The following is a 72,089-nucleotide window of genomic DNA, read 5'->3' on the forward strand; positions in this document are numbered from 1 at the left end:
CTTCTAGCTATTGAGAACTAGTTGGGACAACTGGTATGCCGGCAAACATTGTCGGAGTGACGGCAGGAGCTTCTGTTGTCGCTGTGTCATTTGATACAGTCCTAGATGACGACGGTTGTTCAGACATTTTAAGTCTATCCAATAGATTGCCTAGTGATCCTACAGGAACTTCCACTTGTGGTGGATTAACTTCTGATAAAGGAAATAGAGTGACCCCGACTCTAAAATGAGTTGGAGTACTTGCTTGCGGATCCTCTGCAATTTCCTCTATCGCAATCAAACCCGGTGGAAGAGGAATACTGTCAGGTCCGTAAAATATTTCTGGTGCCGAAGAAGTGGTTGCTTCGACAGCGACAATTGTTTGAGGAGCAAAACTCTCTGGACCGGTTGCAGATAGAACTGGTTCAGTTACACAAGTATTTGCCCCCAGACTAGGATCAGTATTACTGTCCTTCTGTGGCTGTTGAACTTCTTCTATAGAGGCAGGGTTTCCAGAAATGTTAGGAGTAACCGAAACCTTGGATGTAGTAGGAACACTTGTTCTAACTTTCAAAGGAGATTTTGAACCGGTCAAACGAGTTCGCTTTGCCCGTACTATTTTCGATTCCGGGGACAAAGACGGTTGACTCGCAAGCCTCCGTGAACGACGGATTTTCAATTGACTTTCTTCCACGATTGCGGATTACTCGATCAACCAAAATATTAAAAGGGGAAATTTGTGTTTCCGAATTGAATGAATTTTATTAGACGCTTTTAGACACAACTTGCTTTTTCACTTTTTAAGAGTCGAGAAAAAGCTAAAGATGACTCTAGTCTCCTTCGATGTATTAACGAGCCCGAAGTGACAAATGCTCGGTTGGACTTTTTGAGTTATAGAGTTTGAAAAAGGCCAAAAGAAACTGCTCTGGAGATCTAGGCAGAGGGTGTGCCAAACCTTTCGCAAAACCACAGAATACGTTTTACGGTACAAGTGGTCGATCTTCGTGAATGCTGTGTTCACTGCATTGCGATCAGTAGGGCGGCCGACACGGTTTCCTATGGATAAAGGTTTTGATCCTATAGGGGTCTCCCAATATATACGCGACGGTACGTGGGAGCACAAGTCCGTATTAGTTCCACCAACTCTCAGGAGGAATCACCCACCTTCGTCGAGATCGACAGTCACTATGTTTAACGACGCCGGAACACGTCTCTAGCTTAGACTTCTAGATGTTTGCGTTATGTTTCAAAGCGTTGTTAGGTTCATTCAATATATTTTAAGTTGATCTTTTTAAAGTTTGCCTTTCAAGGTTCACCACGAGATGTATTGATACAAATTCCTAAATGCAGTCTAAGATGAGAAGCAAGCTTTTCAAATCTTTTCGACTTATGAAAATCTTAAGTACTGAGGGAAAAGAGAGATAAAATCCTTTTCACACAGATCAAATAGCACTCGCTAATGCACTTTTTCCTTAAATCAACATACAAACTTAATGCAAAATGCAAAAATGCAAGTATTTCTTTTCTCTTCCTTAATGTTTGATGAGATACAGAAAGAAAGTTGTTGTATAATTTCGAATTCAATTTCAAGCGAAAGCAAACAAGTTTGTCCAAAATCGAAAAACACCTTACGATTCACTTGTTTCGACACTTAGAAATATATAAATTCAAACCATATAACGAAAGCGACAAACTCAATCAGCTATGAACAGCAAATAAACTAACTCTTAAGATCAGAACGACACTTAATCACAGGTCTAGATCTAAGAGGTCAATGCAAGACTGGTTCACTTTCGTTATGGGAAACTGTAAATGACACAAGAAATACAAAAGAACAAATACAGTTTCTTTATACAACTGAGGCGGAATAATGACAAAGGAAGATGGTTTCAGATAGGCCCACTGACTGGCAGCAAACAGCAAAAACAAGAGTGAAAACAAATCAAGACACAACAGGAAACCCCAGGAACTCAAGCCAAGACTGGTCCAGCGCAGGTGTAACACTGCCTGTTTGACCTTCAGTGCAGGTAGCCCCTTCGGGAGCTGCGCTAAAATGCAGACTGCCTTTGTACAGCCTGCAATGAAGAACGAGACTTTCGTCCGTCTTGGTTTCCGAGTCACAGATTGCTCAAAAATTCACAATTTTTGCTCAAATCAGAAGCTATCAGTCAAGGACACAATAAGGGATGTAAAGGAGGATGAAAAGCTATCACTAAGAGCTTATTAGAGTCCTTGTGGATCAGCTATTCAAATCATAAACTTGCTCAGAAACTGAGCTAGAGTAGCTGCCCTCTACTTTGTGTTTGATGGATTCAAACACAGTTCGATTCGGTACTCTCCTTGTTTATGAAATGAATAGCAAGAAACACAACAAACCAACAAGATACGATCCCCAACGGAGTCACCAGTTTGTTGGGGGGAAAAGTATCTAATGCAGAATGCCTCTATCCCACTCTGAAGGTGATAGTACTCCAGCAACAACTGAATACAAAGCTATTCAAAGTTTCTTCTTTATGAGATGAGAGAGAGAAGAAAAGGATGATCTACTAACTGTTATCTTGCGCTAATAGTCGATCCAGTCTTCACTCCTTGCCGCTTGCTCCTAGCTCCTTGTTCTTTCACCGGCCCAGCTACACACAGATCCTGTAAAAGCACAAGAAAAGGAAACTACAAGAAGCATACATCCATAATCGATTATAGGATTAGCATAAATCAAATATACAAGCATCTATTCATCATAAAGACACATGTATATAGAAGAACCTCAAATACTTTATTGATAATAGAAGTAAAGTTCTGAGAGAGTTACAACCACAATGGGCCCAATCCAGCAACACCTCCCAGCTGAAAGAAATCTCCTCTTCACCTCCTTCAAGCAAAACACCCAATAGCTCTATACACAAACCAACAACACTTCCTTACTTGCACAAAATTCCAGCCCCCTTAGAACTCATGAGAGAGCTCTATATATAGGGTTTTGGAGAAAGGATGAGTCATCTTGAGACTGGCCTGAAGCTGACTTGTGTCCTCTCCCACTTTAGTTAATCTTCAGTTCTTGAGTCCACTTGGAGAATCTTGCTTCCACTTGGAGATCAAGACCCTCTTACTCATCACTAGGCGAATTCCTTGACCCAAGTGTCAGTTTGGAAGCTTCCTGGGCAGTTGACACCTTGCAGAATGACTGTGCCACTTGGCCAATCTCGCCCAGCGCAGGTAGCCTTCATTAGTTTTGACCTTCAGCGCAGGTACAAGGAGGAGCAGTTGACATTCAGCGCAGATGCTCAGTGGAGCAGCTGACATGATCCAGAAATAGCCTGTTTTTGAGTGTTTTCAGGTGGAGAACTGATTTTCAGTGCTGTGGTTTGCAGACCTTGTTCCTCTAAGGGTAAGAACAACATGTTTAGGGACTTTGGATCCCTCAGATTATTGACATTTCATGCTCCATCCTGTTAGGCACAAAAATGTCTATAACAGAACATCAAGCATGAACAGATATAACTGAGAATGAGAAGTAATCAACCATAACACATAAGATATAACCTATGGAAAGCACCAGCCTAAAACTGCATCTTTGTATTATCAATTGAGTGGAAATCCTCAACAACATACAAAAAGAATAATCTCAAAAGCTATCCTTCTCTCTCTATACTCTGATGATGTAGCTCATGGAATATGCAGGCTTGTATATATTGGTTCCACAAGTCCTCCAAGCCCGTATTTCCTTGCGTAGTTTTGATTGGGGTTGAATTACATAACATGTGTGAATTGGCCCAAAACATACCTATTGTTACCTCAGGTCCAACTACGCAGTACTAGAAGGAATAATATTCCTTCCTCATGCAAGGAATATTCACTAGGAATATCCTAGCAACTAATAGTACATTGTCCCTCATCTAATCTCAACTGGGTCTTTGTCTAAACTACCATGCATCATTTATCCATGAGTGAATACTCAGTTATCTAAAAATGCTAGTTGTCACATGCATGCAAGCATCAACAAACTGAATCTCATTAATTTAACAATTTGTTAAATTAATCTAACTAGACTTGACTAATTTAATCTAAGTCAATTGATCCTCTCAATATAGAACTCATCCTTAATTCCTCAATCAGTGGAGCAAATCAGGGACACATTTCCCAATTAGTGCAGAAATTATTGCATGTTCTCACAAAGACTTCAAGTTTGATTTTGCTTAACTAATTAACTCAAACTGAATTAATTAATTAATGTTCAAACTACTGGTAAGACCGAATTCAAATTATACTTCCTATTTCTAGTCTAGGGACTGACTAAAATAGGAATCCACACAACATTTCTAAAAATAGAACTTCTATTTTTAGCACTTCCATTTTTCATTCCCTATTGCCCAATCCAGCACTGATGCCCAAACGACTATTTTTAACACTTCTATTTTTAGCAATTTCTTGTTGCCAATTTTCAACACTACCTCTCAACAAGAAAGGCTTCCTCTCAAGCCCGATCCTGTACCTCTGGAATGTTCTGCATGCAACACATCTACAATTGTGGTTTCTCCAACAACTCTTAGAACAAAAGAACTCCCAATTGTCCTCTCTTTTGGGCTAGAAACATACTCTGATGGTGAAGTTGTACCTATTGCTGACAAATGCTCCCTCTCTGACCTCTGCACTACTGCAATATCTCCATGCATCTCGCACCATTGCACCCTTCTCTTTGCTACCCTACACTATGCAACACACTTGTGCCTCTCGCATTACTGCAGCCTGCATGCTCTGCGTTGTCCTGGGATTCCCTGCACTATAGCTCTCTCTACTGCTCCATCCACATCTGTCTCTACCCAATCAGTTAGTTCCTGCTACTCCACATCGGGGCTCGCGTAGCAAGGTCTCATCCAAGAGGTTGGGTACCTCAAGGATCCTGCTCCTCATCCTTGGGATGATCACTCTACATCGGCCCACCTCCTACCTAGAGGTATGGCTACATGTGATCAGTCAGCCCACCTCGCTTGAAGTTTCCCCCTACTGGACATCTCTGCATGAGTAGATGTCTCTACTCGATCTCCACTCAACTTCCCCTATTGTGGCTGCTTCACAACCTCCTGAAGCTGCTGCACCAATCGTGGCTCCTCCACAATCATCTTAGGCTTCTTCTAGCACTACATGTTGAGAGGTAATATGCCCTCCCTCTCAACCACCATGTCTCCATCAGTTTCCTTGATGGTCAAGGCTTTGCATGCATCGTTAACCTCAAGAGAATATAGGTTCTTGACCCATGAACCAATCTTCTTCACCTGTCTAGTGATGATGTGTCTAAGGAAAACCTTTTCCTTACTGAAGACTACATTATAGCCTTTGTCTTCCAACATCACGATCGACACCAAGTTTCTCTTCAGTCCTGGTACATACTTGACATCAGTCAAGGTAAGGCGAGCTCCATGCTCCCTCTGAAAAATAACCATGCCTACACCTGAGACACTATACTTTTCAACATTACATATCGCTATGAGTATCTGGAGATATTTCTCCTCCAAAGTACTGAACAAACTCTTGTTGTTGGTCATGTGGAAAGAATCTCCACTGTCAAGAAACCAACCACTTCCCATCATGGATGAAACCATGCATGTGAAGAGTGTGAAATCCAACTCGAACTATGAAGCAAGTGCCTCACCTTGAGATCCTTCCCCGGATCCATTCTTGGATTTCCTTAGTGGACAATTTGTAACAAAATGGCCCACCTCATGACAACGAAAGCATCGTACTTTTGATTTGTCAACCTTCTTCCCACCATGGGAAGAACTGGATTTGGGAAGAGAAACCTTCTCCTTCCCCTTCATCACCTTACTTGCTAAGGCACAGTTCTCTTCATCCTCCATGGATGAAGAATTGTCTCTGGTGCTCCATCTGATCTCCTCCTGCATCAAATCCAACCATAGTCATTCCCAATCTGGTAGTTTCTCTCTTCCATTAACTGAGTCTTGGTAGCTATGCCAGCTCTTAGGAAGTCCAAGGAGTCCAAGACTCACCATGTCATCATCATCTGTCACAACCCCTATACTTGCAAGCTCATCCCTACATGTGGTGAGCTTGGTCAGATACATAGAGATCATGTCACCCTTTTCACACTTGATCTTTCGAAGTTTGTCCTTCACTGCCAACTTCCTCTGATCATTGCTATTCTGATAAAGATCTTTCAATGTTTTGCACATTGAAAATGAAGTCTCCTTCCCACGGAGGCTCGAAACAATGTGATCTCGAACTCCCTCAAGAAGGATTTTGCTTGTTCTAGCCACACACTTTTTCCATTCCGCCAGTTGATTAGCATCAGTGGGCTTATGGACTTCTTGATCAGTGAAGTCCTTTAGACTGTTATCTTCTAATACTGCCTCCATTCGATCCTTCCAAGATATATAATTCAAACTACCATCAAGGGCATACTTGAGTATCAAACCATAGAACACCATCGGTGAAATAGATGTGATAAGAACTCAATTAAATATTCAGAAACTACAAACTTCAACTTCTCCCTTCTTGTATAATGTTCTTCCTTGATCACCTGTGCTTCATTACCATGTAGAATTTTTCTGCAAATTAACTAGCTCTGATACCATGTAGAATTTTCTCTATAAGTTAGCTAGCTCACTGATATCATGTAGAAATTTCACCTGCAGATGAAACTGATATATGCAATGTATTGAAGCATAATACTAGATATACATCTACCATAAACTTTTTGGAAGCTTAATTGAATATGAGCAACATCAAGCATGAACAGATATAACTGAGAATGAGAAGTAATCAGCCATAACATAGAAGATATAACTTGGGGAAAGCACCAGACTAAAACCCCATCTCTGTATTATCAATCAAGTGGAAATCCTCAACAACATACAAAAAGAATCAACTCAAAAACTATCCCGATCCCTCTGTACTCTGATGATGTAGCCCATGGACTATCTAGGCCTATATATATAGGCTCCACAAGTCCTCCAAGCCCCTATTTCCTTGGGAATTTTTTATTGGGGTCCAATTACATAACATGTGTGAATTGGCCCAAATAATACATGCTGTCACCTCAAGTCCAACTACGTAGTACTAGAAGGAATAATATTCCTTCCTCATGCAAGGAATATTCACTAGGAATAGCCTAGCAACTTATAGTACGCTGTCCCTCATCTGATCTCAACTGGGTCTCCATATAAATTGCCATGCATCAATTACCCATGAGTGAATACTCAGTTATCTGAAAATACTAGTTGTCACATGCATGCAAGCATCAACAAACTGAATCCCATTAATTTAACAATTTGTTAAATTAATCTAACTAGACTTAACTAAGTTAAACTAAGTCAACTGATCCTCTCAATATAAAAGTCATCCTTAATTCCTCAATCAGTGGAGCAAATCAAGGACACATTCCCCAATCGGTGGAGAAATTATTGCATGTTCTCACAAAGACTTCAAGTTTGATTTTCCTGGACGTTTTACTCAGTTGTTTAGTAAACTAAGAAATCATTTGTTCAGAATAACAAATCAATCAAAAAACATCCAAATTTGTTTTCTTTTGTAAAAATTAAATTCGAAACTTATAACAAAGATTTTCAAAGATTTCCAATGAGAAAACTAAAACTATTTCTCACAAAGGATAGACTTCACAACCAAGTCAAACTCATCAGGAAGACAAAAAGACACGAGGGTGATCTAAGGTTTCTCAAGCTTTTGATCTTTGAGTCACTACAGAGACCAAGTGAAAACCACTCCAGGCATGCAAAACTTCTAGAAAATCATCTAAAACAAAAATACCGTTGGAACTCACTCACAAGAGATTTTGAGAGAGAGAATACAGATCTAGGTAGACACTAAAAGTCATAAATGAAACCTAAACTTAATTGGAAGAATATATTTTAGGTTTTTCAAAAACATTCATAAGGTTTGTAGGCTCCAGAAGAAACAAGTGTGGTTCCACTCTATTTACTAAAGGAAAAGTGCGGAGATGCCCGCACTCTTTGTAAAAAGAAAGTATGGTCCTCTGAAAACTTTGAAAAAAACAAAAAGTAATCCAGATTCTAAAAACTACCCAAACTAATATACATCAATAAAAAACCAGAAACGAATTTTTTTTTCTAAAGTCAAAACAAAGGAAAACCAAAAACCAAATTCATTTCCCCAATATGGTCACCAATTTGTTGGCCGAATAAATCGATTTTGTGGACAAGACTGATCTCCCTAGTATCAGAAGATAGTCTAGCAAAAAACAGACAAAATAGCAAAAACAGACAAACAAATCTATCTTTCTCTAGACATATGTGATTTATAAATAAATACTATAAAGGTGTTAAGACCCTACCTTAGATCCAATGCTTGTTCGTAGTAGTCATCCTTCCAACGTTCGAAGGAGTTACCCTTGAAGACCTGCAATCACAAACAAGAAAACATTAAATAACACCTACATAGCAAATATTATAAATCATGCCTATTATGGTGATCAAGGAATCCATAAAATAAACCATGAATCAACAACTTATTGAGAAAAACAAATTTATTTGTATTAACTTTGAAGTAGAAAAACCTTACAACCTTTTCAGCCTTGATGTTGAACAAGATCTTCCTGGGGTCCAAAATAGGAATTTCCTTTACTTTGACAAACCTTGCACTCTTCCAAATGAGCTCTTAGAGGTATGTAATCTCTCCTCATAAAAACTCAACTTAAGAAGACTAAGTTCCAACAACATTTCACCTCAAAAATATTCAGCTTCTAACCTCCCAAGTAACCAGCCCAATGCTTCATTTTATAGTGTAGAGGAGGAGGTTACAGGTCCATCTATGAAGGGATAGAATCCTTCTTCAAATGGATAAGCTCCTCACATAAAGGGGTTAGCTCCTTAAGGTATGGCATGCATGAACCTTTAACATAGGGACAGAGTAGTCAGGTGCGCAAGAAACATGACCATTAGGTGCGAGACCGCAGGTACTGCAAACAGAAAATGTGGAACCAGAGTTTTAAAGACTTTGAGGGCTTTTCTCTTACTTTCAAGGCTTGATATGAGGAACTGGTGTTTTAGACTTGCAGAGGGGGAAAGAATGAGTGGTAGTGAACTCACATAAATAGCAGAATGTCAAGGTGACAATTTTTACTGCAACAACCTCTCCATGGTGCGACATATACACACTCTCTATGGAATATACACATATTCATTGAATATTTGACTTCTATGGTGGATCTCTACAACACATAAAATATCCCAGGTGAATACATTGCCTTGATGCTACCTTATCATTTATTTTTTCTTTGTCTTATTAAGTTTGCTAAAACTATGTGTAATCTTCTCATATTTCTAAACCTCCCACTAAGAAAGGGATGCCTATAAAAATCACACTAGAGAATATTTTACAGTTACATTGAATCTATATAAAAGTGAAGAGAAGAGAGAGGAGGGAAACTTAAAAAAAGAACTACACACTTTGCACATTTACACTGAATTTGTAGAAAGGCGAAGAGAGGAAAGAGAAGGAAAACCTAAACAAGAATTTTATATAATGCTTAGGGAGCATAGGTTTGAATTATCTACAATTTTTTACAAGAGAAACAAGTATTTAGAAAATAAAATTATAGCACCTGAGACTAAACTTCAAGGAATGAAGGATAGAATTTAAGAAATATAACACAAAAAATAATCAATGGTTGAAACAAATTGCACCATGAGAGATGATATTAAATAATTAAAAGAAAAACTAAATAATATTTCATCGTTAAGTAGTGTGGATAATATATTTGGTATCAAACCTATAAAATAGGAAATTGACAAACTAATTGAACTATACCATGAGCACCATAAGGAAACCCCAAGCCTTATAGTTGTTGGGATATAATATCACAATGATGTAGAAACATTAAAAATAGTAAAAGAATATCTAAACATTCAATCACAAATTCAAACAACGGATCTAACAAAAGAAACAAGGGTGGGAACAACACTTAAGTATATACATAATCTAATTTGTAACAACCCACTCCCACATTTACCCCAAGCTAACTAGTCCACCGGTGTAAACATGTGGCAAAGATTTACTGTCATATGATTTCAACTCCTATATCACCTCAAGGAAGGGGAATTGATCGAGCAACCCTTTAAAGACCTCCCTTAGGAGCTACAGAACCTTTACGAGCCAACCAACCCCTCGAGGTGTCCAAAACCTTAGAGAAATTGCTTCACAAATAAACTTTACCCTAGTCGCTCCCATGAAAAGCCTTTGATTTGATTGATACCCTCTAGTCACTTCCATGAGAAGGCCTCCATTCTATTGTGTCCATTTTCAAGTAGTTCTGTGTTAGCGACCCTAGATTCTAAGCTACTTTTTTAGGGCTAGGACTCAAGCCTCGGCCCAAAACTTCATGAAACTTCTAGAACTGATAAAAAACAATATGAAAAGGACTCTAATGCAAATTTTGAATGAGAACATGACCTGAAAAGATGGAGCCATGACAGACATTTTTCAAACACATCATGAGCATGTAATATACAGGTGATATAGAAACATTTGAGTACAAGGACTTCTTACTTATCTGACATTTATACAAAAGGTCTAATGCCCTCTCACAATAACTACATTATCGTCTATCAGGTCATACATTCTTTAACATATCATTTACTAATCAAAACAACATGAGATACATAACCAAACTCTATCATAAACCATGATTATAACCAACATATAACCAATAGAATAACCATCATAGGACATCCATTAAATCCACATAATAATAAAAGATTTACACATAATACACGAGAGGAAAATATCTCTTATTAACATATGCAGAATCCAACCAAGTCAGGGACTTCCACATACCACCCAACCATAGATTGAGCTTAAGAAAATATTTCTTTCATCCAATCACCCCTATGCCATATTCCAAGCATGAATGTGGAAATTACAACAAAATAACTAGGTCTTCCTCAGGATTTACTAAAATCAACCAAGGGATTCCTAGGCCTAAGCCCTTATCTATACAACCATGCTCTAATGCAATCCTGCCAAGGGATTCCTAGGCCCAAACAAGAAACATACAATACGAGGATTTACGCAGTCCCACCACATACCGGTCCAGGGATAACTAGGCTTATACAAGTTTGGATGCCTCTGAATCTCTCCACATAAACCATGATGAATTTGTTCATCTCCACCCTCTAGGATTTATTGTATATCTTTGTTGTCAACGGTAAAGGATTCCTAGTCCCAACAAGGGTATACACAATCAGGCTTTACCTCAATCCCAATTTCACCAGTTCAGGGATTCCTAAGACTTGTGTTTCTCCCCAATAACTCCCCACTCAATTTCGAAATAATATGGAAATCTAGATCAACAAAGTAAAATAACCCCATCACGCGATGTTTATTTGAAAATGGCAAGGCATGTCTAATAACCATTGTCACACCTAGAGAAATCCATGCCAATGACAACAAGAGAACTAAAAACACACATGCATGTACCATTCTTGCCAAAAATAGCAAGGAAGTCATACATTTAAATCAATACCTATAAGTAATCCTGTCGTAGCCACTTCATCCGGCTCATCTTTGCTTGATATTTTTCTTCCCTTTCCTTTCTTGTCCTTCGTTTTCTTTCCTTCTGCCAATGCTAGAGTGCTTCAAGAATACTGTAAGTGTATGAGAGTATGAGAGAGTAGAGAGAATAGAGAGAGAGCTCCAAAACTGAACTAAAAAAAATGTTAAGTTGACAAAAGGTTATGAACTAATCCTCATAATCCTTTTTATAAGTGAGGCCTCTATTTTCTTCAATTTCCATTACTTTTCCTTCATTTTCCACTTCACATGCAACCTATAACCTTTCACCTTCCTTTTCTCCTAATTCCCTATATTTTCATAAATAAAATTCCAATTAATGCTTCTTACCTTTCCAAATCCTTTTCCATTTCCTTTTCTAGCTTCCTTTAGCAATAATAAACCAAATGAACACCCCCACTAGGATGTTTTTCCTAACATTTATCTTGGAATAAGTTTTCCATGACCTTGGTCTTATTTTTCCTATATTAAATTTATTACATGCATTTTTAACCCGGGCTTTTTACAAACCCCTCCCCCTTAGGGGAACATCATCCTCTGTTCTCAATGACACCTACAACTAGAAAAACTACTAAGAAGCAAAAAAAACTGCCTATCGTGCTCTATAACTTATCTCGTTGTAATATTGACAATGAAAAACCTGCTGAAAAGCAAACCAACATAACCCACATGACAAACATAATAACATGAAAATCATATCGTTTAATGGAGATTTATTACATAGTTCATGGTGGTATTTACATCCATATACATATATACATATGCCAAAACTTATTTTCCTCAACTAGAAAACAAGGAAAGATACATAGCCTGAATCTGATCATACATATCCCATGTAGCTTCATCTGGCCCACAGTCCTTCCACTATGCTTTAACATGCTCAATTGATCGATTCCAGAGCATGAACATCTATCTCTGAAAAATGCATTGAGGTTCCAGTTGGAATTACCCTTCTGGCTCCACCTCCAATACAAACTAATGAATAACATGATGGACATCCTTTACATATCTTTTAAGTAATCAAGCATCGAAAACATCATCAAATTTCATTTTTGGAGGAAGTGCAAGTCTGTAGGCTGCTTATCAAATACACTCAAAGATCTTTAAAGGTCCGCAATACCCAAGTGCCATCTTTGCACATGACCCAACTCTCTAGGAGCTCTTTTTGGGCATGATGCGCAAGTACAAATGTTCCCCAACCTGAAACTCCTTAAGAAACTTGTGCTGATATGCATAAATTTTCTTCCTATCCTGTGCTACCTTTAGATTATTTTTTATTACCTATATTTCGTATTCCATCTCTAGCAGCATATCCATTGGAATCAATACCTAATTCAATCGATCACTCCATCTCATGGGAGTATTAAAACTCCACCCATAGAGTGCCTCAAACAGACTCATCCTTAGAGACTCTTGATAGCCATTGTTGTAAGTGAACTCAACCAGTGGAAGATACTCTTTTGACTTTCACTGTTGATGCATCACATACATCCTCAACATGTTATCTAAGATACTTTAGACCCTATTTCTCTGTTCATCTATCTGTGAATGATAAGTTGTGCTGATGGCCAACTTTGTACAAAAGCTTGTAAATAACTCATTCCAGAACCTAGAAGTTAACTTGACATAAATTTATAAGACATTCTTCTTTGGAACGCCCTGCAACCTCACTACATCTCTGACAAATACATGTGCTACATCATTAGCTTAATAAGTAGTGTCGCACGAAATGAGTCGATCTTGCGGACAAGATAGACCTTCCTAGAATCTAAAGAAGACCTAATGACAAGAAAACCAACCAGACACTATCTTTCTCTAAATATGCTTCAATAAACAATATCAAACAAGTGTTTTTAGGGCCTACCTTTGGTCCAACGCAAGCTTGTGGATGCCCTCGCTCCTTTGATCCAAATGAGCTCCTTTTCGTGAATCTGTAAACACAAACAAGGCAAACAAATTAAATAGCAGCTGAAAAACTAATTGCATAAAACATATTTAACATGAAAGTCAAGGAGTCCATGAAACAAATAACATAAGATACTTGTTGAGAAAAATGAGTTTGATTGTATTAATTCAAGAGAAGAAGAACTTTACAACCTTTGCCTTGATGTTGTACAAGCTCCTCCCAGGGTCCAACAAGAAGTCTCCTCTACTTTGACAAGTTTCACTCACTCCCCAATGAAGCCAAAAAGGTATGTGATCTCTCCTCTTAAGCTGAACTAGGAAGTCTTAATTTCACCAGCATTTACCCTCAAAATGTTCAGCTTCTATCCTCTCTAGTCCTCACCCCAATGCCTGTATTTATAGTGCAATGGAGGGAAGTTACTAGGTCCTCCTTCAAAGGGATAAAGCCCTCCTTCAAAGGGATAGCTCCTTTAGTCAAGGGATTAGTTCCTTCTCTTTTGGGATGCATGAACCACCTCAGAGCGAACAATCCACGTCAAAATTCCTTCTATAAAACTCTAGGATTAACCCAAAGTGAGTTTTTTAAGGTAAAACTTGCACCTTTTGACTTTCACAGGGTCCGCACCTACACCGTTAGGGACAGAGCGGGTAGGTACGCAAATTTTGTACATAGAAGGTGCGGGACCGCAGGTGACCATGAGAGAAAGTGCGGAACCAGAGTTACATTGATTTTTAATGTCTTTCTCCCATTTCCAGAGCCTGATTTCAAGAGCTGAGGTCTTATACTTGCTTAGGAGGATAGTACAAGTGATGATAGACCCATACTGACTATAAATAATCATAGTGACAAACTTTTTGTGGAACAAGTAGACTTCATTGGGATGAAATGTGCTACCCGTGAAAATCTTTCCTCCACAATGATGATAAAATCATGTTTTTGAGATGTCCTCAACAAACCTATAATGAAATCGATAGAAATGACCTCTCACTTCCACTCTAGAATCATAATTGTTTGTGGAAATCCACCAAGATGCTTACACTATACCTTTACCTATTGAAAATCTAAGCACCTAGCCACAAACTTTGGCACTTCCTTTTTGAAATTTGGCCAATAATAGAACTTCTTCACCAATTTCAACATCTTATGATATCCTGGGTGGCCTGAAAATGGTTTATAATAAAATTCCCTCAAAGTAAGCTTCTTGAGCTCACTGTTGTCTAACACATAAATTTTGTCACTAAATCTAATCAAACCATTTGTTGTAAGACAATCCTCCACATCCTGTTCACATGTACCCTATTATAACTTGTGCCTAATATCCCTATAGTTGTCATCCTCTAGTCCACCCTATAAGATCTGATCTTGTAGATATGTCCCATAAGTACTCATAGCTGCTATGTGATTTACTTGTATCCACCTCCTAAATGCATCTGCAACCATGTTTTCCTTTCCCTTAAAGTACCTGATCTCAAAATCAAACTCATTGATTACGGCCAACCATATAGCTTTCCTATAATTTAGATTTGATTGGTCACACAAGTATCTCAATCCATGTGATCACTCATCAATACAAATATCCTACCAAGAAGATAATGCCTCCAAATCTTCAATGCATGTATGAACGTTTTCAACTCAAGATCATGTGAAACATAATTCTAGTCATGCTCAATCAGTTTCCTTGATTAATAGCATACCACCTATCACTATTGCATCAAGAATCCATGAAGTTCTATCCTACAAGCATCTGTACACAACAAACACTTTATTTGTATATGCAATCTTTAGAACTGGAGGATTTGTCAGTAAATAGTTCAACTACACAAAATTGGTTGCACATTCTTCTGTCCATTAAAAATTATTACCTTTTATTTGCAATGATGTAATAAGATATTTAATGTGTGAGAAGTTCCTAATGAACCTCCTATATTAGCTTTCTAACCTCATAAAGGAACTTACCTCATCCACATTCCTAGGAGTTTCCCATTGCATAATAGATTTATCTTTTTCAGATCCACTGTTATTTGTTCCTTGGAAACCACATGTCCCAAGTAATGTACCTTTTTTTAAAAGAAAATTCATTTTGTAATCTTGGAATACAATTGATGTTCTCTTAGAAATATCAACAATATTGTTAAGTGTTTTTCATGCTCTTCCTCATTCTTAGAATATATCAATATATCTTTAATTAATACAATAACAAACTTGACCAGATAAGGATGAAACACACTAGTCATCAAGCACATAAAAGTAGCTGGATAATTAGTTAAACCAAAATGAAACTAAAACAAACTCATAATGCCCATACCTAATCTAAAAAGTAGGTTTGTAAATGTTTGCTTCTTTGATGTGTACCTGATGATATCATGATCTCAGATCAATCTTTGAGAAAAATACTTCTCCCTTCAACTGATCAAAAAACTCATCAATCATCGACAATAGATACTTGTTCTTGATGGTTACCTCAATCAACTGCCTATAATCAATACATAACCTGAGATTACCATCCTTCCTCTTCATATAAAATATTGTTGCACATTAGGGCAGAAAACATGGCCTAATGTATCCCTTGTCAAGCATTTCCTTCAACTACAACTTCAGCTCTACTAACTCTGGTGTGCTTATGTTTTATGGTGCCTTTGATGTTGGTGTTGCCCATGGTATGTACTCAATGTAAAACCCCACTTCATTGTTAGGAAAATCTATGAAATATTTGCAGGAAATACATCCTAAAACTGTTGTAAAATCAATTATCTTCTCAATACCTTTGCATCCTCAACATCCTTACCAAATATGCACTACAAATAATATACACCCTTTCCTACAACCACACTTTTCCTGCATAGTTGTAACCATTTTGACTAATGTACATTTTTTATTACCCTCGAATATTGCTTGTTCTCTATTTTTATCCAAGCACTCAATAACCTTATCATAACAATCCACTTTTGTCCTATGAAGATACAAATATTCCTTAACCAACAACATAATGTATGATCCTAGAAGAAACACATTCAAATGCGCTGAGCTAGGCATACCATTTAACTCAAATGCACAAACTTTTACCCAACGATGAACTCTTTTCTTTGTACCTATAGGCAATTGCACTAACCAATATTCTACATGCACTTATTTATTCAAGCCGAACTTATCCCAAGGTCAGGATTAACATAACTATAATTAGATATAGGGTCAATCAAAATAGAAACAACTTAATCCGAATGCTTACTGTCCATATCAATAATAGATGCCTCATGATCCACCTGCCTATTATCCAATGCTGCATAGATCCATGGAATGTTCTCCGCAACATCCCCAAATGTTTGTGCTTCTTGTGCACAATAAATATGAGGCCTACCACCCTAATTGTGTGGGTAATATCTCTTGAGATGCTCCTTACCACATGTCCAACATTGTAATTTTCTCTTACCATCACCTTTATTTTGCTGCCCTCCACGCTGACGTCCATTAAACTTCTTATAGGGTGCACAATTTTCTTTCTCACCTACATCATCGAGTATTGTTCTTTTTTATTTCCATTTACCTTTATCTTTATATTTCCCTTTTCAACCTTGTTGAGATTCTATCTTATGCTTTGGTTGCTCATAACAATGCTTCAACTTTTGAATGACTTATTCAAGTGATCGAGCCTCATCATACTCAATCCGATATTTAAATGGTAATGATAATCCACTAAAAAATCTCTGAAATTTGGATTTGTCACCCTTAAGATATGGTACATACCTCAACAATTCCAGGAAATTGGTTATATAATCCTCATCAGTCATTGCTCCCATCATTAGCTCATAAAATTCATTGGCTTTACTATCCTAATATGTCTCTGATAAATATTTCTTCCTCAAAAGTCTCTTGAATTCATGCTAACTCAACTCTTCTATCTTGATGTCTCTAACCCACTTCACATATTCCCACCAGATGTCTACTTTCACTTTGAGGTTGAATATATATATTCATGCCTTCATGTTTTGTATGTAATTATTCATCTCAAAGAACATCTTCATCCCAGGTAAACATGCCTCTGCATCTTCTGGTTTCTTCAAATCTCCATCAAACGTGGTTGGATTTTATCTCTTGAATTCATCTGGAAAATATCCACTGAGATTCCTCTTGTAAGGATGACAAGAATCATGACCATGGTACTTGTCAAAAATATAACTAGAATAAAACATGTTTCCATGACCTCTCATATCCAACTTATACAATAACCTGCCATCTTTGATCATGTCATCCCTATCCAACTTTTTCCCACCATGAGACGTACTGGCATATGCCCCATTAGTCTTATCCTCCTTCCCATGGATAGTCCTAAGTGGTCCTTGTCTCTGCAAATCTATCAAACTATGAAAGATAACTGGATTAACCTCTAGTTGTTTCTCATATTCATTAATGATTCTTTAATTATATGATTTAAAAATTCTTATATTTTCCTTCAAACTTCTCAATGTGTCTGCTATGTTAGGAGAGTGCCCATCACCATCTTGCTCATCAAATATATACGTTGAATCTCGTGAACTACATTCTACCATCTTGCTAAACATCTTTCATCTTATTCCTACAATCATACTAGTCAGCTAAACCAAAATATAAACATGATCAACATACCTTAGTATAGTTCAGGGGAGGATATCTCATCTGGAGGACCAACCAGATTAGCGCAATACATATATAAACAAAATAATATCAGTATATTGACATCATTTCAGCCATTATCCAGTTAACATTCATGACTATACCATAACCATGACAATGCATGCATAACGACATATAGACAATGACATGCATATCAAATTCATAACCAACATGCACTCATGATGACCACATCCAACGATGATCACCATCATCCTCTACATGATAACACAAATGCAAAAATGACCACGACCATGCATATAAAATAATCACATAGACCACAAGCATAAAGAAAAAATATGCATTCAACATGTATGCATGACTAACACAACATACCCATCCAATCTAAGGGGTGAACCATGCTCTGCTATCACTCTATAACACCCTCCTCCCACATTTGCCCAAGCTGATTGGTCCACCAAGGTAAACATCTCACGAAGAGTTACTATGATATGATTCGACCTCCTAGATCACCTTAAGGAAGTGGAACCAATGGAACAACACTTTAAAGACCTCCCTTAGGAGCTAGAGAACCTTTAGGAGCCAACTAACCCTTCTAGGTCTCCAACCCCTAAGATAACTTACTTCTTGACCAAAATAGATCCCTAGTCACTCCCATGAAAAGCCTTCCATGTGAACACAACCCTCCGGTCACTCCAAGATCAAGGCCTCCATGCGGCTATGGCCCTTTTCAGGAAGTTTGGTGGTAGTGACCCCAAATTTTGAGCCACCTTTTCAAGGCTAGAACCTAGGCCTCTGCCAAAAACTTCATGAAAGATCCAGTAATGATAAATAATAATATGAAAAGACCTCTAATTAAAAACTTGAAAAAGAAACTTACTTGACAATGCCTAGCTATGACAAAACTTATGTCAAACACACCATGAACATGTAATATATAGGTCATATAGACACATATGAGTATAGGGACTTCATACTTATCTAAGATTCATTAATAATGTTTTATTCCCTCTCACAATAGCCGTATTATCATATATTAGGTCATACAGTCATTAACAAATAATTTACTAATCAAAACATGACAAGATCCATAACCAAAGTCTATCATAAACCATGCTTATAACCCACATATAACCACCAAAATAATAATTATAAAAAAACCATTAAAGCCACATAATAAAAAACACATTTACATAAAATACATAAGAGGAAAATCACTCATACTAATATATGAAAAGCCCAACCAAGCCAAGGATTTCCATGTACCACCTAACCATAGTTTGAGATGAACAAATATTTGTTTTAGCCAATGACCCTCATACTATATTTCGAATATGAATGCGTGACTTAAAATAAACAACCAGGGCTTCCTCAAGATTTATCACAATCCAAAAAGGGATTCCTAGGCCCAAGCCCTCATCCATAAAACTAGGTTTTACTGAAATCCCACCGAAGGATTCCTAGGCCCAAACAAGAAACATACACTACTAGGATTTACCACAATCCCACCACATACTGGTTCAGGATCACTATACCTATATAAGCATGGATGCCTCTAAATCTCTCCACCTAAACCATGAGGGATTTGTTCATCTCCATCCTCTTGGCTTTACCGTATATCCCGACATTCACTGGTCAAGGATTCTGAAGCCCAACGAGGGTGTACACAATCACTATTTATGCAATCCCACCTTCACTTGTCCAAGGATTCCTAAGTCTTATGTTTCTCCCTGAGACCACCCCACTCTATTTGAAAACCATTCAAAAATCCATCTCAACCACGTAAAATAACCCTATCAAACCATTGCTATCCAAAATGGTAAGGAAAGGCTAAAACCACTGTCACACCTAGAAAAACCCATTCCAATGACAACAAGAGTACCAGAAACACACATGCATGTATCATTCCTGCAAAAAGTAGCAAGGAAATGATACATGCAACTCGATACTTGCAAGTAATCCTAATGTAGCCTCTTGATCCCACTCTTCCTTGCTTGATCCTTTGCCTCCCTTTAATTTATTGTCCTTCTTTTTCCTTCATTCCTCTAATGCTATAGTTCTCCAAGAATTCTCGAAGTGTATGAGAATATGAGAGAGTAGAGAGAATAGAGAGACCTCCAAAACTGAACTGACAAAAGGTTAAGTTGAAAAAATGTTGTGACATGATCCACATAAGCAATTTTATTATTGAGGCCTATATTTTCTTCAATTTCCATTATTTTTCCATCATTTTCCTCCTCACATGCAACATGTAACCTTTCACCTTCCTTTTATCCTAATTTCCTTTATTTTTTAAACTAAATTTCGAATTAATGTCTATTTCCTTTCCAAAGCCTTTCCTAATTGCCTTTAGCGATAGAAAAACCAAATGAACACACACACTCAGATGTTTTTCCCAACATTCAACTTGAAATAAGTGTCCCATGACCTTGGTCATATTTTAACTCTATTAACTTTATTACATGGATTTCTAACCCGAGGCTATTTGCTATAGACATTTTTGGGCACTACAACTCCAATCATAAATGTCCATAAACCAAGGGCTTCTAAGTCCCTAAAAGTGTTGTTTCATACCCTAAAGGAACAAGGTCAGCTGATTACATCATCTCCCAAAAGTTCTCCATAGAAAACTGCTCAAAACTTGTCAAAACTGGACCATACAGGTTGCTCAATGCTAAGGGTGTGATGCATGTCACCTACCTAATGTAAAAGGTGCGATGCATACTTGAAAGCCCTCCTGTAGGGTGCGATGGGCGAGAATGGACAAATGGTAGGGACAGTTTGCAAGGTGGATGATCATGGAATCTTCTAGAAACTTCTCCTATGACACTTACCTGTCTGAATTCGCCCAGGGATGAGTAAGAGATCATCAATCTCCAAGTGGAATCAAGAACTATCAGAGAGAAGACACTAATCAAAATCCCAGAAGCTAACTCACCTCCCTGCAATCATCTATATATGGATCCCTCATCCTAGAGATCCAGAGGTTGGAATTTTGTATCTTGTAAGGAAGTGTTGTTGGTTTCTCGGTGGAATATCATAGTGTTGGGTGATCTAAGCTTTTCATGAGGTGAAGAAGGGATTTCATGCTGGGAGGATGACACTGGGTCAGATTAATGGGTTGTAATCCTCTCTTCTAATCTTTATATCAATAAATCTATTCAAGTTTTCCTCCACATTCTTGTATGTTTTATAGTATATGCATTTGTGTGGTCAATATATATCTGGTCCTATATTGTTTATTATTGTAGATCTCTACACATTGAAGGTATTATGCTGCTTTGACTTTACAGGTACTCTTTGAAGTGGAGTGGTCAAGGGAGAAGTGGAAAAAGACCAGTCAGTGAGGAGAAGAAACAAGCAAAGAACCGAGCGAAGGATTGAGGTTGGTATTCTTTGACATTCCCCTATCTACTTCTCATAAAGGAAAGTGAAACTAAGTTTAATCTGTTTGTTTCTAAGATAGCTACCTGTCTTAGTGGGACTAGCAGCTCTGCATAGACACTAGATTTCCTGATAACAAAATGGCGACTCATCGAGTGTTTGGAAAGATAGGTCTAAGGAATATGGCACCTCTTCAGATCCTTGGTCGCATGTAGATTCTACAGACAAAGGAATCAATCCATCAATGATGATAGGAGAGGCACCATGGGAAGATTACCACCATCATTCCCATCTTCCAGATTACCACGAAGAATATTCCAGCAACCTTAATCATCCTTCAGTTTTTTATTTTCTATCAAATATTGTAAATACGGTGGATTATGAGGATAGTTCTTTTACGGTGTCAACCTCATTACGATGAAATGACTCCCTTTCCAAATTGAGTCTTTGATTACGATCTCGTAAAATCCAAGTCGACTCTTTCAAAGATCTCGAACGTAAACCTTCATTCCAACCACCGTGTTGAATGCAATGAAGCTTGGGGGCATGCACTACAATTTGCGTTATTATGCCGAGGGCATGCAAATTTATCACGAGTAGTGTTACCGCAGGGTTCAAGCTCGTTAAAAAATAAACCTCACCACGAGCAGTTTTTATGCAAAGTTCAAGCTCGTTAAAAATTAAACCTGAGAAATGAGAAAATGTTCCCCCAGAGTTTAAGCTCATTAAAAAATGAACCAACCTCCGGTAAATAACCATTGCGAATGCATTATCATCAACTTTTTGAGCCCTGGTCATGTTCTTACCATCACCTCCACTCCGTTTTAGCCGATCATACACCTCCATTTGATTGTTTACCCTTTTTGAGGAGCAGCTGCAAAGATTGATTCTGTTATCCATCCTTGTGACACTACCATGATTGGAAATTCCAAACCTTACCTGGAATCAGCTGCTACCCGAAATTATCACTCGTTCCTCAAAAAACCAGTCTCCTTTAAGCTCTTTTCGTCTAACTCGTAAAATATGAAAAGATTGTCGAGCAGTTGGCCTCTCCATATCGTTAAAGCTACCAAGAGTGCTATCCCTCCTCTAGATTTTAATATTTTTGGACCTGAGGGATTATTGCACAAAAAGATCGAGCGCTTGTTTTGTTCAGCTCATTAAAATTATCGAAAATTCATCCCTTTCGTATTATTTTATACTTTTTCGGACTTAAGGGATTATATGACGAAAAAGGATTATTGGAGTTTCCTTTACATCCCTTTTCAGACTCTCTAAAATTGAAAAAGGACCGAGTTATCTTTGTCATTAAACTCGTTAAAACCAATAGCGACAAACTTGTCCATATAGACAAGAACGAGTTTCACTATCGCTAGGCTCGTTAAAACATAGTGACAGGTTTGTCCGAAGGGCAAATTATAGAACAAGCATATGTTATCCTCCTCAAGCTTGATAAAAATAAAGAGGTACTGGTTAGCAATGACTGGGGAAAAATTGGGAAGAAAACTTGAAGAAACTTTATTGGTAGCAAAGTCGCTCTTGAACATGACACTTTCACTCCATGCCTGAGATAGGTTGGGTTATTCCATTCACTAGTCATATTACCATTGGTCCACCGTACCATCCATCTTTGGGGTTAATGCTACCAATCCATTTAAGTGTCGCCGATATGTTCAAGAGAAGTCAATCAGAGAATTCGCCAACCCATCTTGTGTCTCATCCGCTGCAATACCTTTACACTTCATTCTTTCATGACCACCACCCTGAACCCTATATCATTAGATCGTTTTCACCTCCAAAAGTCATTTGCTCCGTTCCATGTCATAGATGTGGGATTCATTAAGGCCCTCCTATGACAGGTCACTTATTATTGACATCAACTCATTATCCAATAAGTCGACCTAGGAACAACCCTTTCAGTACTTTGAAGCCTGCATGCCTCAATGGCAAGTTTCTCACTTTCGACGATAGGTTTACATCAATGGCATTCGATCGATAGATTTTGCGTGGTGTTTGATGCCAAGTCCCATTTTCACACCACGCAAATTGTACTATTGTACCTTGAGGGTCATCATCATTATCGGTGATTCCTCTCGCGCCTGTTAACAACTTACATCATTGGCTGGTAATCAGGTGATGCCTTTCCATGTTCGACTCCAGAACATTTTTCACATGGATCGAATTGTACTTCGGCCAAAGATTAGATGAGTTTGAAGACCCCGGATATAGTTTCATCCATCTGTGATACGATATATTTAGGAAAATAAAGACGTCAAATGTACATCATTGCTGCACAGATGATCATCTAAATCAAAGGATGATGGCTCTATCAGATTCATCAGTCTGCCACACAGACGGTTATCTATCCTATGTATATGAAAATGAATTTATAAAGCTGAGAATGGGAATGCCTGCCTCAGCTAGATCATGAAAATGTTATGAAGATAATGTATTGTATTATATCTTATTACAGGTCGCCTTCCAGTTCGAAAAACATCAGATCCTCATGATAAAGCATTTCACCCGACATCAAAAGATTAACGACCTCATGCTTTAGGGGGAAACTGTTATAGACATTTTTGGGCACTACAACCCCAATAATAAATGTCTATAAACTAAGGGCTTTTGAGTCCCTAAAAGTGTTGTTTCATACCCTAAAGGAATAAGGTTAATTGATTACATCATCTTCCAGAAGTTCTCCACAGAAAACTGCTCAGAACTGGTCAAAATTGGACCATACAGGTTGCTCAATGCTAAGGGTGCAATGCATCTCACCTGCCCAATGTAAAAGGTGCAATGCATACTTGAAAGCCCTCCTGTAGTGTGCGATGGGCGAGAATGGACAAATGGCAGGGACAATTTGCAAGGTGGATGATCATGGAATCTTCCAGAAACTTCTCCTGTGACACTTGCCTCTCTAAATTCGCCCACGGATGAGTAAGAGATCATCAATCTCCAAGTGGAATCAAGAACTATTAGAGAGAAGACACTAATCAAAATCCCAAAAGCTGACTCACCTCCCTGCAATCATCTATATATCGATCCCTCATCCCAGGGATCTAGAGGTGGGAATTTTGTATCTTGTAAGGAAGTGCTATTGGTTTCTCGGTGGAATATCATAGTGTTTGGTGATCTAAGCTTTTCATGAGGTGAAGAAGGGCTTTCATGCTGGGAGGATGATGCTGGGTCAGATCAATGGGTTGTAATCCTCTCTTCTAATCTTTATATCAATAGAGCTATTCGAGTTTTCCTCCACATTCTTGTATGTTTGATAGTATATGCATTTGTGTGGTCAATATATATCTGGTCCTATATTGTTTATGATTGTAGATCTCTGCACTTTGAAGGTATTATGCTGCTTTGAATTTACAGGTACTCTTTGAAGTGTAGTGGTCAAGGGAGAAGCGGCAAAAGACCAGTCGGTGAGGAGAAGGAACAAGTAAAGAACGAAGTGAAGGATTGAGGCTGGTATTCTTTGATCTTCTCCTATCTACTTCTCATAAAGGAAAGTGAAAGTAACTTTAATCTGTTTGTTTCTAAGATAGCTACCCATCTTTGTGGGACTAGCAGCTCTACATAGACACTAGATTTCCCGATAAAAATATTACATGATCTATTTTAAGGTTATTTGTAATGATCATAAATTAGATATAGTAAATATCCTAGCCTAAAAGGATCAATAATATTTATAAATGAAGATGTTATCACAAATTACCGAGTTGAACTAAGGAAAGGGTTCCAAAATGTCAAGGAGGCAAGAAAGGATGGGAAATGAAAAATCATTAGAAATATAAAAGGAATTATTAGAGATAGAGCCCAAAAAAAAACAATAAAGAGGAATTTGTAACTATCGTGGCTTTCCATGCTGTAAAGGACCAATTTTAAATTGGATCCTGAGTGATATTTATCTTATCTTCTTAGTTGAAACATGGGAACATGTTGAATATAGGGTCCCCACACATGAATAGATCCATTCTCTAGTCTAATTGGAATAGGGAATCCTCTTGTAGGGGTTTAGGTGGTATAACTTATTACATAATGGATAATATTTCTTCTAACATTTAACTTTATAATAACTACCCCATCAATTAGTACATGTGGATCGATATTTATTGTACTAACACCAATATAATCGTTCTCACAATTTTTATTTTCACCCCTATCACCTCTACCTCCTATAAGAAAAACAACCTAGATAAGAATTTCCCCTTCAACTCCTTAGAATAGGATATCCACAATATAAGGAGTGAGGGTGATATCCTTTTGCTTAGGGACTTCAAAGTTAGAACCACTACTAACCAAGATCATCTCCTAAGACAGGGATTGTAACGTAGATAATAGATTGAAAAGAAATTATGAATACACAATGGAGAATGTATTTGGTACCGAGCTTATCAAGATTTATAGCTCCCAAGACCTGATTATTTTTAATGGAATTAATAAGTGGTCTACTTCTGGTGAGATGACTTGTAACACGCCGTCCCCACATTTACCCTCTTTCACAAAAACTCTCAGTAAATGTGAAGAGAAGTTCCACTATGACATAACCCAACCTCCTAGATCCAGCTAAGGAAGTTGGGCCTACAATTGAGACTTATAAACCAAAAATTAACATCCTACAGGGCTTACAGGACACTCAGGGACCAAAGAACAAACCCCAAGTGACCAAACCTTGAGTTCTGTATCATTTTCACTGACCTTGGCCCACAACCGCATCCATGAGCCTGCAATAGTGTGGTTATTAACGTCCAATTGCATGCAAAAGCTTCCTTCCCTATGGTTACAGCCCAAAATTTATATTTTAAAGGGTGTGGCCCCATAATTTAAGCCACCTTTCTAGGCCAACCTCCAGAACATTGCACAAAACTTCTTGTAACTTCTCAAAATGATAAATACATAATGAGAACATTATTCATACAAAACTTGAATAATAACTTGACCTAAAAACAGCTAACTGTGATGGTCATTTCATCAAACATATGGAAAACATGTAAGCTATAGGTCATGAATGCATATCTAATCATACGAATCTGAAACGTATTTGATAATCGCTAAGCAGGTCTAATTCCCTCTCATAATAGTCTCAATAAAACTTTCTAACCCATGCATTCATTAACCAGCAAATGCTTATGAAATCTTGAACAAAGGCATAGCTAGAGCACATTACAAATCCATGCTTATAACTAGCATATAACCAGATTATTAACCATGGCATAACACCCATCAAATAAAAATAAAAAAAAGTACAAGGGCTCATATATTATTATAGGAAAATAGCTCTTATTAACTGATGAAAAATCCAACCATGTTAGGGACTTCCACGTACCCCTCGACTATAGATTGGGCTAACCAAAACCATTTTTTTATTCAATCACCCCCAAGCCAGATTGAAAGCATGAATATGGGATCTAAATACATAAACAATCATGTATTACTATATATTAAACCACCTCTAGCCTCAAGTCACCACGATCTCACCAAAATCAGTTAAGAGATCACAAAGCCCAAAACAAGCTTGGATGCCTCAAAGTTTCTTCAACAATACCTTGAGGAATTTTCCCGTCTCCACTCAAATGTCGATTAATCCCTAAAGATTAAACCACCTCCACGACCAACCCTTGGGAATTTTCCTGAGACCACCTCACCCAGTTCCAAAACCTTCTGACAATCCAATGCTTAACCAAGAAAAAAATCCCATCACACCATGTCTATCCAGGAAATGGAAAGGCAAGGATCAAACCAGGCATAATCCATGCTAATAAAAACAAATGCATGTACCATGCATTCACACCTTGGTTAGGAAATTACACATGAAACTAGTTACATACAAAATCCTCTAGTTGAAGGTACTTCATCCAGTCTTCCTTGCTTTTCCTTTACATCCCTTTGCTTGCTTCCCTACTTTCTCCCCTTGATGTTTTCTCAATATTTGAAACTAATTCAAAATCTGAACTAAAAAAATATATGAAGAGATCCTCAGAACTAATTTTGTCATTGAGGCCTCTATTTTCTTCATTTTCTTCATTTATCCTCTAATTTCCTCCTCACACAAATTTGTGACCTTTCGTCTCCCTTTTCTCCTATTTTCCTTTATTTCCATAAATAAATACCAATTAACTCCTTTTTCCTTTGCCAATTTCCTTAGCACTAATAAACCAAAGCAACACCCACTAGGATGTTATGCCAAACATTCAGCTTCGAATACATGCCCCATGACCTTGATATTATTATTTTTCCTTTATCAACCTTTGTTACATGAACTTTTAACATGGGGTTGTTACATGAGTGACATTCATGGGTGGGGAAATACTGTTGTGGATTATTTGATATTAGACACCCATGTTGGACATAATTTTTTCATGAAATTTGAAATCCTAAATGATCACGAGCCTATTTTTTACCATAGACCCTTATCCCTAACCCAAAATGTTGACATGCACACCAACCACATGAAAAATAATTGTAATAGTCAAAGGCATATTAGTTTTGACAAAAGTAAAATGGATCTATTCTTACAAGATTTAATGAGGGATCAAGGTTCCGTAACATATAGAAATAAAATTCCTTTTATCTACTCCAATTTTACTATTGATCAAGGTGGCTCCAATCTTGCTCAGAATCCAAAAGTAGCAATGGAAAAGCTCAAAAATCGAAGTCCTCCTATTGAAGTGAAACTCAGACAAAATTGTAATGATTTCCACCCTAATTCAAATGGAGCAAATGAAACTCGAATTTGAGTTCGTATGGTCAAGTTATAGCTGGTCAAAGTTCGAGGCAAACATGGCCAAGTGGTAGGCTTAACAAGGCAACAATTTGGTAGAATCACAGCGCATGGAATCTAGCCACTCAAAATGACTAATTTGTCGAATCATTAATTTGTCTAGTAACCCTTATTTTCCAATTTGGGGTTTTGACCAATACGGTCATATACAAAATTTGGTGGCGGGGTGCCACCCCTGCCACCCCCATGAAACAACCATATTATATATCAAAACCATAGTTGGTTGGCGAGCCACCAAACCTACCAACCATTCCACACCATACATTATATATATAAACAACATATATATACACCATAGCTTGAAGGTCATTGGCACCAACACATATTTCGAGGCCAATGAGGATCGAACCCGCTCGACTCGATGGACCAACCACCAACAACAACCCCATTACAAAACCATATGCCAAAAATGATATAAGAGCATTCAAATAAAACACAAAAATGATTTATGTTAACCACCAAAAATCATTAAATTCCATTTATCACTAACCGCCAACGGAGGTTGACCACCATGGTTATAACATTATGTGTCAATTAAAAAGAAACTCCTCGCCAATTAAAAACATGTTTACAAAAAAATGGTTTCATGGGGTTTGACCCCTGAACCTCACTTATAATACGCTTTTAATATATACCACCTGCTAAGAGACCAATGTTCGTCCGTTGGAAACTTGTTCGCACCACCATTACTTAAATTGAGTTGCTCATTTGACCACGGAAGGTAGGCTTGGTGAAGGAGAGTAGAGCAGAACCAAAAGTAGCCAAGTCCAATGGAACCATGAATGGGGCAATATGTAGAGATTGTGAAAAGATTCCTTTAGAGTGATAGAGATGTGAGTGTTAGAATTTTGGAAGTTTATAGTAATTTTTACATGTTTTCTCACTTGGAGTCCAACTGTGTGTTTTTTCCCCATCTGAGCAACAAAAATTTAGGTGTCTAGAAGAAAGGAATCTTTGGAGAATCTTATAGAGTAAAAAATATTCCCTTAGAAGCTGATTCTTTACTGAGGAAGAATGATGCCAACTTTGTAGTCATTTTTCATAGAATTTCGCAAGGAGCATAGTGGTATGCTTAGAATATTCATTCGAGTAGTGCATTTTTCAGTCATATTCAGGAAGGAATCTTTGTGGTATTCTTTAAGATTCCCGAGGCTCCAAAATTTGACGGTGTCAGAAAGGGGAAAATTTTATAGTAATTTGACATGATTTCACATCATGAATTCAACAGTGAGTTTGTTTAAGCAATTGAGCTTTTCATTGTATGGCCATCCCCGAAAGTGCAGGTATATGATGCAGTTATATCATGCTTTCTTTTGATTTGCTGAGATTTTGTTTTTTTCTTTTAGATCCCCTGTTACCATTATGTTTAGGGATACTTGTATGCCACATCATGTGAGATTTTATTAGCTTGTCATGCTGAAGGAATGCCCATTTGATTGAGATTTCCTATAGGGAGAATGTCTCATGGAGAGACATTCCACTCTGTTTAAGGGTATCTATTCTTGTAATGAAAAAGAACATACCATGTACGTCATCATCATTCGTAGCATTATTGAAGCAACCTCCCCACTCTTGACACTAGGGCCTAGAGATGTAACTTACACTATGTGAACTCCATTATCGATGTGTTGTGTGCTTTGTTTTTTTTTATCATCATTGTGTTTCATCTTCTTTAAAGTATGTACATGTGGTTGTTTCATACTCTTTCACACACAATTATTCTAACATCATAGAAGTAAAAGATCTTGGTTAATTATAGTAGTTTAAGAGATCATGATCAAGCTTGGTATCAGAGCGGTCTTCTCGCTGATGTGAATTGTGAGTGTGAATGATTCAACGTTGGAGGATGACAAAGATATGAATGAGGCCTTCTGTAGGATGTCAAAAATGGTAGACATAATGTATGCATATTATAAGGAGAAGATGGTAAGAGATGAATGGGAGAAAGGAAGAGAAGAGGACGATGCTCCATATACCCCCTCGAGTGTACATTCATTTTCTTCATCATCTTCTCATCATTTAGATGGGAAGATCAATCAAAGAATTCAAGTAGATAATGATGAATTGGGGAGATTTCTACGAGAAGAGAAACAGAGAAGAATATATTGCAACTTCAGTTACAAGTCATGAAGGAGGCCTTGGAATAATTGAAGCACAACGAAGGCATAGCAAAGCCATCATCACCTGTTTTAGAATTGACAATTGAGGTAAGAAGTGTTGATCATTCCTTAGTTTTATGTTCACATGTCACTATTTATGTTGAAAGCATGGAGATACTCATTTCATGAATTTGCATGAGAGACCTTACCAATGTGGGATATAAAGGAGGAGGACTTGGTGTTAATGCCCAAGGAATGACTCATCCATTGGAGGCAGTAGAAAGACCTCAATTTGTAGGTTTTGGATATACTGAAGGAGAGATCTCAAAGGTGTCAGAATATTCCAAGACATTGTTGAAGCTGTCAATGAAATAGAATAATGGGAAAACATCAACATTCTCCCATGACAGTTCACATCGCCAAGGAAGAGCTAAGGTAGGCTCTCATCATGAGGATTGCACCAAAGACAATCAAGATAGTTATAACAATTCTCAGTATTCTAGAGTTCATTTTGATTACAAGCATGTTAATGATGAGAAAAAATCATGTTATAGAAAACCATGTAGCTTTTGTGGTTTACATAACCATGCAGTTGCTAAGTGCTGGAAGAGAATGGAAGCAAGAAAGAGGATGATGCATGAAATGCCCTCTCCACATCAGGGAAGTAATAAGGTTAATCATATCTCGAGGAAGAAGATATTTTGTAGTCATTCAAATAGAGGTGGCCATCAAAAAGCCACATGTTGGAGGCTCCATCTAGAGTAGTGTCACAAGGACAAAGTGCCTATGTAGGAACCAGTTGGAAAGTTTGTTCGACAAGCAAATTTTCCATAGTCATATGATGCCCCATTCACTTTTATGAGCGAGGGATGGTTTTTCTAGATATGGTAGATTTTCACAGCCCTATGTTATAAATCATGTGCTGCAATTTAAATCAAAAAAGTGATGATGTGTTTCCATCCCTTACTAATGCAACAATGATGTATTTGGCCTTTTGTTGATAGATGGAGTATTGAATTATGTTCTGATGTAAACTTGACCAAAGAGTGTGTATTATAAACTCTTGGAAGGTATGGAGATTCTTCGGCAATGGTTGGTGATGTAATTGAGCATGTGATTTGCAAATATTATACTACATGTTTGAAGAGGATCCATGTGTCAGTTCATCACTTATGGCTCCGAAGGACAAGGGTGAATGAGAAGGAAGTGTGACCTATTACAACACTTGTGGTGCAGACAATGTAACAAAACAATTGTATATTATGTTCATGCTTTTAGAGGATCAAAATCTCCTAAGTAGGGAGGAATGATCCAGGTGACTCCAGACATGCTCAGAATCCAGCAGTGGCTATGGAAAAGCTCAAAAATCAGAGTTCTAGTATTGAAGTGAAACCATGACCAAATCATGGTCCTCATTGCCTGGATTCCAACTGTGTGAGAAATAATTGAATCCGAGTTCATATGGTGAAGTTATAGCTGGTCAATGTTCACGTCAAACTTGGCCAACTAACAGGCTTAACAAGGAAACAATTTAGTAGAATCCCAGTGCACAAAATTTGCCACCATAAACATTGAATTTGTCGAATAATTAAATTTTCCAGTAACCCTTATCTTCTAGTTTGATTGTTTTGGAAAATATGGTCTAACATATATAAAAATAAAAATATATATAGACAAAATTGGGTGGCAAGCTACCACTCTCGCCACCCCCACCAAACAATCATGTTATATATTAAAACCAAAATTGCTTGGGGGGCCACCAACCCCACTGAGTATTCCATACCATACATTACATATATAACCCCCCCGCACACACACACACATATATCTATACGACATATCTCGAAGTTCATTAGGGCCAACGCATATTACAGGGCCAGTGGGGATCAAAACTCACCTGGCCCAGTGGGCTAGCTTCTAATGACAACACATTACACAACCATATTCAAAAAGCAAGATAACACCATTCAAAGAAAATGGGAAAATTATTTATGTTAACTGCCTAAAACCCTTAAATGACATTTATCGGTAACTTCAAGCAGAGGTTCACTGCCACAATTATAACATTATGCACGGATTAAAAAACAAACTTTGCACCAATTAAAAATATTATTACAACAAAATGATTTCGTGGGGCTCAACCCATGAACCTCCCCTCTAATAGACTCTTAATATACACCTCTTGCCAACATACAAACGATCCTCCATTGGAAACTTTGCCACACCACCATTACATAAACTAAGTTTCTCATTTGACCAGGGTAGATGGGCTCATTGGAGGAGAGCAGAGGAGAAATAGGAGCAGTCAGTTCTAGTGGAACCATGAATGGGGGAATATGCCAAGATGTTGAAAAGATTTCTTTAGTGGGAAAGAGGTGACAGTGTCAGAATTTATCAAGCGCATAGTCACTTCTGCATGTTTTCTTGCTATGAGTCCAACCATGTGGTCTATTTTCCCATTTGAGTAGAAAAAAATTCAAGTGTCCAGCAATAAGGAATCTTTAGAGAATCTTGTGGAATCTAAAAAATGGCCTTGGAGGCTGATTTTTTACCGAGGCAGAATGATGTCAACTTTATAGTCATTTTTCACAAAATTTCACAAGGAGCATAATGGTGTGCTTAGAATCCTCATCTGAGCAGCATACTTTTTGGCCATCTTAAGGAAGAAATATTTGGAGTGATTTTCAAGATTCCCAAGGGTCCATAATTTGACAGTGTCATAAAGGGGAAAAAGTCATAGTTGTTTGACATGATTTCATGCCACAAATTCTGTTGTGATGTCCATTTCAGTAGTTGAGATTTGAATTTTTGCACCATACCTAAACGTGGAGGCATATAATGCAGTTATGTCATGCTTTCTTTTGATTTGTTGAGATGACTCTTTTGTTTTTGAGATCCCTCATTACCATTATGTTGAGGGATACTTGTATGCCACATCATGTGAGATTTTATTAGGTTGTCATGATGAAGGAAACCCATTTGAGTGAGAATTCCTATACGGAAATGTATCATGGAAGACATGCCACTTTGGTTGAGGGTATTTATCCTTGTAATGACAAGGATCATACCATGTACGTCATCATCATTTGCAGTATTAATGAAGCAGCCTCCCCACCCTTGACACTAGGGCCCGAAGACGTAACCCACATTGGGTGAACTTCGTTATTAATGTGTTGTGTGCTTTGATTTGTTGATCATAATTATGGTCATTTTCTTTAAAGTATGCACATGTAGTTGTTTCATACTCTTTCACATGCAATTATGCTAACATCATAGATCTAAAATATCTTGGTTAATTCCAGTAGTCGAAGAGATCCAAACCAACTATAGTCCTTTCGACTACAATTAACGAATTGTATACCAGGGTGTTGTATAGAAATATAATAGAACTTGTAATCCTTGGTATGACACTAATTGTACAATTGGCAGAAAATTAATTAAACATGCTCAGAATGAAACTGCAAAAAGTATACATAAATAATTGATCAAAAATAAGAAAACATCCTATATTAGTAACAGGCAATAACATATTTTCAAGCTTTCTAAAGATGAGACTAGAAAAATTTTGAGGAATATACTTTTTCGTAAAAAAAAAGAAAATAATTCGATTGTAGCGAAGAACTAGGATACTTATCATAAGAATATTTATGACTCTCTTAACAGTACAAGAATCATTTTAAACACTCCTATAGAGTACGATATTTTCTCTCTGGGTGACGTGGAGTTTACAATTAAGAAACTAACTAATGGGAAAGCCATGAATATTGAAGGCTACAAAGCTCAAAATTTTCAAAATGAGAAGGTCTATACTCATCCCTCATATTCACATGTTTCTTAATTTTGCAATAAAGTATAGCTTTTGACAAGCCTTAGATAAAAATGTTGATCATGTTTATCTTTAAAAGTGTGGATAAAAATGTTCCCTCTAATCATAGGACTCTTATGACTAGCCACATCTTAGCCAAACTCTATGTGTTCTTTTTTGAAAAGAAGATTAGTGTATGGGTTGAAAGCCATGGTAAAAGAGCTAAAGGTAAAGCTAGTTTTAGAAGGAATCACTAAACTATTTACCATGTTATCACTCTTAGGATCATTATCGAGGAATTTCACAATAGTAAAATTGATCTCTTTTGTCACTTTGTTAACTTTAGAAGAGCTTTCCACACAGATTCTTCGAATAAGTTATGGCAAGGACATGAAGAGATAATTGTTCTTCTTGAGTTAAGGGTTTCTATGATTCAACTATATGAGAACTTTGTTAGCAATATTAATACCACCAAGGTTTTTTCTAAAGAAATTAAATGAAATATCAACATTAAGCAAGGATATACCCACTCTCCTACCCTTTTTGGCATTTACATTAATAATCTAGAAGGATTACTGGAAGTTGTAGTAGGATACACTGGCCCCAAGCTATTTGAATTGTAATTACTCTTCTCTTTTACGCTGACGTTATTGTTCTTGTTTCTAGAAGTCATGTGGATACTGAAAAACAACTTAAAATTCTACATGATTTCTACTCCAATATGGGAATGATTCTTAATACCGACATGACTAAGTTCATGATAATTAAGCCCAAAAGGATCAATCGTGACAATTTCGTCTATGATAAAAATTACTTGGAGAAGGCATTCTCATACAAATATTTAGGTGTTGACATTAATCATCAATTGAATTGGAATTATAGCATTGAGAAAATGACTATTTACAACTAGAAAGCTTATTATGAGGTTGAAGGAAATTGCAAGAGGATTGATCTCTAGGTTTGGAGCCAAAAAAAGGTTCCTCTTTGAGACTCTGGTCACCCCTATTATTTTATATGGATCTGAGGTTCGGGGTTGTAGTCTATCTAGAGAATCATGAAGGAACATAAATATGGTCCAAAAGAAATTTATAACCTACAAACTCAATATTCAAGGTAACGCTCCTTATCCTATCCTTTTAAATCAAGCTATCATTTCCACCAGTATAATCAGGGCTATGTTTCACTATCTAATATATAAGAAGAATATTTATAAAATAGAAATTGAGAGGTTCCATAAATTTTCTTCTAACTTTATCCAAAACCACCACCTCTGCCTCAAGCTTGGATGGAACAAGGATGCCCGTTCTTTTCTCGACTACTGGGGGGTTAAAGGAGGACATCATCTTGGAGAATGAAGATAATATTAAAAATACTATCACTTCTAAATTTAAGCAAAAATTGAGGGATAATAAGGAGCTATAGGGGAAAGGAAGCTAAGGTATTATAAGGTGGTGATCAACCCCACTCTCACTAACCAAACTTATCTCTCTATCATTATTACAGCTAAGAAGAAAATAAACATTGCAAAGCTAATAGCTAACTCCAATGACTTATGAAGTGAAACCAAGTGTTCGTCTATTCCCAAATCACATCGGGATGAAAGGATATGTCATTTATGTGATACTATGAGGCATGGAGATGAAAAATACTTTCTCTTGGATTGTTTGGCTCTTACTCACATCCATTCTCATTTCAAAAATATTTGTCACACTACCAACATTCTTGAGTTGTTAAATTAACAAAACTATAATGTTCTAGGAACTCTTCATTCCCTTGTCATTGGTCATAGAAATAAAATATTAAAAAAGTATCATTAATCTCTTTCTTTCATAAGGTTCTATAGACGTCATTGGTTTCAGAGGATGTCAATCATCATGATCATCAATAATCTAATATTTTAATATAATAATATTTTAATATTTTGATATTTTAATTCTAATTTAATATTTAAAATAAATATTCAATGCTAACCCAAATATTCATCCTTTCTTATTAGTATAGCTATCACATGCCTCGTATTATGAATTCGAATTTTCCTTTGACCATGTATCACTTTGTTTTTGAGCAAACAAAATTTCTATTATTACTCTCAGTGTTTCATATTATTATACCTACCACAGGCATAGTATTATGAATTCAATTTTTCCTTTGACCATATATTACTTTGTTTTTGACCAAATAGTTTTGCAGCTTCTCCATTTAATGATTAAATTATATAATTTTTTATTAATATTTAAAATTATTTATCTTCAATATGATTGGTTCATCTATAATTCTATAATTATTGTTAATAGCTCATGGAAATAACCTATTTACCATCATTTACTACCCACCACAATGTAAAGAAGTATTTGCATAAAAATTGCATATGGACAAGATGTAAATAAATACATTTACTAGTAGTTGTTACTACCCATTATTATTTATGTTTTCTTCAATGTAGGAGTAAAAATGTAAATGTGTATACCCTTTAATGGTTACTACCTACCAAAATGTATGCTAGGCTTTGCCTCTTAATAGGAAACTAATTTTTATGTTTCATATATCTATTTATAATTGAAATCTTATTAACCATTAATTAATTAAAATGTAATGCAATTATGTTATAATATTCAAATTACTTTTATAACAAATATTATTAATTAACAAGTTGAAAATTAATAAATATTGTTAGTTAATAGGCTTAAAATTTTATTAGTCAAATTAAATAACTTTATTCATAAACAAATACAAGTAAACTCATTAATAATTAAGTAAAAATTGATTCAAACCATAAATTGTTATTTAGTATATATTAAAAATTGTTAGACACTTAACAAATTAATATGGATTCACTTAATTATTATATCATCATTTTAAAAATAAAAACCACTTGTATATGTTATCTAGGTATTTATTGTCTTTTTACACATTTTTATTTAGCACATGAAAATGAAATAAATTTTAACAAGTAAAATAAATTAGTAAAAAATTATTAATAAGAAATGGAAATGGTTATCAATTCAAACAACAAATAAGAAATAAATAAAGAAATACCAACTTTAACATCTATATTTTTTAAAGGAATATATTCAACCTATCTTTAGCATATATATGTGGCAAGAAAAACTACTCTTTAAAATATACATATCTATACTTTACATAGAAAATGTAAACTCTTCTAGACAAGCTTCTCAACAAAGACATCATTATTGATGTAGGCGCCACTACACAAAATTACAATTAAGAAAATACTTCAACTTGAAAATCAATAAAACCTAAATTGACTAAATTCTAAACCTCAACACGAACTTGAATTTTGTATTTTACTTTAAATAAGATATGCTTCTGGCAAGAACTGCAACCAGGGAAAAAGAAAATTGAAAATAATATCACACCGAATCAATGGTTTGAATATGCAAGGAAACTTTATGATAAATAATTTGAGGCGGAGTCCCCCTAGGATCAACACAACTTCAAAGCTCTTCACATTACAGGAGGTGGAGAATGGAATTAAGAAGCTGAAAATATGAAAGGAGAAGGAATTGGTTAACTTCAAGCAGCATATTTAAAATGGGGAATGAACACTCTTGCACCACACATCATGGAAATATTCAACAACATCATTCAACAGGGATTCCCAAGAGACCAGACAAATAGCCTAACAATACCACTTTTTAAAAGTGGAGGCATTAATAATCCATCCAACTATAGAACAATTATGATCAATCCTTTGTTTGCAAAAATTTTCAAAAACATGGTAGAAAATAGAATTAGTAAGTGGGCATGAGTAAAACAAAATATGATAAGACAAAAAGTGGGTTTTAGGCCGAAATATTCTACATTGGATCATGGTATTACGTTGAGAGATATTTTTGAAAAGGTTTGCGAGAACAAAGAAGAAGTATTTTTCTTCTTTGTTGACTTCAAAATATTATTTGACACATTCCCTAGAGATAAGTTGTGGCGTTGGAAGGAAGAACTTGAAATTCATGTGCATTATAGAGCCATTGTCCATAGACTTTACGAAGAATTCAAATTCAAAATTAGAACCTCAACAAGTATTTCAAAAAGCTTTAGAAATGACATTGGAGTCAACCAAGGTTTCCGTCTATCCCCTACTCCTTTTGGTTTATATATTGATAAATTGGAAGAGTGGCTAAATCTGCAAGGTGGAGATCGTGTTCAGTTGGGGGAGTTTGGGTTAAAGCTTCTTTTATATGCTGATGATATTGTATTGATTTCTAAATTGGCTCATAGATTGCATATGCACTTATATGCCCTTGCGAAGTTTTGTAGAGTAGTGGGGATGCAAGCCAATACTAGCAAGATCAAGATAATGATTTTCTATAATAAAAGGAAGCATAGCCACCATACTTTCTTCTTTCAAGACAACGTTCTTGAAGAAGTAAATGAGTACAAGTACCTTGGGATTGATTTCAACAACAAACTGAATTGGGAGGACTATAGAAAGAAGAGAATTTTAGGAGGGTGGAAAGAATTATATGCTCTTCAAGACATATGTAGAGAGGTAGTGTTATGGGATTGGAAAATGATTAAAGTTCTTTTGTACTCCTAGTTTGTCCAGTGATGCTTTATGGGTGTGAATTTTGGGCTAGCAACACCCCCATCCAAAATGGAACCAAATTGAGAAAATCCAAAAACGCTTGATCATGAGCAATTTCAAAATAAAAAGTGGAGTACCATATGAGATAATGTTGAGTGAAACATGAGAAACTCTCATTGACTAAATTAATATGGTGCAGCTCATAAGATATATAAAAAGAATTGATCAAATAAGAGTAGGTATATGGCGTAATGTTATCTTCAATGAAGGCATGAGGAAAAGAAAGAAAACATGGATGAAACGAAACTACACAAGGATGCAAAAATGGGATATCTACCTCAATGTCTATCTGAAAAATTTCAAGGAGCGAAAGGATTTTGTTATGGAGAAGTTTCGTAAAAAGGTATGGGGAAAAGAGTTGGGTAGAAAGAGGAAATATTACATTGGGCTATTCAACCCTACGTGTGATCTACAACAAAAAGAGTTCACTGGCTCTATAATTTCATGGAGGGAAAAGGTTCTTATTGTTCAATTAAGGACCAACTCGCATCAACTTTGGTGTGAAACTGGACAGTGGAAAATACCTAAAGAACCTTGGGAAGAATGAGTGTGTACATTTTTCACATCTGGGGCTGTGGATCCGGGAAAAAAAAATCATTTTGGAATGTGATGCATTCAAAGACATTGAAGAATGTTATGAGAACATGTTAGCATCACTTTCTTGGCCTTGTCATTTTAGCGAGGGGATTGTTCGAAGGTTGGGCTACTTCATCATCAATTTGAATCGAAAACGGATTGAATTGCAAAAAGAGAAAAAGAGGGAACTAATGGTCTCATAAACTATTTTTAGTCTCGTGGACCTTAAAATATCATTTAATTTCATTAATTAAACTAAGCTTGCAAATACTAACTATTATGTAGCACTTGTTTAAATTTAACTCTCTATAATTATTCTCTCAATCCAATCTTGACTTATTGTTATTTGATTATTAATCAATAATAATAATAATGTGTACTTAATTAGTTTCTCATATGACCTAATATAATCTCATGACAAGTAATTAGAAGTAAAAAAAAATATATGAGTAAGATATTTAAACATTATACTTTTCAAAAATATTTTAACACCTCATATAAACATCATATAGGTCTAATTTATAGAAAAAATGTTTAAATGAAATATTTAAATGTTGTATAGAATAAACCTAAAATATTTTCTTTTAAAATAAATTCTTGTCTATATATAGATATATATGAAGTTGATATTAGGCATTAAAATATTTTTGAAAAGTATAATGTTTAAATATATTACTCACATATTTTTTTTACTTCTAATTACTTGACATGAAATTATATTAGATCATATGAACAACTAATTAAATATGCATAGCATAGTTTTCCCTTTTTAGTATAGCCAACATTCCCTTCATATTTAGAGAATCTTTATTTTGATGATCATCAATTTGTAGTCTAAGAAGTATAAGAAGGTACTTAGGCCGAGGAATTCCTTTCTTTCAGTACTGAGAGCATAAGACTACCATTTAAGTGTGCTGAAAGTTTCCTATCTTAATTATCATAGTTTGAGAGAGGAGAAGGTCAAAGTTATCTTATGAAGTTACAAGTAGGTTTCAGTAATAATAATGGAGGTCATGTAACTTCAAATGATCCTTAATTATCACTATCCATATTTTTTTTAGATGTTATTTGAGCATACCTTGTTTACAAGGATTAATGTATTAATCTATTGATTGAATGAACTCATAGTTTGCGACTAAGAATGTTATAGGTGAAAGCAAGTATTTTTTTTAGACCTCTAAAGAAGCCAAATATTTTTTTCATTCAGAAGCCAATCTAATTTCATCTTGAATCTTCAAAGGATATTTGTCTAAATACATTCCAACCAATCATTCTTTAATCTTTGAACTCTGAAAGGTTATATAAATAAAACAAGTTTATGAGACCTCTGATCAAGATGAGATGAATTACAAGGAGGTGATCTGATATCCCTTTGAAGAATGTATCCCAAAGAAATTTGAGACCTCTCTCTTCAAGAAAGATAGGTGATCATTCTTCTTGAAATTGTAATGTGGAAATGATTTATCTAGTATGTACTTTATGGTACTCATAGATCTGTTATGTCATCTAATAAAAATGACTTTATTTTTCATGTGAGCACATTAATGATGATAAAATCTAGTATGAAAACTAGGAAGTCATAACTGCAATAAAGTCTTAAAGTTCAATAAAGAAGTGTTACATATAAGTGTGCCATGAGTCATGGGATTTTAAGATTCCCTTAAAAAATTCCTTAAGACAACCATAAAAGATGTAGGAGTCCCTTTTAATAAATAGTGTTAAATCATGTTAACATACAGAAAAAAAATATTATGAGACAAGAATAAATGAAAATAATACATTCTAGCTCAAAGCAAGTCATAAAACATATGACCTTTTTTGAAAGGTCGAGGCTACACCTTAGAGAACTTGCATTGAAAACCAATGGCAATAAATTTTGATTGATAAGGATAATGTTAGGGTTACTAGATAGTGAAATCTTCATTGGATTTGATGATGGAAATAGAAGTATGGATCTCCAATTGAGATTCAATGCTTTGACTAGGTAATAACCTCTAGTATTGAATTATGAGACTTTTAGTTATCACTGATTAATACTCTTTGAGCCAGAGAGATTTAGAAAGAGCAATGAAGTTGGAAAAAAATAATATAGGACTATGTCTTGAATCACCCTTGAGGAGCTTTGAGCTATCCTTGATTAAATGATTACTGAATGAAAGGAATTGAAGAAGAAACCGGGACTCTCTTGATAAAGTTAATAAATTTTGCATACGTTGTATTATATTGTCTCTTCTATAATAGGTCAAGGACATAAAGATATGTGAATTAAAAAATATTGAATGAATATCATTCTAAAGTATTGATGACATATACACTACTTGCACCTATTTCTATAGACATTATATGTTGAAATTAGATGTTTGGTCCATAAGGATGAAGTCCATTATGAAACGCTAAGACAAAATATTTTTACTGCTACTACAATGTTTTGAAGAAGTCGAGCTATTTATGTTGATAGAGCCAAGAAAAATTATAGACTGATTGATGACAATGAAGGATTTAATATAAAATACATAAATTATATATTTTTTGACATTGAAATATATAGGGTTTCTAAACCCTACCAATCAAAAGGGCTTGAATAATAAAACCTCTTTTGTTTATGATAAAAAAAATCTTAGGATTGAATGTTTCCACTGAAAGGAGAAAGCCCATCTCTTGCAAGGAAGGAATGGCATCATGATGATGACATGAATTAAGTTGATAAAGTTACATATCACTGCAAGAATACCAAAGATTAGGATGAAACGAACATTCTTCTCAACGATAAGTATCTTCTATCTCTTCCCTAATTATTACTATTATTATTGAATCAATATTAGTTATTCTCGTGTCTTTGGATCCTTATTGGTTGTAATTTTTCTTCCATTGCCTCTAAATGAGGATTGTAGGCACACAGTGAATGCTATCAAGGCTTTGGTAGCATATAGAAGAGAAAAGAAAAGGTGTGACAAGAAGACTCTCCTCAAAGTAGGAATTTGTGAGAGATATTGTCCTCATTGGGATCTAAGCTTAGAGGGAGTAGACAGATCAACAAAATTAAACTATGTCCTGATATATGCCAAAAATAAGTCAATGATGACTTCCAAGATGAATTATGAAATAAATGGAAACTTGAGAGAAGTACATAGTGAAGGATTACCTTAGTAAGAGGGAGAAGGCTATGAAGGGATATATTGTTAGGTACACATATATTAAAGGTTTATTACCTTTATGATTTCTATTGAAAATTATATTAGATGGATGTAGATATATTTTTCCTGGATGAAAATATAAGTGTGCATAAGAGCTACCTAAAGATTGTGAGCTACGTGAGGCAGTCGTATACTTGTAAGAAGAAGGAAGGGTTTTTACAGACTCCTCAGACTTGATGCATATGGATTGATAGAACAAGGTTGATCCTATATGAATTTTTAATGCAAGAAAAAGATCTGATGTGTCAAATGGAGTAGCATTGGCCAAAATATTTTTGTTTGAGGGAGAAATCCAGGATTCCTTAAAAACCTTTGTTATGTCTTCAGAGGGAGTTCAACTTTGAATTAAAATTTAAGGATTTTTGAATAAGATAAATACTAAACTTTAATAGCATCAGTGATAGAGGGAGAAGCCTAGTTTTCCATGACATGATATAATTCAAAAAGATTACTTGATTAGGGTAACCTAAAACTAGACAAAATGATGGATCAAGAATATTAGTTTATGACTGAGCCAAGGTATATAGCTTGTCATGTGTTGAAGTACCAACATTGTACAGTTTGTCATGGCACAATCAATTATCATTTGAGAGATCACTCAAACAAATAAGTATAATTGTGACGATCCACATTGGGAAAGCAGTGTTGAAGACATAATGAGTTTGTATATCACTTCAATTTGGGGTCCAATGTCATTGATGAGTAGGAAGTATACATTTGTTGCACTCAGAGGCGAAGAATTTTCCAACTTGAATGGTGAGTTCTCAAGAAGTATGGTTCCAACTTAGTGGATAGTTTGATTAGGTTCAGATGAAACCATGGTGATAGGTCAACGAACCTCGAGGAGAGAAGTATGGATCCATTATTATCAAGAAGATTGTCTGAGGACAATATTGAAGTGATTGAGTATGTATCTCTCACCAAGAGGGAGTAATGAGATAGTAACATTAGAGGACAATCATTCCTATGAAGAATCTTCATATACCTCCTTTTTTTTATTGTGGTTCACAAACACCCTGGTCAATGGGTGGCGCTACGTCCATGGAAAAATCTGGGCAGATCAACCTCAAAGGAAGTCTAGCCCCACGGCCCACTAGCTAGGCCTGACCTTAAGGGCTTCAGGGAGACTGTACACTATGACCTCCTGATGGTGAGGCACTGATATCATAAATATCATGAAATATCATTCTCTCTATGTCAAATATATTGACAAGTTGTGGAGAATTTTCCAGGAGAGAGAGATTCATTCTCTTTGTGTCAAAGATGTTGATCAGATGGGGATAATGGTCCTAGAAGAGCAACATCACTCAGTTGAGCGTGTGGCTCTTAGCATCAGCCTCAATCTCTCCAGATCGGATGAGGAGCTCATTTATCATTGGGAAGAATTCATTATGTACAATATGGAATCTAGAGTTGCACCACAAGTCAGAGAGATTGACCAAGATAGTGAACCAAAACTACTGTAGGTCGAGTGTCGAGCAATATTATGGGTTGGTGGTAACGATTAGAGTTATGGTGACTAGTTGATGCTAAATGTTCTGAAATGTTTCAAGAGTATCGACCAGGATTATGCATTAATGTTACTGACTAGTTGTCGCAACTAGTTGACATTGATGATTTACCATATGTCATAGTCACTGACTAGATTATGGTAATTGGATAATGATGCTATTTACCAAAGTTGCTGACTATGTTATATATGATGCTAATTTTGATCCTGATACAACCATTTCTTAGATAAATTTGTCAAGACGAGAACATCTAGATAGTAATTATGAATACCTCCCTAGTTAAGAGGGAGTGTTGAATTTTTTAACTATGGTCAGTCTTCATAATATTATTTTACCCTCTAAATTTATTTTGTAGCAATGTTCTTAATGCTTTAGTCAAAAATAAAATATTAAAATATATGTTCTTTATGTCAGTTATATAAGGGAAAAAATTAAATATGTAAAACAAGAACTTTACGCTGCAAAAGATGAATTTCTCCTCCTAGTCAAGTTGGGACAACACCTAAAAGGAACCAATTTGGCCAACAAGATATATATATATATATATTGATTGATAGATTGATAGATATATAAAGTTATTGACCTCGTCCAATGGAAATTCACATCTCTCTATGTTGAATACAAATCGAATGATCTTTGTCTAGAAGAAAAGGACAAATATGAGGTTTGACAGACAAATTCAAAAGATGAAATTTGAATGTTAGTATTTATGTTGAGGGACCGAAATTGTTTGTGCTCTGTGATGAACGAAAAGGATCAGAATTAAGCATTGAGCCAAATATCTATGTATGTGTTGAAGCCCCAAAAATCGGGTCGACAACAAGGGGGATACCCGCGCGGTCTGGACCTTGGTTGGCAGCTCCTTATCCGTTTGGTATAGCGGGTCCGACTGGGGATAATGGGACCAGTTTCCCAATCTATGTATGTGTGTGTAGAATTTGATGTTGCTGATCTAACAGTTCCTATATAAGCTATTCTAATTCACACTTTAATCTAATTCTATGCTATTGTAATCTAATAAACAACACATCTAAATCTATGCTAACCCAGGATGTAATTCTTCTATTATGCGATCTAAAGAGATTTCAAATAACAACTGGTAATAAAGATCATTCAGCGATTATAAGAAATGAAATCAATCAAGATGAACCACTTCGCATAAAAAGTTAGACAAAACAGTTGTGAACAACATATCGCATAATGAGCTATTTATACATTAGGCATAAATAAATAGCTACCAATGTACAAAAGTTCCAAATGATAACTCAAGCATTCATGCAATAATACATAAACAACTAAAATTGTATATCACTTTAACATATAAGCAGAAATGGTCAAGAGATAAAAGTACCATTGATGACTAGTCCTACTCATAAGCTTCAAGCAACAATGATTTACCTCTCCTTGCTCTAACATCCACTGAGAGTATAGAAGTGCAACATCAGTAGCAGATATCAAATGCAAACATCAAAAAATCTTGATCCATTCATTCACCAAAACCTCCTCTGAGGGTGCAAAAGTGCATGTTTTGAGGACAAGTTTTTGATAAATTTCTGGACCCTTCTCTAAATGCATGAGAAGGGTTTAAATACTACTAACTAAATAACTTAATTACACAGATTCAGCATACAGTTTAAATGACCACCCTTTTTCTAAGCAAAACTATTTCTAAAAATTAAATCTAATATCTAACTATTTCTGCATTTGCTCCTTAATGTTGCGAGCGTTCAATATTTGCCTGGGTAGAGTCGGCTGACTGTATTCCACTTTTGGTTGAGCTAAGCAAACATAAATGGTAAGAGTTGGCACCATTTTTTCAACAAAATTGATGATATACTTGAGAATCATCCTCTGGCTATGTGGATTTACTGTGTATGCCCAGTAATAATTCAAGTTCCACTTGGTTAATCCTCGAATTGCTTTTGCCTTTTCTTTCTTGCGTTTTCCGGGCTTACGAGTGACTGAGCAGTTAGAGACTTTACTTTTTGAGAAATTTTCTCAGCGATGCCGCTAGGTGCTAATCGCGCATCGGAAACTGCCTCCGTTCTTTGATCCGGGCCTTTCTGATGCGTTTTTCGCCTTTAGCGCCTTTTCCTTCACCGGGTATAATCTTCAAAATTTTGTAAACATACTTCTTTCATGAGCTTCTGACCTTGAGCATTAAACCACCTATTGATATCAGCATTGTTCAACTACTCATTCAACCATGGCTGTGAATGAAAGATCTGTAATGGATAGCTCAGCAACGCTCTGTGAATTTGCAGCTCTGTTGCATGCGATATCCGTTCATGAGGGCATCTCTTCTCTGTTTCTGAGCATTGGAGCTTTACCCTTTTCCCCCATGGCTTCCTGCACATTGCTTCGTGTTACTTCTGTTTTTCGTTCCTGCAGTTCACACATGAGGAGAGAGTAATGATAATAAAAATCGACAAGAAAGCTCTAAGCTCTACGGATGTACAAAAACATGCCACCTGACGTGAACTGACTCTTCGAAAAACACAAAACCGTCTTTCATCAACACTTGGCGTATCATTCATTAATTATCATTAAAGCGCGTATCCAATTTTTGGTTTATGGAAAGCTTTTCTTGAATGTTGAGCCGGGGAAAATCTGCGATGGAATGTTTCTGCGATTCGCATCGCAGCATCGCAGTATCGCATTATCGCACATTTCATTAAGATGTGTTATCGCAGGGTTGCCCGATTGCGCTTATCGCAGAATCGCAGATCGCAGTATCGCGCGATCGCAAGATCGCAAATCGCATTATCGCGCTATTACAAGATCGCGGATTGTAGTATCGCGCTATTGCAAGATCGCGGATCACTATAATCGTTAAATGGTTATGTATTTTTCATGCGATATTGCGATATGCGATATCGCATATCGGATATCAACAATTTTTTAAGGTTTTCCAATGTGAGCGTTTCTTAATGCATGCGATGTGATGGAATTCGCGTCGCATTCTCGCAGTTTATCATTTTTACTCATAAGGAAATGTCCTATCATTCTTCATGCGATGCGATATTTTCTTAAGGAGTAAAATACATGAGCTTTAATTGAATTTTTGAAATTTTTACTAAGGGTCCCCACTTACCTAGTGTTATTGCTAATACTATATAAGGAGGGGGGTTTTTGGTGGCCACAACAATTGGTGATTCACTTGGAAGAACCAGTTATCTCTTCTTTTCTATTGAATTTTTCAAACTTCCAAAACAAAATTTTTTTTAGAAAATTAAACTTTATTATGGAAAGATAAAGTACATTATGCTCTAAACTGTCAATGATATTTTGTTTCAACCTTTTTCTACTTTGATTATTTGCTTCCTCAGGCTAGTCCTTGTATTTACATCAGCCATTACTTGGTCTTGTAAAGATAAAACAAAGCCTCCTCTGTAAACCAGTTTTAAATATGCTCATTTGTCGTAGGTAGAGCCTCTGCTGCCAGCAAGCGTTTATAGCCTCGACAGGGTTACCTGTTACCCAGCAATGATCCTGTATCCTACTTAAGGTGATCTACAACTTTCAAAGAAAAATCGATACCCGCACTTATTGCTTTGATTTTCTTTTTATTATTAAAGAACAATGTCTTGGTGTGGTAGCCAAATTATAACACAGTCATTCACTTGATTTATAACTTTGTTGAACAAGCTGGCTCGTGATGAGACCCCTTGTCTTTTGATTGCAACAATCTTGAGTCATTGCCCTGTTGTGGTGTACAGTATTGGCAAAGTCAACAAGTTATAATATTTGTGATAATGATAAGCCGGCTCGTGATGAGACCTCTTATTCTTCAAGATAAAGTTTATCCTTGGGTTATTCCTCTGAAAGCAGCGATTTCCTTAGCAGGGAGGAAGTCATTGTTTCCTTAAGATAGCTCTGGACAACAATAATAGAGTTTTTGGAAACAGCTGTGCTACAGAGAATCTTTATTTTATTATTGATACCTTTCATTGTACTGAGATAAAACAATTTCTTCACTAAAGGTTGCTTTCATCAAATTTTTTGAAGTTGAAACTAGTATCATATCTAGGCTAAAGTTTTTAACTGTATCTATCAATAATAAAGATTAGTTTTCCAAAAGATTTGCTATTTATACAAGTGAAAAGTTCAAAATCTGAAAGAGAATTGGTGTCTTTTTCCGTAAATGCCTAATGTAACCACTCACAACTGGTTTTATTATGAAAAGGAAAAACCACTATTCTACAAAAATAGAAGAATAATATTCTTTCGAAAATATTTCTTGAGAATTTTTCCATTAACAGGCAAAGGATCCCTCTTACCTGCTAAATCCTATAACACAAACGTTGATGTACCTATGACTTCAACAATCTGAAAAGGACCAAGCCACATCCTTTGAAATTGGTATGTTTTCCCTTTTCTTCATGAGCCTTGTCCCACTTTAAAACTAAATCTCTCATCTGAAAGTCTTTTCTGGTCATTATGTTTGAATCAAAAGAGGATTTTACTAGTGCTTGATGATGAGCATGTGTTTTCCTAGCTTGTTCTCGTTGTTCTTCTAATTTAATTATTTCCATTTGTCTTAGCTGTAAGGAGGAAGTGGGTAATTCATCAATGTATTGTACTAAAGACAAAGAGGGAATGGCTAAGTGAGTCGGAAGAACCACTTCTTTCCCATAAACTAAATTAAAGGGAGAAGTGCCGATAGAAGCGTTTTGCATTATCCGATCTGCCCATAAAGCATATATTAAAGCCTTGTGCCAATTCTTTTGATTTTGGTCAACTGTTCTTTTAATAATCCCGATTAGGTTTTTATTTGTTGACTCAGCTAACCCATTACCTTGTGGGTAGTAATTGGTCAAATATTTAAGTTTGAATCCTATTTTAAGTGCAAATTCAGTCATTGCATTTCCAGAAAAGTATGATGCATTATCAAACATTAAAGTGGATGGTGATACAAACCTGGTAATTATAAATTGATCTATGAACTCAATGATATTTTTAGAATTAGCCGTCTTGAGCAGAACTGCTTCTACCCATTTAGTAAAATAATTTGTTGCTGTGAGGATGTATCTATGCTGTTTAGAAGAGTGAGGAACGATCTCACCTATTATGTCCAAGCCCCACTGACTGAAAGGTTGCTTGATGTTTACTGGCTGTAGTGGCAGGGACAACTTCTTTTGTCTTCCAGCAGTAGCTTGGCAGACTTGACATCTTCTCACGTAACTGTGTGAGTCTTTAAACAGCATGGGCCACTAATATCCTGCGCGCAATATTTTATGTGCAATAGCATCTCCAGCATAGCATCCGCCTGCTGGCCCATCGTGGAGTTCCTGCAAAACTTTTTCAGCTTCATCTTTCTCAAGACACCTAAGAAGAACAGAATCATAATTTTTTCTAAAAAGAATATCATTTATGAGCTGATATTGTCTAGCTTTCAACCTTAGGGCTCTTTTCTTAGTATGATCAAGGTGTGAAGGAGCATACCCGTTCTTAAGATAATAAATGATTTCAGCATATAGTGATTCTGCATCGTTTAGGCTTACCTCACACATTTGTACCTCTTCAAATGGAATTTCAGAAATTTTCGATGCTCCAGTGAGCATTTTGCAGAAGCCTTGACCTCTTACAATGTTTGTTGGTTTGATCTCAATGTCACATTCCTGTAAGGCAGTAACCCAATTGGCCCTTTTCTCACCCACACCTTTCTGTAGTAGAAGATTCCTTACCGCTGGAAATGGTACTATGATCTTAGTATGGGTTTTAATTAAGAAAGGTCTAAAGTATTTGACCGCTTTGAAAACAACATAAGCCTGTTTATCCACGTCTGAATAATTTAGTTCAGCACCATGTAGATTTGAGCTAAAAAATGCAATTGGAGCTTCCGCTTTTTCTTGATTTTCTTGAGTTAGAATCGCAACATATGACTTATCTGAGGCAAATGTGTATAAAATAAAATGCTCTGAAAAATTCGGAGTCGCTAAAGATGGAGCATTAATAATAGCTTGTTTGATCAGGTTAAATGCTTCATGTTCATCTTGACCCCATTTAAAATTTGAATTCTTTTTAATCATGGTTTGGAAAGGAGACACGATTCGTGAAAAATCTGGAACGAATCTCTTTAAAAAATTGATTTGACCAAGGAAATATTGCATGGCTTTTTTGTTATGAGATAGGGATATTTCAGAAATTTCTTTGATTCTCTGGGGATCAATGTGAATACCAGATTTTGACACTATGAATCCTAGAAGCTTCCCTTCACTTAGTGTGAAAAAAGATTTCTTTGGGTTAAGTGAAATCCCATACCTTAAACACCGTTGGAAGATTTGTTTCAGGTCTTTGAGATGGTCGCTTCACTTCTTCGAGTACACTCTTATATCATCCAAATAAATTACTACAGATTTATTGACTAAACCTTTGAATGCAATGTCCATGGCTCTCTGAAATGTGGCACCAGCATTAATCAAACCAAATGGCATATTCCGATATGCGTATGTGCCCCATTTAGTTCTGAATGTGGTTTTCAACTGATCATTAGGATGTACCAACAGTTGATTGTATCCTGAAAATCCATCCAAGAAAGACATTAATTCTGAGCCCACCACTGCTTGCAATATCTATTCCGTAGGTGGTAGTGGAAAATTATCTTTTTGACAGGCTTTGTTAAGGTTCCGAAAGTCAATGCAAATCCTAATATCTCCATTTTTATTTCTAACAGGTACCATATTGGAGACCCATTTGGAATGTCTGACGGGAAAGATTATCCTAGCTTTCAATAACTTATTGAGCTCAGTTTTTATCTGATTTTCTAAATTGGGGTGGATCTTTCTCAGCTTTTGTTGGACAGGTTTCTCATTATCGATCATAGGAATAGTATGCTGGATGATGGAAGTGTCGTATGTTTTCAGCTCATCATAATTCCAGGAAAAAACATTTTTATATTGTCTCAAAAGACGAATATACGCTAGTTTCTCTTCAGGGCTAGGCCGAGGCCTAGATTAATGTTTTCTGGTTTAGCATCGGCCCCTAGGTTTACTAATTCGTAGTTCAAGGTTGAACTTTGGAGTTTTGAATTGGTAGACCTCTTAAACTGATCTTTCAAATCGTATAAGTCTTCTAACTTGACCACCGACTTAGGTATAGCATTATTAGTGCTATTTTATTGCAATTGTCGATCGTTCTGGTCTTCGTCAATTATTTGATTGGAGTAAGATCCTTCAGACGTGAGGAAATTTACGATATCAGGATCGTCATTGAATACTCTCCAATTTGTGATGTTGTCAGGAATGGACAGTCTAAAGATTAATTCTATTGAGAATCTATCTGGACTAAAATCTTCGGAGGGAATAAGCTTAGAAGCTACATTAGCCAAAAGGTCTGCACTTGCGTTTTGGAGCCTGGGGATTGAAGAAATATTAAACGCTATGAAATGCTCAGTCAGATCTTGTACTAAAGATTGATAGTGTTTTAAATGACCTGATAAGCAATGTATAGTGTTACGTACTTGTTTAACCACAATCTCAAAGTCTCTAAAAACTTGAAGATACTTGACATCTAACCCGATTTCCTTTTACAGGCCTTGAACCAAGGCCTCGTATTCTATTGTATTGTTTGTGCAATCGAATTCGAGTTTGCATGTGAGCATGATTTTATCTCCTTCTAGACTAATCAGAACGCATCCTGCTCCTGCTCCTTCATTAGATCTAGAGCCATCAAAAAATAATTTCCAAAACAAAGATTTATTTACAGGTTTATCTAAAAAATTGATACATTTCGAACTATCAGTTTGAGAAAAATTTTCGACTTGGGACAAAACAGAGTGTTCTAAGTAGGCTGACGCATGAGCATTGAAATTGCCGAGGAAAGAATCTACCGAGTAATTGCCAATAATGTTGTTGTTATACGCTACCAGTTCATTTTATCCCTCTAACTCCGTTACTATGTACTTCTGGTGTAGCTCTTGTTCAACTTTTATTTGATTCGGTTTACCATTGTAGGGCAGCCACATGTGCAACCAGTCGGTTGCGAAGTATCCATGGAGTTTTTCTGAGCAATCCCTGCTAAGAATTAAGCCATAGTATTCTGGGATATCGACAACTATAATGTCAATAACTTGACATACCTTTGGGTTGGATGACAATCTTATGGTTACTTGATTTAGTTCACCAATCACTTCGACTTGGGATCGATCTAGCTGAACTATGCGCACTGTGGATTTCTGTGGTTGAACATTTAACTTGGCACATATAGATTTGGGTAAAATATTCGATGAAGCACCGGAATCTACCAAACAATTGTGCACATTTTTATTGAAGATTTCATAAGTAAGGAGAAATGGGGGAGTGTGAGATCTTGATCTTCCTCCAATTAGGGTGATGTCATTTGGATCAATCTTATTGATCGCGTTAGTTGGAGGTCTTCCCATGTTATGGGAAGCTTGATAAAGTACAGCGGCAGGCAAAGGTGCAACTGGCACGACATGTAATTCTTTCATCATTATCTTCTGTTGATGTTTCAACTTGCTCAGTTCGTAAAGGGTGATGTTAGCCTTAGTCTTCTTCATGTCTTCAATAATATTGTACCCCATTTCATCCGACACTATGAGTGTTTTAGATGGATTCGTTTCATCTGTTTGGACTGGGCTAGTTTGAGTCGCTTTAGATATCGTTTTCTTTGTTGCGACTTTATCCTTTGTTGCAGAGCTTGCGCTCTTCGGCTTAGGGGTAGTTTGGGGGAGGATCAAGATGATTTTTGCTTAGTGTGCTAACTGGAAATACTTCTTGATCTTCTTCTTGTGGGAGGATGAAATCCCACATTCCTTGTAATTCCACAAATTCTTCGTCATCAGTCTGCCCTTCAGTGGCAATTTCCTCTTCCTCTTCCTCAGATTCATCATTTGAAATGGCGTTGGGTGTCTTTGCGTCCATTGAAGGACCTCTTTTAAAAGCTCTGTAGGGCTTTTTTGAAGAAGTTTTATCTACTTGCTTTTTTATGTCGACCATTTCATTAGACATGGTCTTTAGAACTTTCTGCAATCCTTCCAAATAAAATGGATCTTTTGCTTGTTTCTTCTTGGAGTCTTCCTTGAAGGTGACTTTTTTGGACTTACATTCCTCTATTGTGGATCTCTTTTCCAGGGCTATTATTCGTTTCTCTACTGCTATCGCCTCTTTCATGTTATCAGCTAAGGTTTTTTTATTTGCCCTGTCCACGAAGATTGCTATGTTCGATGGTAGAGCGGTAATATACCATTCACATCATACTTCTTCACTGGGCTGGGAAGCAGTAGGAATTTTGTTGAAAATTTTGTTGAACCGTAAATTGAAATCCTTGATAGGCTCTCTAGCTCTGGCTTTAAGATTAGATAGGTCATTGATTAACGTTTTCGTTGACCTGTCATCACCAAACTTGGTTAGGAATTGGTCCTGGAAGATGTCCCAACTTGTGATGGATCCGGAGGGTAATGAAAAGTACCATGACCCGGCTGTTCCTTGCAGTGTATAAGGAAAAAGCCGAACAACAACATCTTCATTAGTAACCCCATTGAGATTAATGGAAAGCATGAAGTTGTTTATGTGCTCTTCTGCTAGCATGCCTACCTCGGGATTGAATTTAGGCAGCCATTTCTCAGGATGGGCCGGTATTTGACTCAAGGGTGCAGGCATTAAGACTACCCCAGGGTTATTCCATGGAGACTGAGCCATTTTTGAACTGCTAACATAGCAAAGTGCAAAAGATGATCCCTGCAGCTGGGAGGATGAGGATACTACGATTGTAGATGATTGAAGAGGGGTTGTGGGGGTTCTGAAATATCAGGGTGTGTAGCAATGGTTGATACTCGATCGACTTCTGACTCTGGATTTAAATGTAATGGAGAAGTCGGGGGAGATGATGAGGGCGATTTACTCTTAGAATGGTATTCAGATTTGGATTTACTTGCCATTCATAGTTCAGGCCCTCCTTCTAGCGCCAAATATGTTGAAGCCCCGAAAATCAGGTTGACAACAAGGGGGATACCCACGGGGTCCCGACCTTGGTTGGCAGCTCCTTATCAGTTTGGTATAGCAGGTCCGACTGGGGATAATGAGACTAGTTTCCCAATCTATGTGTGTGTGTGTGTAGAATTCAATGTTGCTGATCTAACAGTTCCTATCTAAGCTATTCTAATTCAAACTTTAATCTAATTCTATGCTATTGTAATCTAATAAACATCACATCTAAATCTATGCTAACTCGGGATGTAATTCTTCTATTATGCGATCTAAAGAGATTTCAAATAACAACTGGTAATAAAGATCATTCAGCGATTATAAGAAAGGAAATCAATCAAGATGAACCACTTCGCATAAAAAGTTAGACGAAATAGTTGTGAACAACATATTGCATAATGAGCTATTTATAAATTAGGCGTAAATAAATAGCTACCACTGTACAAAAGTGTCAAATGATAACTCAAGCATTCATGCAATAATACATAAACAACTAAAACTGTATATCACTTTAACATATAAGCAGAAATGGTCAAGAGATAAAAGTACCATTTATGACTAGTCCTACTCATAAGCTTCAAGAAACAATGATTTATCTCTCCTTGCTCTAACATCCACTAAGAGTACAGAAGTGCAACATCAGTACCAGATATCAAATGCAAACATCAACAAATCTTGATCCATTCATTCACCAAAACCTCCTCTGAGGGTGCAAAAGTGCATGTTCTGAGGACAAGTTTTGATAAATTTCTAGACCCTTCTCTAAATGCATGAGAAGGGTTTAAATACTACTAACTAAATAACTTAATTACACAGATTCAGGATACGGTTTAAATGACCGCCCTTTTTCTAAGAAAAACTATTTATAAAAATTAAATCTAATATCTAACTATTTCTGCATTTGCTCCTTAATGTTGCGAGCATTCAATATTTGCCTGGGTAGAGTCGGTTGACTGTCTTCCACTTTTGGTTGAGCTAAGCAAATAGAAACGGTAAGTGCTGGCACCATTTTTTCAGCAAAATTGATGATATACTCGAGAATCATCCTCTGGCTATGTGGATTTACTATGTATGCCCAGTAATAATTCAAGTTCCACTTGGTTAATCCTCCAATTGCTTCTGCCTTTGCTTTCTTGTGTTTTCCGGGCTTACGAGTGATTGAGCAGTTAGAGACTTTTCTTTTTGAGCAATTTTCTCAGCGATGCCGCTAGGCGCTAATCGCACATCGGAAACTGCCTCCATTCTTTGATCCGGGCCTTTCTGATGTGTTTTTCGCCTTTAGTGCCTTTTCCTTCACCGATTATAATCTTCAAAATTTTGTAAACATACTGCTTTCGTGAGCTTCTGACTTTGAGCGTTAAACCGCCTGTTGATATCAGCATTGTTCAACTACTCATTCAACCATGGTTGCGAATGAAAGATCTATAATGGATAGCTCAACAACGCTCTGTGAATTTGCGGCTCTGTTACATGTGATATCCATTCATGAGGGCATCTATTCTCTGTTTCTGAGCATTGGAGCTTTACCCTTTTCCCCCATTGCTTTTTGCACATTGTTTCGTGTTACTTCTGTTTTTCGTTCCTGCAATTCACACATGAGGAGAGAGTAATGATAATAAAAATCGAAAAGAAAGCTCTACGGATGTACAAAAACATGCCACCTGACGTGAACTGACTCTTCGAAAAACACAAAACCGTCTTTCATCAAAACTTGGCGTATCATTCATTAATTATCATTAAAGCGCATATCCAATTTTTGGTTTATGAAAAGCTTTTCTTGAATGTTGAGCCGGGGAAAATCTGCGATGGAAGGTTTCTGCGATTCACATCGCAGCATCGTAGTATCGCATTATTGCACATTTCATTAAGATGTGTTATCCCAGGGTTGCCTGATTGCGCTTATCGCAGAATCGCAGATCGCAGTATCGCGCGATCGCAAGATTGCAGATCGCAGTATCGCGCTATCGCAAGATTGCAGATTGTAGTATCGCGCTATTGTAAGATCGCGAATCGCTATAATCGTTAAATGGTTATGTGTTATTCATGCGATATTGCGATATGCAATATTGCATATCAGATATCAGCGATTTTTTAAGGTTTTCCAACGTGAGCGTTTCTTAATGCATGCGATGCGATGGAATTCGTGTCGCATTCTCGCAGTTTATCATTTTTACTCATAAGGAAATGTCCTATCATTCTTCGCGTGATGCGATATTTTCTTGAGTAAAATACATGAGTTTTAATTGAATTTTTGAATTTTTTAATAAGGGTCCCCACTTACCTAGTGTTATTGCTAATACTATATAAGGAGGGGGGTTGTTGGTGGCCATAATAGTATGACTAAAAGATCATAATGACATGTTGAAACGAATCTTTGTGAAGAAACCAAATTTTCAATGGAAGTCTCAAGTTCTATGGAAGAAAGAAGGCCTAATTTTAAGCATACCTATTCAGATCAAATTTTGTGGTTAGATGACTTTACTAGGAGGATGGACCAGGTTTGAATTAGAGTTTGACTAAGATGTATCTCTATTGAGGTAAACAATTTCTCTATTGAAAGAGTTGTTGAGTTTTCCCCATGTTAAAATATTATGTCCCTTGTTTATGCTATCTCCTCGTGATCCTTCTATTATAAATGTTATATTGTTGAGATATTATCTTTGTTTACTTAATTCTGAAATCATGAATAAAATGTGTAAAACAATTAAATGATTACAAATACTTACAGTATAGAAGACCCTATGAAAATCAATATTCATCAGATACACATGTTTATATTTCAATCAAATGTAATTCTTATGGATGGATCAAACATGCCAATATACCTATCAATAAGTATTATTATGATTTTAAACAATATTTTATTTATTATTTCATCCATGTAAAATATATATTTTTTTAAATTTACTTAATATTACATAATATTGACTATATATAGTTATCTTTAATTTTTTAATATAAATATTTATTATTATTTATAGTTTTATAATTATTATCATTATTTTCTTTTATTTCAATGTAAAAAAAGTTATTTAAAATTTAATTTCCCAAGACTCAAATATGTTACAAAATTACCATAAAAACATATTATACTTATAAAAAACATTATAAAATTTACTTGATATTAAATTATTATTATTATTTTATAATTAAAAATAATTGTGTTTATCACTTTCAAATGGATGGGAAATATTTATAACATTGCAACATTGAGAAATGATTGACATTTTGTGACAAGCAATGTTTGTGATAGTGGAACATAAATCAAAGTATATCACAATGCGATGACTCACAATGTTTATCATGTTGTGATGAATGCTTATCGCATTGCAATAATGGGTAGTGTTCATCACATACCAAAGTTGTGTGATGTTTGTCGCATAGTAACGATGAGTAATGTTTTCTTCATCACACTGTAAGGGTTACTTTATGTTTGTCATATTGTGATGTTTGGTATTTTTGTGATATTAAAATATTAAATTATATATATCATATTGAAATGTCAATTTATATTCTAAATGTAGTAAAAAGGAAGAATATTTTAATTTTTTAGTAAAATGTTTTAATGAAAACTTTTTCTTGTCAAAGGAATAGAAACTTTGAATTGATGCAATATACCACATCAAAAAAACTTCTCTACAATATTTATAAATAATTATAAAATAATATATATATATATATATATATATATTAAAAATTTATATATAAGTGTTGGAAAACTATATACACTTAAGCACATTACGTATTAAACATATAAAATATTAAAACCACTGAAAACATGCATATTTATGACAATGAAAACTTCTCGATCACTCTCTAATATCATTGATTTCATGCAAAAAAAAAAAAAACCAAATATTCAAAGCTTGATGAAAATGGGGTAATGGTTAGCCTTCATGTCACATCCTTTCTACTAAAATACCTGTCTCAGAAGCCATTGATCTCATTTCTAAAATTTTTGACTTTGATACCCTTGATGTTATCAAAATTTGTCTGACCACCACTTTCTTCACTTTTAAAAGTGTCTTCTAAGAGTAAACCAAGGAATGCCCATGTGTTCCATCATTTACTCTATTATTGCCAAGATTTTCATGGAACACCTTGGAACCTTACCCCTTGAAAGCTTTCACTTAAAACCTAAGTTGTAGAAGAACTTTGATGATGGAACCTTTTTTATTTGGAAACATGGTATATTTGAACACCAAGCCTTCATTACACATCTTAATCACATTTCTCCTCACAACCAGTTCACTATGGATATTGAAGCTAATTAAGTGCTTCCCTTCCTTGATGTCCTTGTCTCTCACCTTCCAGGTGTCTCTCTTACCCACCAAGTCTATTGAAATAATTTCCATACCAATAGGTACCTGCATAAAAACACCGACCACCATCCTACTCAAAATTATGATGTGCTTAAAACTCTTATTACATGAGTCATTCAAATTTATTCCTTTCAATATTTTTCAAATGAAAAAACCCATCTCACTACGGCTTTTAAATCCAAATGTTCCTCCTCGTCCAAGATCAAAAAGGCATTCAATTTCGCTCTCCACCCAAATCCTAAAATTCTTTCTAGCAATTTAGCTTTCGTCAAATCCTTCGTCACATGCATTCAAGTGGTTATTCATCATATTTTTAGAGTTGTTTCTAAAAGGAACATAAAAAAATTCTTCAATACCCTATAAGACACTTAGCTACTTTTTCAAATCTTTCAAAGAAAAGACTAAACCTATGTTTGGCCCTAATGTCGATGAGGTATGTCACTCTTGTGGAATGACTTAAATAGGACAAAGTAGGAGATCTTCCAAATACTATCTTAAAGAATGTATGGATGACTACTATTATAACCAAATTTAAAAATATTTCATCATTGAACACTCCTACAATATCAAACATTTAAATTCTTTTGATAAAACTAAAATCTTGGCCTTTTACCACATCGACTGAAACATGCTAAGAATGTCTAGAAATCGAGAATCACCCTAATAAATTTAAATGGGAAGATAGGTGTAAGATGAGCAATTCTTGAAAACTCACTATCCATTTTTTTCATCTAAACCTAATTCCCCAAACACTAATACCAATCTTGACCATTTTTAGTATCCATTTTCCCTTCACCATTTCCCTGATCTTCTTTAATCCTCTTTAGTACGTTGTTTCCTTCGCTCCTATCCTTTCATATCTTAAACTAATCTAATCATTTATTATTTTAATATTTTTAACATTTAATAAAAATATTTAATTTCACCCGTAATTTAATTTGATTTGTATTTTCCAGTGTTTCATCTTCTTACCTATAATTTTCAACACCTTCCCTTTTCATTTCACTATTATTTATTCTTTTCAATTTTATTTATATTTGAAAACTTAATTTTTTTATTGTGTTTCATTCCTATTTTAATAATATAATAATTTAATTCTCTTTTATTAATAATATTAATTTAATATACATACTTATTTTAACCCTAACTCAATTTGACCAACATTAGATATTATTGATAATCCAATTTTTTATTTTAATTTAATTCTACTATACTCCAACTTTAAAAATGAAATGATTTTTATTTTAATTATATTTTACTTTAATTATACTTTAATCTATATTAATTTAATTATATTTTGATCAACCATATGTTGTATCTTAATTAAACATATGCATATTTTTAAAATATTTGACTCCCGCGTTGGATCTCTCTGCGCTGCGGTATATACACACTCTACGACACATACATTCATTCGTCAAATATTTCAATTCTACGACATATAACTTGTTATCTCTATGTGATGTGCCATATTCACTTCTGCGGCGGTCTCTCTGCGGTGCGGAAGATATACATTATCTATTATATATAGATGCGATGGTCTCAAGTATCTATCTTTAATAAACATATGTGGATTTGTTATATATTGGACAACTACGGTGGGGTACATGCCGTGGTCTCTCTCCGGTGCATACACCTTATTAGTCCCTGCCATCTGGCATCCGGCAGGGACTATAGTAATCGTTCGTAGCCGACTTAGTATTAATTTGCAGTTTTTTAGTATGTTATTTGCAGTTTTATTATAAAGTTTGGAATTGACCTTGCCTTGATGTGTGCCCATCTATTCCTTCGCCATCTTATTTGGCCTCTTCCGGAGGCGGAAGAGGCCCGACCATAGCCTAAATTGCTATTTAGGCCCAGTTCATTCTGCCTGACCGTGAGCGGTTCGCTGTTAATGCTAACATTAATTGGTTAATTCTTAATGTTAATTCGTATTATATCCGAACAGGCATATGCTAACGTTGTTGTTGTGCAGGTGTCCGCCATATGCTAAAGGTTTGATCTTAACGACTGTTGTGCAGGTGTCTGTGCATGGCGGGAGGTGTCCGCCTACCCGCTCAGCAGAGTCCCCAATATCAACACCTCTCTGCGCAAAACCCCGTTCATCTGATTCCTGAATCTGGTTCGCTCGTCTCCCTCTGGCCGAGTGGCTACGCTCCTTGGCAGTCCTAGTTGGGTATTCTCCCCGTGTAGGCCCTGTTTGTTCACGCTGAAAGGCAGTTTCATTCTTCTGCTATGTTCTCATTCCTGAGCTTCTACAGTGGCTTAAGTTTGCATGCATCTGGTTATGTAACTGCATGCATTTCTTTTTTAATGTAGATTCTGGTTCTTAATTGTTGGATTTCTTTGCTGATTAGACAGCGTGTATCTCTCGGCCTACAGTGTAGATTCACATCCCTAATCTCTGCATTCGTCTAGAATTTTGCTTAAGTTTGCATGTATCTGGTTATGTAACTGCATGCATTTCTTTTTTAATGTAGATTCTGGTTCTTAATTGTTGGATTTCTTTGCTGATTAGACAGCATGTATCTCTCAGCCTACAGTGAATGTCCATGTCTTAATAACTTCATAAGTTAGATAAGAACAGACTTTCCCATCTGTACTCATCCTTGAATGCCTGTGGCTCTCCATGAGCAGCAGCAACTCCCCTATCTTTACCAGGGTTAACAGCTGGTGAATCAGTTCGACTGCAATGTGAAATAGTTTTGTCATTAAGGCTTTGCCTACCTTTTGCTCTTAGCTGTTGTGGTGAGATCTATGTTCCGTTTATCTATTTTTATTAAGTCGTGTTGTGAATTGATCTGAAAAACATAGGAAAGAAACTCGATGCAGCAAAAATCAATGTCAGTTTGGTATCACTAAAACAATATATTCATTTGTGAGTTAGAATGCTAGGTATCGTCACAAATATTGAGTCAATGTTCTATATGTGAATGCTTACCATGTATGATTTATATCTCTGATTTCAACCATGCTTTAGTTAATGGGTGACATTGGGTTATTTATTGCCTCCCGATTGTTGTTTCTCATTGGCTTTGGGTTATGATTCAATGAATTGTTGTTCTTTAGACTTCAAGCATTGTTGTTCTTTAGACTTCAAGCCTTTTAACTTTTTACCTGTTTTCAAACTTGAACATTCTTATTAGTTCCACTTTGCAAATTATTTATATTGTTCCTAAGTACTTTTCTTTACCTGGGTTGCTTGAAACTTAATATAACTGCTACGAGTGGATTTGCAACGAGGAACTCTATTGTACAGAAAACATGAGCGTATAGTAGGATTCTCGCTTGGACGTAGCGCTATCATGGACTATTCTATGGGCCGGATCCCCAACCTTGTCACTACGGGGCACTACCTTGATGTTGGCTTGAATAGGGAGCTATTTCTATCTCTAACACATGGATAGCGTGCAGGCGTAGGGCTTAATTCGCAGCATCTTGGACCTTATATAAGTGAAAGCATCTGAGCCAGCTAAAGCAGATTCAGTTCCAGAAGCAGTAGCAAAGCCACCATCTCGCCCAGATAAATCAATATCTGATAAGAATTCTAAGCTTGCATTATATATGTCATTATACTAAAATTGGCTCAGCAACTTTGAAAAACAGGTGCATCAAAGATCGTGCATCGGTTCCAAAACATCCAAGAAAGCATCGACACCTGAAATCGAGTGCATTGACAATACATTTCTTCTGCCTTGCAAACATGCTGTTTTATCCTTAGATTGTCTTTTCTTTCCTGTTTAAAACTTCTGGTATACAGAAGCTGCATTTTGCTCTTAGCTCTTGCTAGCACTTCTTAAAAATTGAAGCCTACGACAGCCCATGTCCAAAGATTTCTTTGTGGAGCTACATATCTTAGAAGTTGCATTTCGTACTTGGTTTTGTAAACATTTATCAACGTATTTATTATTCATTATGTTTTCTGAAAGTGAAACTTGATAAGTCAAACTCCATTACATTATGTTCTTCAAATAAGGCAGAGAAATTAAGCTACTCATGGTTCCACATGCTTCCTTGAACAACATGAAATTGGCAATAACAAAACCATGATTTTGTATGATATGAGAAAATATCTGATAAGTAGAGTGTTATAGAAGCCTAAAGAAATGTTAGGCTTGAGATTTCTGGGAAGAAAACCTGATTGAAAGCCAAGCTGCTTATTTGCATTCAAACATCAACTCTGAATCTCCTGATCTAGTTGGGAAACTGTCGGCATATAGTGCTGCTGGTCAATCTCTGAACGTCAGAACATAGTATAAAGAGACAGACTATAGATGTGTGGCATCCTTTCAAATGTAGTTATAAACGACCCTTGTAGAGGATATTTACTGTGTTCTACGGTGCATCCACAATCGAGTGTTAGTTAAAGGCTCATACATGTACTGACAGTTGTATGACCCAGAAGACCTCGTGGTTTATTTTGGACCACTTAAACATGTTCTCCTTCTATCAGCCTTCCATTGCCCAAGCTGCATGTTATCTCTTACATAACACATTTGTTTCTTTAGATTAGAACATAATTATGAAGGTCATAAACATATCGAATTCCTTTGTTTTTTTCTCTTATCTTGAATTTATGTACAATTGAATATGACCTAGATTACATGTTATCATATATTAGAACAGAATTATCATCATGTTGTTCCACCATTTCAACTATTCGGCATGATTGTTCGTGTGCATTGAACTACTTGCCATGTGCTGCCACAACTGCCAACATTTGCGGCTGCCGCTTTGACAATTCGACAATAACACCGGTGATGCATGAAGGTGAAGTTGATTTTCTGTTGAATTGATTTGCTTGCGGAGTACACGAATTCAAAGGCGGCTAGATAGAACTATGTGCAGGGACTAGCTGCTTCGCAACCTTCCTTGTTTATTATATATACGCATTATCTGCAGCGTTATTTCTTTTCAGTACGGCAAATACACTTTTTTGGTGGTCTCTTTGCAGTGTGGTATATACATTTATATTCATTGAATATTTGAATTTTGTGGTGGATCTCTACGTGCATAAAATATCCTATGTGAATACATTCCCTTATCCCTACCTTCTAAGTTTTTTTTCTCGTTAAGTCGGCTAGAACTATGAATAATTGTCCTCATATTTCATATTTCTAAATCTCACACTAGGAAAGGGATGCCAAACAAAATTACTCTAGAGAATATTTACAATTACATCGAATTTATGGAAAATTGAAAAGAAGAGAGAGGAGGGAAATTTAAACAAGAATTTGTAAAAAATAGAAGAGAAGAAAGAGACAACTTCAACATGAATTTTACCTAATGCTTAGGGAGCATAGGCTAGAATTATCTACCATTTTTCACAATAGCTACAAGTATTTAGAAAATAAAATGATAGCACTTGAGATTGAACTTTAAGGAATTAAAGATATAATTCAATAAATGTAACACAAAAAACAATCAATGGTTGAAGAAAACTTCACCGTGAGAGATGAGATTAAAGAATTAAAAGAAAAAAAAAAAATAGTTCATCCTTAAGTAGAAAAAAGAATAAATTTGATATCAAACCCATAAAAGAGGAAATGAACAAACTAAATGAAACATACCATGGAAACCAAAAGGAATCCACGAACCTTATAATTGTTGGCATATAATAGAAAAATGATGTTGAAACATTAGAAATAGTAAAAGGACATCTAAAAACTAAGTCACTAATTCAAACAACTTATCTAAGGAAACCAACAAGGGTGAGAAAAATATCTAAGTATAAAATATATGTTAAGGTTAGTTGTAATGTCCATAGATTAGATATACATAGTTAATATCCAAGCCTAAAATAATCAAGAATATTTATAAATGAAGATCTTATCCGAGAAGGACAAGATGAACTAAGGAAAGGGATCGAAAAGGTAAAGGAGGTAAGGAAGGATGGGAAATGAAAAATCATTAGAAATATGAAAGCTATTATTAGAGAGAGATCCCAAAATAAAAGAAATAAAGAGGAATTAGAAACACTCTCGATCCTATTTTGCAACTCTCGTGGTTTTCCATGGTGTAAATGACCAATGTTAAATTGGATCCTGAGTGATATTGAGCTTATCTTCGTAGTTGAAACATGTGAGCATGTTGAATATAGGGTTCCCCACATGAATAGATTCATTCTCTCATGAAGTTGGAATAAGAAATTCTCATGTGGGGGTATTGGTGGTATACATTATTATATAAAATATAATATTTCTTCTCACATTCAAATTTATAATATTCACCCACTCAATCAGTACAAGTGGATCAAAATTTATGATACTAACACCAATAGGATTTTTCTCAAAATTTGTATTTTCACCCCTATCAACTCTACCTCCCATAAGGAAAACAACCTAGATAATAATTTCCCCTTCAATGCCTTAGAATAGGATATCCACAATATAAGGAGTGAGGGAGACATCCTTTGTTTTAGGGACTTCAATGTTAGAACCGCTACTACCTCATCTACTCTCTTAATTAATAAATCTAACCCTAATCCCCTATGGTTTGATAGGGACTGTAACCTAGATAATAGATTCAAAATAAATAATGAATACACAACGAAGAACCTATTTGGCACCAGGTTTATCGATATTTTAAGTTCCCAAGACTTGACTATTTGTAATGGAATTATTAGTTGCCCTACCTCTGCTTAGATCACCTGTAACACCCTCTCCCCACATTTATTTGCTTTCACAAACCCTCTGAGTAAATGGGTAGAGAAGTTCCAAAATGAGATGACCTGACCTCCTAGCTCCAATTAAGGAATTCAGGCATATAATTGAGACTTACAGACAACAAATTAACATCCTATAGGGATTCCGAGACACTTAGGGGCCAAAGAACAACCCAAGGGACCAAACCCTGAGCTAGGTAGTTTTTTCAATGACTTGGGCCCACAACCACATCCAAAAGTCTATAAAGATGTTGTTATGACCCTTGAGCTGCACATACAACCTTCCTTCCCCATGGTTATAGCCAAAACTTGCTAGTTCAAAGCGTGCAGTCCCAAGATTGGAGTCTATTTTCTAGTCCAACCACTACTACACCAAGGACACTTTTAAGACAAAATAAATCTTTTGTCTTAAAAAATAAATTTTTATTTTAGTTATTTTACATTAAAATTTAATATCAATTGAATTGTCTTAAATATAAACTTTAAGACAAAAACAGTTTGAGACAAAAATATTTTAAGACAAAACTTTGTATTTAAGACATAAATGGTTTAAGACAAAAATACTTTAAGACAAAAGCAGTTTATGACAAAAATATTTTAAGGCAAAACTTAATATTTAAGAAAAAAAATATTTTAAGACAAAAATATTTTGAGACAAAACTTTATATTTAAGACAAAAGTAGTTTGAGACAAAACTTTATATTTAAGACAAAAATAGTTTAAGACAAAATTCTTTTAAGACAAAAACAATTTAAGACAAAATTATTTTAAGACAAAAATTTATATTTAAGACAAAAGCAATTTGGGACAAAAATATTTTAAGACAAAACTTTATATTTAAGATAATGACCACTTTACATCAAACCTATTTAATACAATTAACAATTAAGACACAAACATATCAATTTAAGACAATATTATCTAACAACTGCAAAATTGACTGTGACAGTGCGCCCTAAGTCCACCAGCTTGTAGCCAAGTACTTTCTTGCGCCTATACCGACGTTGTTATTTTATTTACAATTCACATTAACTTATATAAATATAATGATTTGTTGGGCTCTTTGTTTTGTGGGGGTAGTCGACTAAGAAGAACATGACAAGTTTTACTGACAAGATTTGTCGGACATCAATTCCTCTTCTGTCGCTTTCATATATGTTGATACGATTAGAGACAACTTGTTTATTGTTGCAGTTGGCACTACTACACGGAGGGGGATTTTAAGATTTTTTTTAAGAGAAAATAAATATTTTGTCCTCAAAATTTAAATATGAGGCGATAGTAAAAAAGGTAAAGGTAAAGGATTAGGGGTCTGTCTACTAGCATTCATCGAGTGGTCGGTTTACCATGGTTGTGAAGTGATGTTCAACAAAGGAAAAGCATTCCTGAGACACATAGCCATGGGGTAGGTGAAGCAGATTGGGGTTTGTATGAAGAACTTGTATAAGCTAGATGTCAAAGACTGTGCTACATTATGCACTAAGGTGGAGAAAGTGAAGGTCGCAATGTCGATGAACTTTCGCACAAAATACTTGATAATTTGTATCATGGTATCTCAAATATTATAGAACACATAACCACTCGCCTCTCTAAAGGAGCACTTAAGCAATAGGATATATGCAAAGGATGTATGTCGCAAAAGTATAGAAAATCCACATTCCATGATTTGGACAACAAAGCACATGTAGTCCTAGAAAGGATCCACTATGATGTTTATGGACCTTTCTCGACAACCTACATTGTCAGACACAAATAGTTTGTCACTTTATTGATGACTTCTTACAAAAGTGTTGGATCTTCTTCGCGTGGAATAAAGATGATACATTCTCTAAGATCATAGAATTCAAGACACTAGTTGAAAAAGAAGCTAGCAAGAAGGTGAAGGCTCTATTGTAGAGGCTGCAACACCCTCCAAAATTTTGGCCTGCACTTAAATTTCAGAGCCTACTATGGACATTGTGATCGCTTGTTCCTTAGTCACTTATTGGTAAGTTGATGATCTCAAGCTCCTCTTTTCGATCTTAAGAGTCATTCATGCTTTTATCTTTACATAGAATGTGTCATCTTTGGGCATGGGGGTAATCACTTGTCATGAAAAGGGAGGTTTGTCTTGCTTCAATGGGAAATGTTTATGAGAATGGGTTGTCCTCACCACATAGACATGTTTAACACTCATTTCACACACTCTTACACAAGTGTCGCCTTTATTCTCCCAAACTCTATAATCAGATCCACACTTCTTGTAAGTTGCCATAAAGGTTGTTGCATTAAGTGAAGTATGTGTTATATGTTCTGGATGGTATATGTTTTATCGCTAAGTTTTCAAGTGTATGACCATAGTCAAGTTGTATCACTATTGACATAAGTTCCACTGATCCCACAGTTAGCTAAATTTCAGAGTTTCCTTAACAACCTAGCCTCATCCAATTTTCTTGAACTACACACTTCACATATGTAACCCTCAAGATTTTTTGTTGCCTATTAAAACCATGAAATGTGTAGAAATCTAAACCTCCCTTACCATTCAAAACTGTGCAGTGGTTTCCTGCAGTGTCCTTCCCTCAGCTGGAACCCACTGTCTTCAAAAACTGTTCAAGTTTGTCCCTTGACTACCCATATTGTCTTGCATCCTGAAATTGCATAGATGTGTCATCCCATGGTCTCATCCCATAGTAGTGCCTTGCATCCTAGAACTATGTAAATGTGTCCTCCCAGGGCCTCATCTCGCAACAACCACTGCCTGTTGAAACTACACAATTATGTCTCTTACAGGCCACGAAGAAAGATGACATGATAGCTGAATTTTAAGGTTTTGAGGAGAAAAATAAGCAGACCAAGGAACCCAAGGTATGATAGAATATCAGGACTGCATGAAGACTGCATCTGATGCATAACCCTTTGGAGGTTAGGTATGCAAAACAAAGCACATCTTTTGAAATAAACCTCTTAATGTAGCTTAAAAGTTTTATTATCATTGTCGTATCATTCTGTGTTCAATGACATTCATGGTTGCAAGAACTGAAAGTCATTCCATATGTTTCCTCTACGTGTCTTGCTCCCTTTCACTTGTTTATTACATAGCTTAGAAGATGAAGAGAATTACCACTTGTTTATTTAAGCTATGGAGGTTGTGACCAACATGATATTATGACTAACCAGGCACGATGAAAGGCATCCTAAGTGGGATGAAAGATGTTTGATGATATGTATGTAGTCAATACACTCCTTTGCATTACTCCTTTGCATTAATCCTTTCTTTGTATCTTGCATGTACTCTCACCACTTGTCAGATTTGGCTAGCTGCTGCCAGTAGTCTCTTAGCTCTTTCTTCACAAAGCAGGGGAAGGAATTCCCTTCAACTTGATTTCTTCAAGGCTCTTAATAGAAATTATAGAGCTAAGAGAAGGAGATGTGGAATCTCACTATCAAACCCTTGAAAATACTTTGCATGTTCGAATATATCCAAACGATTAAGCTGCCACTCAACAACATTGTCAATCTTGGAATACTCAAGAAGGATCACATCTCTAGATGTTATAAACTTCTCATTCACTTCATCATAGAGATGGTATGATTTGGAGGTATGAGTACCCAAAGAAGATACATTTGTGACTCCTTGCACTGAGTTTTTTTATCTGTTCTTAGGTATGAAGGCATCATCGGAGGAACCAAAAACCCTGAGATGCCTCACTGAAGGAATGTGGCCATACCACAATTCATAGGGAGTCTTGTTTCTAATAGCAAGCGATGGAAACCAATTATTTATATACAAAACACATAGAACCACATCATCCCAAAAGCTTATGAACTTAACATGTCAACTATGCCAAGTTCATAGTGAAAGTAATACATTCCAATGAACTATGTGTTGAAAAATGTAGCAAGAAATTCTCAATTTGATTTTTCCTCGATTAAATTGAAAAGAATTTAATTTTCACATCAACGGACAACTTGGATGATGTTAACTTGTGTGACATGGCTTGTGTCACCTAGTTTACTCAATAAATTCAAGTTGGAGGAGTTAGAGTTCAGTTCTACATATACGATTGCTAATTTCTAGCAATAAAGGTCAATTATCTCAGGTTGTTGTCAATTAAGCTAGTTCTAACTTTTGTAGGAACTATTGGAAGGTCATTTAAGCAGTGGGACTTCAGTCAAACTCGGTGATCATCTAGTTAACTGATCAATCAACCCAAAATAGTTGGGGCATGAAGACAAGTCAAGTTCCCTAAGAATGGTGGAGATTCGAAGGAAATTTTAATTTCTTGTAGCTCACATAGTTGCAAGAACTTTCTATTACCATAGTGGAGGAGTTAGATTGAGTAGGAGCTTCTTGTGAAATTAGAGAGGGAATGATTGTTGGTAGCATTAATAGCCTACTAACAATTTCTTTTGCAACACACTTCAATGTTTTGGGTAGGGTTTTTTAGGTTGGATAATTTTTTTTATGCTTTTTGGTCATGCACGTCCTCAATAAGTATCTTGGTAGGTTTGTAATAGTTCCTTGCATGCACATCCTCAGTAAATATGTTTTTGGATGTCTATACTAGGTCCTTGCAAAATTCTATTATCGAGGCTTAACTACGTATGATCTTAGGTGCTCACAACAATTCGACAGATTATGGCACTTTCCAAATCACCATTCCTAAAAGGGTCGAACAAAGTGACTTGAGAGGAAGATGAGAAGGGCACACTATTATTGGAACTAGCCTAGAACTAGTGGAGTTGGCTGGTCCCAATGGTTTTAGACTTGTACTAGTCTAGTTTGGTGGTTCAGATTGGCTAAGGTTGGTCTTGTATTGAAGTGACCTTAAAACACTAAAGTCACTAGGTCTCTAATAAACTGACCAATTCTAAAGAATGTAGTGCAACATAGCTAATGACCACCAAATAATAATTTTTTAATAAAAGATACTTAAAAAGAAAAAGAAATTCTTAACTAAGGGCCCTACAAAACCTAACCCTAGTAATTAATGGTAATATCTAATTTTTAAAGCTAAAGTAAAAGCTGACATTCTCCTTATCTTTCCTTTTCGAAAAGGAAAGATAAGGATAATGTCAAATTTTACTTAAATTTTTAATATTAACATTAATTGTTTCAGGTTGTTTCAGAGTAGTTCTTGATTCAATTTTGAGAAAGTCAAATTTAATATCCCATTCAAAACTTAGTGGTGATTGTTTGAACCTCTTCTTTGTAGTGTGTCCTAGACTTTGACTTCCAATTTTTCAGGTGCAGTTATTGCATAATCATATTCCGCGTGAGAATTTGCAACATAAGTTGATATTTAATCCGTTGCAAGCAGTTGACCTAGCTTCGGGAACAATCAGCGACGCCTCCCAAGTTTCTCCTCAACATTGAAATTTTCTTTTTCAGTAGACATTCATTTTATCCATTAGATCATTTTCTCCACTGTGACAGTCTAACAACACCCTTGGCAGCATATTCTTGACAATCCATTTCATATTTACTGCTACTTTATAAACACTCTTAAATCTTGTGTCTCCAATATAAAAGAGGAAGAACCAGAAAGGGCCTTCTTGGCCCTCTTCACAACCCATAATATGTTTAGCTTCTCTCTTGTGCTTACACTCTAGTCTTCTTGCAACTTCAGAATGGTGAATCTTAAACACAGTCTCATGATGTCCATTCAGGGTTGCATAATTCACCCTTTCTTTAAATCAAATTACCCCCCTAGAACTTCCTTTACCTTTACATGCATGCATATATTTTCCTTGTGGAGGACTGTTAATCTTCCCATCTCTATTTCGCCTCCCTCTCCTACCCACATGAACCTGATAAGCTGAATTTAACCAATCTCAATGTATCTGAGATAAACAACCCATCCAAATAGGTAGATTGAGTTGAGACCCTTTTAGAAACGACATCCATCCCTCCACAATGATATGTCCCTCCCCATCAACATCATTATGTTGTGTTCGAGATCTATCATTCCCGTGATCACCATAAATTTTCGAGTCCATCACTTACATATTTGTAACATCATCATTCAGAACACTTATACTTTGTTGTATTGTTTCTTGTGTTATGATTTCCTATAATGGAAATATCTCCCTAGTAGGCACGAGTAAATTCAAGTTCTTATTGAACTCTTGTGTTAACATACTTAATTTTCATTTTGACCTATTCAATTTCAAATTCTAGTGTGGTCAGTTTACTGGTTGACTACTAGCATTCACCAAGTGGTTATTGATGATCATAGTCAGTTTAGAGTGAACGTTGGACTTTGCCTTGAAAACCAAGCCCTAAGAATATGCTATTATCATGGAAAATTTCAGAGCCCATACTAATGGAAGGCCAATTGTGTAGTGGGACTTTAGTCAAACTCAGTGATCATCTAGTTAATTGATCAGTCAACCCAAAATACCTAGTGCATGAAGAATTCAAGTTACCCAACTATGGTGGAGATTCCAAGGAAATGTAACATCAATTGTAGACTAGCCTTGAGTGTACAAGTTTTGAATGCAGTCACATGATCAACCTTGGGAATTTTGCAATCCATTTTGTAAAAATTCCTAAATAATAGGGGCCTAATTTCTCAAGGAATTTCACAAGGAAATATGGGCTCAAACAGAGGTAGAAATTTACTAAGTCTAGGTTATAGCTTCTCAGTGAGATGAGAGACAGGTTATTGACTTGCATGTTGTGCTTAGTTGAGCAAATAAATTGCAATACATTTCTATTCATCGTATTAATGCAAGCAGAGATTGTGTTTTTTGGCATATTTCTTTCACCGGGAAAAGTTATTTGTGCCTTTGAGTTATTTCTTATTGCATGTATGGATTTTTTGTTCTAAATTGTGAATTAACTCCAAGACAGCAATAGAGTAGGTTTTTGTCTTGTGATTTTGATTAAAACTTCATAAGTAGTTGCAAATCTAGAACGTAATTTCTACAAGGATGGTGGAGGAAAATTACAGAATATTTGTTAGTAGACAATATCCCTACTTCAAAGTATCTACGACAACTTTTTCGAGAAGAAGACGTTGACGATAAAATATTGGATTGTGGAAGAATTAGTCAGAAAATTTACAAAGGTAGTAATTTTGGTTATAGATGTGGAGGTAGATCGATTAAATGTAATTGTGTAGGTAGACAAGTCACAGTTACTCCCTTGGTATTTGTCGATGATG

Source organism: Pinus tabuliformis, chromosome 4_1 (assembly GCF_031772625.1).
Source record: "Pinus tabuliformis cultivar Carrire ecotype Pingquan chromosome 4_1, CPIR1, whole genome shotgun sequence".
In the NCBI taxonomy this organism is placed as follows: domain Eukaryota; kingdom Viridiplantae; phylum Streptophyta; class Pinopsida; order Pinales; family Pinaceae; genus Pinus; species Pinus tabuliformis.